A 72,089-nucleotide genomic window follows, 5' to 3' on the forward strand; every position below is an offset into this window, starting at 1 on the left:
GACTTCGGTAGACTTCATTGGTCATTAACACACTTAATTATGCATATGTGACTTCCAGCATGATGACTTCTAGTATTGAAAGATAAAAAATTGAGAAAGAGTTTAAAAAATCTAAATTTCAGTTCAATAACAATAGGATAACAATAGTATCTACAGAAGAAATTCGTTTCACCAGCCAACACTTGTCCGTTTCTTCTCAAATTTTAATATGTTACTCCTAAAGATGTCATTTACAACTTTCATCAAGGACACGAAGTCAAATTTCAAATAGATAATTACAGAAAATTCGAAGAACCATCAAAGGTCAGGCCGTTTTCTACAGAACAGTTTCTCTGTTTTAAAATAAATTGCTTCTATCTACATGTTCTTGTATTCATATAACTATAACTATGAGTTAAACTGAATCTAATGGATGTTATCTTAAGTCAAATGGTTCTTTTATTCATTTTCATCTCTAGAAATTAAAGTGACACAATATAAACTAATTTCTATTCATGTAGCATCTCAGCACACTTACACAGCATCTAGGAGTAGTCATAGTACATTTCCACTCACTTAGAATTCTTCCACAGCAAAAGCCATAAAATTTACAAACAAAGATGGTCCAGTAAATCTAGTTCTAGGAATCTATACTGAATTGCAAACTAAATTGCAATACTCCAACCACGTGCCAATCTTAACTCAAGAACACATTAAAATCACGAGTTCTAGACTACATACTAGCTTCATTTTCAATTAAATTTGATGGGATTAAACCAGCCCTCCTTCGCGCCCAAAAGAAAAATGAAAAATCTAACACTTGGCAATTTCCCTTTTGATACTACTATCCCTCAATCACCTCCATCCTCAATACTCGTGACCAAAACTTAGCCCAAGGGAGCCACTCACAGCGCTTGGGGTTCGTGGGTTGCCAACCTGGTTAGAACCCAACACCATATCCCACCGGCAATGGCTGAACACAAAAACCAGAATCTATTTTAACCAACTCTAATCAAGAACAACGTTACATTACTTAATTTTGAGTCCAACGACCCAAAACTCCTCAACGATAACAAAATAACAGCCCCAGAAACATCATAACTCTCTAGATACAGGGACTCGCCACTCGAGGAAGGTCGAACCCAGAAAACGGAGTTGAAGAAATCGTGTTACAAAAACAAGAATAGAGAACGCACGCACAAATAGCTCCCTTTGGTTTACCCATATAGATAGGACTCCAAAAGCGACACCTCGTCACAACCGGACAGCAACCAGCTTCCCCATCTATCGATCCCAACCATGGACATGGCTTTACTAGCCATCCCTTGCACCCCCAATCGCAGCTACCCAACCCTAGACCAACATGCAGCACCACGCGAGCAAATTCAGGGACGCGAGACTACAAGAACAGCCCACTTGCCTGGATCCTTCGTCAATGGAAGGGAAAGGAGGTGTTGGGCGGCTAAGCTTCACAGCCGGCATCAAAGCTTTGATCAGAACTAAGCAGCAACGATTTTGCTACTGGATGAAGGCGTCGATCATGAGGGGCTGAGATGGGTTGGGCTCGGTGGAGACGAGCAGAAGTAAGAGGAGAGGAAAGTGGTGTGTCTCGGTAGAGAAAATGCATAAAAGGGTGGGTTCTTTGCAAAAGAGAGAGAGAGAGAGAAAAATGGAATACGTGTAGCCTCCCCCCCTTATTCGACAACATCTGGACGCAACGTGGGGAAGAGTAGAACAAATGTTTCTCTTAATAATAATTTTTTTTGACTAAATATTCTTCTTGAGTTTTGATTTATTTTTCTAGGTTATTACTATTTTATTTTATTATTTATATATACATATATATTTATTTAAAGTCTTAAATACGCTTAATCTACTAATGAAATTTTGGACATCACAAATTTGTCCCCTCTTAGGAAATTTCATCCTCGAAATTATACACTAACTAAACAAATGTGGGTATCGTTGACGGATTTCTTCTTCTCTTTCCCATGTCACTTCTTCAAGGCCATAATGTCGCCATAACACCTTAACTAATGGAATCACTTTTGTCCTCAACACTTGCTCTCTTCGTCTCAAAATTTGCACAGGTTCTTCTGTATAATTCACGTTTTGATCCACCTCAATGGTCTCATAGTCCAATACGTGAGTAGGGTTGGGATGATATTTTCTTAGCATGGAAATATGAAACACGTCATGTATGCCTGCTAACTTTGGGGGTAATGCTAATCTACAGGCTACTTCCCCAATCCTATCAAGTATTTCAAATGGTCCAATAAAACGTGGACTCAACTCGCCCTTTTTACCAAATCTTGACACGCCTTTAACCGGTGAGACTTTGAGAAAAACTTTATCTCCCACAACAAATTCCAAAGGCCTTCTACGTTTGTTTGCATAACTTTTATGTCGACTTTGGGCAGTCCTTAGTCGCTCCTTAATAGTTTTCACAGCATCTACTGTAACTTGGACTAATTTGGGTCCGGTTAATCTTCGCTCGCCTACCTCTACAAGCTCTCCCGTATAGTGCCTCAAATGGGGCAGCTCCAATACTTTGTTGAAAACTATTATTATATGCAAATTCCGCCAAAGGTAATTTTTCATCCCAGTTTCTTTTAAAATCCAACACACAGGCTCTTAGCATGTCTTCAAAAATTTGGATTACCCTTTCAGATTGTCCGTCAGTCTGAGGATGAAAGATTGTACTAAACTGGAGCTTAGTCCTAAAGCAAATTGTAAGCTTCGCCAAAGTTTCGAGGTAAATCTTGGGTCTCGATCAGAAGTGATAGTCACGGGAACACCGTGTAGATGGACAATTTGTCTCACATATATTTATGCGTACTTATCAATCGAATAATATGTTCGAACTGCTATAAAGTGAGCATATTTGGTTAGACGATCCACTACTACCCATATCGAATCATGTCCACTAGAGGTCCTTAGGAGTCCCTGCACAAATTCCATAGTAACATGCTCCCATTTCCATTCTGAAATATCTAGGGGTTTGAATAGCCCAACAGGCTTTTGGTGTTCAGCTTTCACTTGTTGACAAGTCAAGCACTGAGAAACAAATCTAGCGATGTCATTTTTCATACCATTCCACCAGTAGTGTTGCTGCAAATTTCGGTACATTTTCATACCTCCAAGGTGAATGCTATAAGCACTCTTATGTGCCTCTGACAATATCTCCCTCCTAAGTTCCTTATCTTTTGGCACACAAAGACGTCCTCGATATCTGACAATTCCGTCCTCAGACAACTGAAATTCTTCCCTACTTCCACTTTGTACTTCATATCAAATTTTTAACAGTCTTGGGTCTAATCATTTGTAGGATCTGTATTTTTTTATCACCCGCGGTTCAATCCTCAAAGTTGCCAACACACCTAAAAGGTGATCTACCTCTAATCTAAATTCAGAGTTGGCAATGGTTTTCAAAGATCCCATTCTTTCACTCTCAAATTTGTCACACTCACATCCGACTTACGACTAAGGGCATCTGCCACTTTATTAGCTTTTCCTGGATGATACACTATCTCACAATCATAATCCTTAAATAACTCAATCCATCTTCTTTGTCTCATATTTAACTCCTTTTGCGAAAATAAATATTTCAAACTTTTATGATCGGTGTAAATTTCAAAATTTCCCCATATAAATAATGTCTCTAGATTTTTAATGCAAGAATAATTGCAGCCAACTCTAAATCATGGGTAGGATAGTTCTTTTCATAAGGTTTCAGTTGTCTCGATGCATAAGCTATGACATTTCCATGTTGCATCAAGACACAATCGAGTCCTTGGTGGGAAGCATCACTATACACTGTGAATCCACCAGATCCTGAAGGTAGGGTTAAAATTGGTGCCGAGGTCAATCTTTTTTTAAGTTCCTAAAAACTTTGTTCACATTTATCATTCCATTCAAATTTCACACTCTTCTTAGTCAAGTGGGTTAAGGGACTTGCAAGTCATGCGAATCCTTCTATGAACCTTCGATAATACCTTGCAAGCCCTAAGAAACTTCGAATTTACGTCGGTGTAGTGGGTCTTGGCCATTCAATTACGGTCTCAATCTTTGCTGGGTCCACTGCTAATCCTTTTTCTGACACTACATGGCCCAAAAATGCTACTTGGTTTAACTAGAACTCACATTTACAAAATTTGGCATATAATTTGTGTTCTCTAAGGGTCTATAGCACGATTCGTAGGTGTTCCTTGTGCTCTTCTGACCCTTTTGAATATACCAAAATGTCATCTATAAAAACAATCACAAATTGATCCAAATAAGATATAAATATCCTATTCATCAGATCCATGAAAGCAGCAGGCGCATTGGTCAGACCAAAGGGCATGACTAGAAATTCATAGTGCCCATACCGAGTCCTAAAAGCTGTTTTGGGAACATCTTCCTCTTTAACTCTTAATTGATGGTACCCAGATCTCAAGTCAATTTTTGAAAAGACCGAACTACCAGCTAGTTGATCAAATAGATCATCAATCCTTGGTAGGGGGTATTTATTCTTAACTGTAACTTGGTTCAATTTTCTATAATCAATGCAAAGTCGCATTGATCCATCCTTCTTTTTCACAAACAGGACTGGTGCCCCCCACAGAGATACACTCGGTCTTATAAATCCTTTATCCAATGATTCTTGCAGCTGGATTGTTAGCTCTTTCAATTCTGCCAAAGACATCCGATATGGAGCTTTTGATACAGGTTCCGTCCCTGGAAGTATTTCAATAGCAAACTCAACCTCTTGTTAAGGAGGTAATCCAGGGAGTTCTTCTGGAAATACATCTGGAAATTCATGTATTATACTAATTTCCTCTAGCTTCGCCTCTTTCATTTCCTAATCCTTAACCATCGCTAAATATCCTTGACATCCCCTATCTAAGAGTCTATGTGCTTCCATTGCCGAAATAAGGTTCATGGAGAGTGTCAGTTTGTTTCCCAAGAACTCAAAATTAGGTTCATCAGGGGGGGTTAAACTGAATCATTTTTCTATAACAATCTACAATGGCTCGCTGCTTACTAAGCTAGTCCATGCCTATAATGGTGTCATAGTCATACATACCCATTTCTACCAAATCAATAGAATGTGTCTCTCCCCCTATTGAGATTTTACAGTTTTCACAAACTAATGTAGACAATACTTCATCCCTTAATGGTGTGGAAACACTGAGAGGGGTTACGAGAGGTGTCACTTCTAGATTATGTAATCGCCTATATCTTTCAAAAATAAAGGAATGGGTCGCGCCTGGATCAAATAATGCATAAGCCTTTTGCTCATTCAAGGAAATCATACCTGTGATAACGGTCTCGGAAGCTTCCGCTTCCTCCTAAGTCATTGCATACACTTTTCCTTTTGCCGGCGGTCTTTGCGTCTTTCCTGGTGGAAGTGTTCCCCTCGGGCGTGGCAGTGCATGATGCAATTGATTATTGTTGGCTTGTTGTCTCCCTTGGGGACATTCTCTTTTGAAATGACCCTCCTTTCCACACTTATAACATCTCAAGGGATCGAGGCAAGGCCCTGGTCCATGTCGCCGGTTACATCGTGGACATAAGTCATTCTGAAATATAGCCCGATTCACGTATTGTCCCTTACTTGTCCCTCCTGAACTTCCATAAGCGGGCCTCTTCTTGGAACTCCAAGGTGTATCCCGAGATGGAAAAGGTCGCTTGCCGCTACGCACATCCCTTGTGGCTCTTTGCAGCCCCGATCTGACCTTTTCCCTATCCTCCATCTGCTCTCTAATGAGTTCTTGCTCAACCCATTAAGCTCGAGCATACCCTTCATTATAGTCTCTTATACCTAAAGGCACTAATTGTTTCCTAATATTAGTCCTTAGGCCATTCAGAACCCTCTTTGCTTTATCCTCAGGATCCTCAATCAATTTAGGAGCATACCTAGAAAGTTTTGAAAATTTTGCCTCGTATTGATCCACAATTAGTTCCCCTTGACTCAATTGAACGAACTTAGTAATCTTTCGATCATTCGTTCACTCAGAAAAATGTTTTTTGTAGAAAGCTTTCACGAACCCATCCCATACCACTTCCGTACCTGTTGGAAATATGATATCCTTCGATGCTCTCCACCAATACATGGCGTTCTCTTCTAACTGATATTCAACAAGTGTTATCTTATCTTGGTCATTGCAACCAAACAATTTGAAAATTCTTTCCATACTATCAATCCACTGCTCCGCTTCCTTGGGACGTCCCATTCCCGAGAATTTTGGTGGTTTTAATTTCAGGAACTGCTCTACCAGTCCCTAGGTGCGATGCTCCGTCGGAAGTGGCTGTTGGGGTGGCGGCAGAGGTGGTGGTTGCAGTGGAATTTGGGACTGTCTCTCCACCAAATTCCCCAAAGAAACCAAGGCTTGCAACACATCCTCCATCCTCGACCCTGCCCCTGATGCAGCCGCCCCCGTCTCAGTCACTTCTCTCCTCGGCGGAGTTGAGCTCCTTGATCGCACCATCTTTCTCCTAAATTTTCTGCACATTACTCATATCAGGAGTTAGAGATTTATGCTATTAGTTAAAAGCAACGTAATATTCCCACGTTATCAAACCACACAATCGTAAAACTAACTACCCAAAGCAATAATTGTCTCAGTTTACATGGACAATCATGTCTAAGCACTCAAGTATACTATCATTCATCTAAAATCCTAAACCTTATCACTCCAACTAAATCCAAGCTCTGATACCACTCGAATGTGACATCCCTGGATTGCATATATCTTGATTTCACTCTCAACTTAATTTTACTTCAAGAATTGAAAAAAATAAATTCCAATCAAGCGGAGTTATAAGAAACTGAGCTACTCGACTCTATTATCATAAACTTGGTTTCTTTACACGTGGGGAGGATGTTACTAAGAGGGGGATTTCTACAAAAAAAAAAAAAAACTATAAACCATGAACACAAAATATCCCGCCTCTCCTTGGGTATGTACATGTTGTTAAACAACCAAAAATAAAAGTCTTCCCACAGGTCCAGCACTTCTCTACCACCTAGAAGAAGATTGTCAAAAGACTTTTCCCCGTAAAACAAGAATATACGAAACCCCACCACTTCTCTCCCACGTGATAGTAGAAATAATAAGTAAATAAACAAATAAAAAAAGGGGGAAAAAAAAAATTATTAAGAGAAACATTTGTTCTACTCTTCCCCAATTTGCATCCAGATATTGTCAAATAAGGGGGAGGTTACACGTATTCCGTTTTCTCTCTCTTTCTCTCTCTCTCTCTCTCTCTCTTTGCGAAGAACCCACCCTCTTATGCGTTTTCTCTACCGAGACACACCGCTTTCCTCTCCTCTTACTTATGTTCGTCTCCACCGAGCCCCACCCATCTCAGCCCCTCACGACCGACGCCTTCATCTAGTAGCAGAATCGTTGCTGCTTAGTTTTGATCAAAGCTTCGACGTCGGCTATGAAGCCTAGCCGCCCAACGCCTCCTTTCCCTTCCATTGACGAAGGATCTAGGCAAGTGGTCTGTTCTTGTAGTCTCGCGTCCCTGAATTTGCTTGCGTGTTACTGCATGTTGGTCTAGGGTTGGGTAGCTGCGATTGGGGGTGCAGGGGGTGGCTAGTAAAGCCCTGTCCTAGTTGGGATCGATAGATGGGGAAGTTGGTTGCTGTCTGGTTGTGACGAGGTGTCGCTCTTGAAGTCCTATCTATATGGGTAAACGAGAGGGAGCCGTTTGTGCGTGCATTCTCTATTCTTGTTTTTGTTACACGATTTCTTCAACTCCGTTTTCTGGGTTCGACCTTCCTCGAGCGGCGGGTCGCTGTATCTAAAGAGTTACGATGTTTCTGGGGCTGTTATTTTGTTATTGTTGAGGAGTTTTGGGTCATTTGACTCAAAATTAAGTAATGTAACGTTGTTCTTGATTAGAGTTGGTTAAAATAGATTCTGATTTTTGTGTTCAGCCATTGCCGGTGGGCAACCCACGAACTCCAAGTGCTGTGAGTGACTCCCCTGGGCTAAGTTTTGGTCATGAGTATTTGATAATGGGGGTGATTGAGGGGTAGTAGTATCAAAAGGGAAATTGCCAAGTGTTAGATTTTTCATTTTTCTTTTGGGCGCGGAGGAGGGCTGGTTTAGTCCCATCAAATTTAATTGAAAGTGAAGCTAGTATGTAGTTTAGAACTCGTGATTTTAATGTGTTCTTGAGTTAGGATTCGCACGTGGTTGGAGTATTGCAATTTAGTTTGCAATTCAGTATAGATTCCTAGAACTAGATTTACTGGACCATCTTTGTTTGTAAATTTTATGGCTTTTGCTGTGGAAAAATTCTAAGTGAGTGGAAATGTATTATGACTACTCCTAGATGATGTGTAAGTGTGCTGAGATGCTACATGAATAGAAATTAATTTATATTGTGTCACTTTAATTTTTAGAGATGAAAATGAGGAAAAGAACCATTTGACTTAAGATAACATCAATTAGATTCAGTTTAACTCATAGTTATAGTTATATGAATACAAGAACATGTAGATAGAAGCAATTCATTTTAAAACAGAGAAACTGTTCTGTAGAAAACGGCTTGACCTTTGATGGTTCTTCGAATTTTCTATAATTATCTATCCAAAATTTAACTTCGTGATCTTGATGAAAGATGTAAATGACATCTTTAGAAGTAACATATTAAAATTTGAGAAGAAACGGACAAGTGTTGGCTGGTGAAACGAATTTCTTCTGTAGTTACTAAATTTGAGAATTGCTGCAGAATTTTGAGAAGAAGACAGAAAATTACTGCTCTTAATACACTGAGATTTAGGCTTAAGTTTCTTCACGAAAAATGTTAATCTAGGTCCCTTTTATAACGTACTGAAATTTCGTAATATTCTGATAAGGGTTGTTGTACTTTCTATGTCTGTGAACAAAACTGCTCCTTTTTGTCTATAAAATGCTTGATTCGAGAATATGTAGTAATTGTTGTCTCTTGTATTAGATTCTTAATTGGCTGAGATTGTTGGTGCTGCAACAAGACGGAACTATGAATATATAAATGGCTAATGAGCCAATGTAAGACCCCGGGTGTCGAGATGCCTGGAGAGGGATGAAAATAAGTAATGGTGTTCTCTCAAGAGGTCTGAGAAGGGTTGAACAGCTTCTCAAGGGACCTCGTGATGGCAGGTTGGGTGCGAGGGGGGGGGGTTCAGGGTGGAGTGTCGTCTCCCCCTGGATGATTGTTGTAGCTAGGTTTCTGTAGATTCAATAACTTGATGATTTTATTTACTTATTTGCCCTGTTTTTGGCCAATCCAAGTTAGGACTAATCGCCAATTTGCTAAGTTTTTATTTTAAAAAATCACAATTTTTATTATGTTGTTTCTTCAGAGTAGATGATGTCGACTGCACTGCCTACTCCACCCGCTGCCACAACGACCATCTTCTATGGCTCTCCCGCCGACTTTGTGTGGCGGCAAGAGGACTTCCTGGACCGACATTTCCCGGGAGTAGTTTTTGTCAAATATACCTCTTGTTTGACAATAGATACAGGGGCGCCTACTGGGCCGGCTTATATGGTCTTCGTTGCCCTTTAAGCTCGGGTATATGGACGGCTGGTAGGACCCTTGATGTTATATGACGATAGACCGGGGTAGGGTGGTAGTCCTGCGGAGTAGGAGGTGGCAGAAAAGTGCTGGATGTGTGGGAAGATTTTTGTTTTTGGTTGTTTAACAACATGTACATACCCAAGAAGAGGCGGGATATTTTGTGTTCGTGGTTTATAGTGTTTTTTTTTAGAAATCCCCCTCTCAGTAACATCTTCCCCACATGTAAAGAAATCAAGTTTATGATAATAGAGCCAAGTAGCTTAGTTTCTTATGACTCTGCTTGATTGGAATTTATTTTTTTCAATTCTTGAAGTAAAATAAGAAACTGAGCTACTCGGCTCTATTATCATAAACTTGGTTTCTTTACACATGGGGAAAATGAGATTGAGAGGGAAATTTCTACAAAAAAACACTATAAACCATGAACACTAACTATCCCGCCTCTCATTGGTTATGTACATGTTGTTAAACAACCAAAAACAAAAATCTTCCCACACGTCCAGCACTTCTCTACCACCTCCTACTCCGCAGGACTACCACCCTGCCCCGGTCCATCTTCATATAGCGTCAAGGGTCCCACCAGCCGTCCATTTACCCGAGCGTAAAGGGCAACGAAAACCATATAAGCCGGCCCCATAGGCGCCCCTGTATCTATTGTCAAACAAGAGGTGTATTTGACAAAGACTACTCCCGGGAAATGTCGGTCCAGGAAGTCCTCTTGCAGCCACATAAAGTCGGCGGGGGAGCCATAGAAGATGGTCGTTGTGGCAGTGGGCAGGGTAGGCGGTGCAGTCGACATCTTTTACTCTGAAGAAACAACATATAACAAGTGTGAGTTTTTAAAATAAAAATTCAACAAGTGGGCGGTTAGTCCAAACTTGGATTGGCCAAAAACAAGGCAAATAAGTAAACAAAATCATCAAGTTATTGAATCCACAGAAACCTAACTGCAACAATCACCCAAGGGGAGACGACACTCCACCCTAAACCCCTCCTCTCACCCAACCTGCCATCACGAGCTCCCCTGAGAAGCTGTTCAACCCTTCTCAGACCTCTAGAGAGAACACCATTACTTCTTTTCATCCCTCTCCAGACATCCCGACACCCGAAGTCTCACATTGGCTCATTAGCCATTCATATATTCATAGTTCCGCCTTATTGCAGAACCAACAATCTCAGCCAATTAAGAATCTAATACAAGAGACAACGATTACTACATATTCTCAAATCAAGCATTTTATAGACAAAAATGAGCAGTTTTGTTCACATACATAGAAAGTATATCAACCCTTATCAGAATATTACAAAATTTCAGTACGTTATAAAAGGGACCTAGATTAACATTTTTCGTGAAGAAACTTAAGCCTAAATCTTAGTGTATTAAGAGCAGTAATTTGTTGTCTTCTCCTCAAAATTCTGCAGCAACTCTCAGATTTAGTATCTACAGAAGAAATTCGTTTCACCAACCAATACTTGTCCGTTTTTTCTCAAACTTTAATATGTTACTCATAAAGATGTCATTTATAGCTTTCATCAAAGACATGAAGTCAAATTTCGGATAGATAATTACATAAAATTCGAAGAACCATCAAAGATCAGGCCGTTTTCTACAGAACAGTTTCTCTGTTTTAAAATGAATTGCTTCTATCTACATGTTCTTGTATTCATATAACTATAACTATGAGTTAAACTGAATCTAATGGATGTTATCTTAAGTCAAATGGTTCTTTTATTCATTTTCATCTCTAGAAATTAAAGTGACACAATATAAACTAATTTCTATCCATGTAGCATCTCAGCACACTTACACAGTATCTAGGAGTAGTCATAGTACATTTCCACTTACTTAGAATTCTTCCACAGCAAAAGCCATAAAATTTACAAACAAAGATGGTCCAGTAAATCTAGTTCTAGGAATCTATATTGAATTGCAAACTAAATTGCAATACTTCAATCACGTGCGAATCTTAACTCAAGAACACATTAAAATCACGAGTTCTAGACTACATACTAGCTTCATTTTCAATTAAATTTGATGGGATTAAACCAGCCCTCCTTCGCGCCCAAAAGAAAAATGAAAAATCTAACACTTGGCAATTTCCCTTTTGATACTACTACCCCTCAATCACCCTCATCCTCAATACTCGTGACCAAAACTTAGCCCAAGGGAGCCACTCACAGCGCTTGGGGTTCGTGGGTTGCCGACCTGGTTAGAACCCAACACCATATCCCACCGGCAATGGCTGAACACAAAAAGCAGAATCTATTTTAACCAACTCTAATCAAGAACAGCCTTACATTACTTAATTTTGAGTCCAATGACCCAAAACTCCTCAACGATAACAAAATAACAGCCCCAGAAACATCATAATTCTCTAGATACAGCGACTCGCCACTCGAGGAAGGTCGAACCCAGAAAACAGAGTTGAAGAAATCGTGTTACAAAAACAAGAATAGAGAATGCATGCACAAACAGCTCCCTCTGGTTTACCCATATAGATAGGACTCCAAAAGCGACACCTCGTCACAACCGGACAGCAACCAACTTCCCCATCTATCGATCCCAACCATGGACAGGGCTTTACTAGCCATCCCCTGCACCCCTAATCGCAGCTACCCAACCCTAGACCAACATGCAGCACCACGTGAGCAAATTCAGGGACGCTAGACTACAAGAACAGCCCACTTGCCTGGATCCTTCGTCAATGGAAGGGAAAGGAGGCGTTGGGCGGCTAGGCTTCATAGCCGACGTCGAAGCTTTGATCAGAACTAAGCAGCAACGATTCTGCTACTGGATGAAGGCGTCGGTCGTGAGGGGCTGAGATGGGTTGGGCTCGGTGGAGACGGATATAAGTAAGAGGAGAGGAAAGCGGTGTGTCTCGGTAGAGAAAATGCAGAAGAGGGTGGGTTCTTCGCAAAAGAGAGAGAGACAGAGAGAAAAAAACGGAATATGTGTAGCCTCCCCCCTTCTTCGACAACATTTGGACGCAACGTGGGGAAGAGCAGAACAAATGTTTCTCTTAATAATTTTTTTTTTGACTAAATATTTCTTCTTGAGTTTTGATTTATTTTTCTGGGTTATTACTATTTTATTTTATTATTTATATATGCATATATATATTATATATTTAAAGTCTTAAATATGCTTAATCTACTAATGAAATTTTGGGCGTCACAGTTATGATTGTACAATAAAAACGAAAAACTAAATTTAAATCATATAATATTTGCATTATTTGTTTTAGAATTGTATTGGAGCTATGTATGGTACACATATCCCAACAATGGTACCGATGTATGATCAAATTCGCTTTATTGATCGAAAAGGAAAGACTACTCAAAATGTGTTGGCTATATGTAATTTTAATATAGAATTTATTTACGTTTGTGTTGGTTGGGAATGACAAGCTTATGATACCCATGTCTTCTATGATGCCATTGGAAGACGTGATGCACAATTTCCCCATCCACCTCCAAGTTGGTTAATTAATGGTTTATGTACATCCACACACACACACACACACACACACACACATATATATATTTACATGGCATATGTTAATTAAATTTATATGACATTTGTGTAGGTAAATATTATTTAGTAGATACTGGATATCTAAATCTCACGGGTTTTTGGGGCCATAGAGAGAAGTTAGATATCATTTGCTAGAATTTCGACAAGGTCCTATACCTCGAGTCATCGACAAGTGTTCAACTGTGCACATTCCTCACTTCACTCAGCAATTGAACGAGCCTTTGACATATTAAAAATGAAGTGGAAGATTTTAATACCATGCCAAGTTATCTTATGAAAGGAAGTACAAATTGTTATAACTACAATGGCTTTGCACAATTTTATAAGAAAAAAATGTCGTAACTGATCCAGATTTTGAAATAGCATATTTGGATCCCGAGTATGGATATCCTATCGACCATGATGTTGTAAATGAGGGGACAAGTGCTTCAAATGATAATGCATTCTCTGACATGACATGTTTACGTGATGAAATAGCTATTGATTTAATAAATAGTTAAGAACGTTTGTAATATTTAACGGTAACTTATCTCTTTCTTTTGGACATGTGTTGTCATGTTTATTATAATGAAATTACTCTATTTTTAATTGAGTTTGATGTGATTTTTTTATTTAAAATTTTATTAGTATGTCTCTTATACATTACTCTCAACTTGAAAAAAAATATATAAAGTTAAGGTCATTGATTTTTAATTTTGATTTTTAACAAATTAAAGTTACAAAATTTTAAAATTAGCACATGAAAAGACTTTCCAAATGTATGTGTTTACCAAACAGCATTTTCCCCAAGTTGCATCTCAAAACATTTTTTCAATTTTAGTTTACCAAACAGTATTTGCATTTCGTCAAACCCCTTTAGCTAAAGGCATTTGCATTTCCCCAAGAACATTCCCCAAAGCCAAATTAAACGGACCTTATAAGTCACTTACGATTCTATGATACGAACAAAGCCACCAAATCATAGGAAAAGCAATGCACTCGAGATTTCATTTAGAACTTGCCTTGAATTTCATGAAAGGTTCAAGCTGAGAGAATTCAATGAAGAAAAATCAAGGATGATTGATTATGATGTTGTAATTAATTAGTCATGGAACACTCATCCATTCACTTATAATTGATTCCATTTCGTTCAAAAAGACTAGGGATGATCGAGTCCAGGGTGAGTAGGGTCTAGACCCGAACCCTACACTAGACCTGAACCCTGTACCCAACTTTGTTTGTATTGGACTTTGTACTTGACCCACCTTGTTTTTCCAGTTCGGTTTCAAGGTCAACCATGTTTTCACTGGAACCCGTTTTATAATTTCCCGATATCCTATACGACTACGGATTTTATATTAATATGCGAGAAAATAATGTAATCATCATAATTCGTATTGAAATATTAAGCATTTGTAATAAATAAATACTTAAACTTTTTAACTAAACTAAAAATTAAGGATCCACATGGCTAATTATAATAAATAAAATCATAAGGTAAAGAATTAGCAACAAACATGGGTCTAATATTAATCTTATTCTCACAACTAATACATGAAGCTACTCATTTATGCAAGCATAACTCCTCCTACAAAAGATAAATTAGGCGAGCCAATCCATGTTATACATAAGAATTTGACAGCGACAAACACCGTCCATCCGTCGGATGGTGCGAGAGGGAGCCGATGAGGGAGGGAAGCAAGTAAGGAAGATGAACAACAAAGGAGGAGTGTCATGCATGTTTGAGAAAGCCAAGAGGAAAAATGCCGTGTGATTGTGGGAGTAAGAATAGAAATAAGGAGAAAAAAATAGGGTTTTGGATCTATACTTACAAAACCAATTCCCAAACTGATTCCAAAACCGGTCTGGAAATTAGTTCCTGGGGAGGTAATCAATCGGACCCAGTTCCCAAACCGGTTTAAACCGATTCTGAATTTTGAGAACCGGATCCCGACGCTATTTTCCGGGTGGGCCGGTCCGGTTGTACACCTCTAAAACAAACATCTTTTGAATAGACGGAGATGTCTTTTCACTCAAAAGACATCTCTTCAAAAGGAATATACAGTATATTACCGTTCCAGTTAGATTTCGGACTTCCAAGATGTTATCGACCAAACTTTTGAAAAATTCATATACTACTTATCATTCTATTAGTTCCTTCTTGCACATCTGAGATTAGCATCTTTGAAATCAAATTAGACCTTGAATTTCCAAGTAGGATACTCATGGACATCAAATATATTTGACCAGAGAGATCCTTTTATTCTCTTCATCACCATTTCATGAGAAACAAACTTTCGTTTTAATTTTTTTTTCTCATTTCATTCATGCATCTATATGAAAGTGGGTCAATTTCAGTCGAACCATCTTCGATTCTATTCAAATCCGATCCAACCTATCCATTTAACAAGTCTAATGATCCTCTTTTCAATGGTTAAGTTGGCAGACATTTCATAAAACCCACAAGACCTAAAAAAGCAACTGTAGATCCAATCAAGCTCTAGTTGATGTGACTTTTGGTTGTGCCCCTTAGGTTTGTCTTAAGGTGCACCTTTCATTGCCATATAATGAACTTATTTCACTTATCAAATATTCAGCCAACAAATGGGACTATGAATGGTGGGTTACATGCTCCGTGTAAAAGTGTGTCGCCAATATTAAAGGAAAACAAAATTCTTTAATATAGTAAGAGACTTGACAAATATTTTACTTTAATGAAATTTAAAAAAAAATTAAAAATTCAATCAAGAAAGTGAGCTTTTGAGATGAAATGGACAAGAAATATCGTAAGTTATCGAGCAATGTTGAAGAAGAAACTTTAAAGTCTTTTACCATATCGAATAATTTTGTCTTTTTTCTTTATTATTGATGAGATAGTTTTACATGAAGCATGTAAAATGTTATGGGAATACAAAAAATGCATTACGATAATTCTTAATAAATTAATAAACAAAACGTGTGAAAAGCTAAACTATGACAAGTAGACCCTCAATAAAAATAAAAGGAAAAAAGCCATCACTTTAAATTACAAATTTAATTATGTAAGGAGTGGAAATAATCTCGTCCTTTATTATTTAAAATTTTGTTAATACTTCGAGTTGCTTATCTCTGCCAAATTCACTGGCTACTTTTGGTTTTTGACCATTTTCAAGAAAATCCAGATTCAAGTCTTAATTATGCACAAAAATATCGCGAATAATTAACTCATATGTGGTTGTACTAATTTTGATCTCTTATTGAGAGATTGTTTGTATTTAAGTATTTCCCATCTTAATGAGATCAAAATTTTTCGTTCTCATTTTGATCTCTTATCGAGAGGTTGTTTGTATTTGAATATTTCCCTTCTTAATGAGATCGATACTTTTCATCTTTCTGAATTTTAAGCATAAGCTTTGTTTATTTTATTTTATTATTAATTAGGGGCTTCTATTGAGAGTTTGTCCAAAGTCACGTAATACTAGTACAAGCATAATAAAAACATTGTTCTATATTAACATGATATTCACGAGAAATATACAGATTAAAGTAATTCACCTTTTTTTTAAAAAACAATAACGAAAATAATTTCCCTCGCCTGCTCATTGTCCACCTCTTTTTCTTTTTTTTTTTTTTTTTTTTACATTTATATTTCCTTCGTGACAATATTTTCGAGAAATTTGCAAGTAAAAGTAAATTCTACACTTCTAGAATAACGACAACAAAAATAACTTCCCTCACCCTCTCTTTTTGCCACCTGGTTTTTCTACACTAATATTTTCTTTGCCCTCCAAAAATTTTCCCAAAACATATTTAGTAGGGTTGCTACTATAGAAAATCTCAAACTGATATAACTGTAATAAATTTATTCTAAATTAACTTTTTCACTATCAAAAACCCCAAATTGATACACTTGGGATAAATGTAATATATATTAATTATCGTTAAATTCTAATAGCAAATTGCTGAGTTGGACAATGTGATAGTTAACGGATATACCAGTATGTAGTTTTAATAGCCATCTATAATAGGTATATTAGTTTGTAATTTTTTGTGATGTTAATCTAATTTAACATAAAATAAAATGAGATTAAATTTGCCACAAATATATCAATTCGAGGTTTTTTGTGATAAAAAAATTAATTTGTCATAAATTTGTCACAAGTGCATTGATTTGAAATTTTTGTGTACAAAAATTAATTTTCTATAAATTTTTAAAGATATATAAGTTTGGAATTTCTCATGATATAAACACTATTTAGTAAGCTTCCAGCGCCTCAAAATTGGAATTTGAACATTTCTAATATATACCTTATATCTTCTTCTTTTTTCCCCTTTTTCTTTAGAATCTTTCCTATTTTCCGAGTACAAAATCAAGGAAATCTGTAAGGTGACTTGGCTAGCAAGTTACCTCGGTAACCTCCACGCCGCGTGAGCCGTGAGGTGTACCCGCTGTGCCTTTACCTATAAAAGAAGGCCCAAGGCCAACGGCTATTTCCATCCAAGAAAAGGTTGTCTCCGCCGTCTCTCTCGCTCTCTCTCCGTCGCTCTCTCGCCGTGGAAAGCCTTTCCGATCATCGGATCGCCGATCTCCGTTCTTCGACTCGAGCGCGATCGTGGGTTCGTCGCTTTGCGTCTCCTCAGGTTTGCTTGCTTGCTTCTTTCGACGCCTCTCTCCCCGCGGTTTCTAGCGAGCAAGTTTCCGCTAGGTGGGTTTTGTCTTCTTCTTTCGACGATGGCGATCTCCCGCTTGCCGTCGGAGGGGTTTCTGGAAGGTGGGTTTTCGCCGGTGACGACGAGGGTTGTCGGGCTTCCGTTCGGTACTCGTTCGCGGGGATTGTTGGGTTTCTTGATCCCGAAGGAATCGGGTTTTCTTCCACCTTAAAGGATCGGGGATTTGTTATCTTGATTTTGAGGGGCTGTTACTGGGATGGCGAGTTTGGAAATTGGGTTTCATAACTGCAAGTTTTCACGTGAAGGGCTTGGACAATGTGACGTCGTTGTACCATTGAGTCATTTGTGTTCTAGGTTTTTCAGTTAATCTTGCTTCAGGGTGATTTTGATCTGGTTGGAACTGAAAGAGATGGGAATCATGGATGGAGATGGTTATGCATTCTCTTATAGGTCGATCGTTCCTTATTCTGTCCGTGTTATTGGTGATAGAGGAAGTGACATGCCTTGGATTGCTGGCTACAGCGGACCTTGGTTTTTCTGCGATGGATATTCTCGCAAGAACGAGTTCTGGTGCTTTGAGTTGACTTTGGATAGGTTATTCGGTTCAGGGATTGATTGTCTGTGTTTCTGTATAATAGCATGGATATTAAGACAGCAAGGAGTACTGTGGGTTGGACACATAAATCAGCTGCTCACTATAATCGGCTTCGAACAGCACCAACAAGCCCCAGAGTTTGCACTTTCTGGTCAGAAGGGAGGTGCAAGCGGAATCCCTGCAGGTTTTTGCACGACGCATCTCTTCCACGCAATGTTTACCACCGAGCTGCAAAGCTGTCGAGGCCTGAGGATTGCCCTGGGAAGGGCCCTGAATCTAGTGCGGTGAATTCAGCGAATTCATCTTCTAGAAAGAGAAGCGATTCATCAATAGAAAAAAACCCTCGAACGCCCCAAGAAAAAGTTTGCCGCTACTGGATATCGGGCAATTGTGTGAAGGGCGATGCATGTCCTTTCTTGCATTCATGGTTTCAAGGTGTTGATTTTGCCATGCTGGCTAAGCTTGAGGGGCATAAAAGGTACTATTTACAGTTTTTGCCTTTTGTGTTCTCTCTTATATCCAAGACTATGGATAGAGAAAACTTGGTTGCATCGAATGTTTTGTTAAACTCCAATTTGTTTCCGTCCTGTGCTAATCAAGATGTTGATTTATCATTACCTGTCTGGAATAAAAGTAGGTTTGTACTCACCTGATGCTTTTTATGACAGGGTGTTTCTGGAATAGCACTTCCTTCTGGATCTACCAAGCTATACTCTGGAAGCAAAGATGGAACAGTACGAATCTGGGACTGTCACACTGGTCAATGTGTTCATGTGATCAACCTCAGGGGAGAAGTTGGGTGTTTCACTTGTGAAGGTCCTTGGGTGTTTGTCGGCATGCCTAATACAGTTAAGGTGAGCGGTTGACTGGGTCTCCTTAGGCCTTTGTTATTATTTTCTTTGGCAATTCTTGAATTAGTGACATGCTCAGCTTTAATTCATTGCTTTCTCTGGTATCTCTTGTAGGCATGGAATATCCAGAATGGTGCTAGTCACGATATCAGTGGACTAGTTGGACAGGTCCACACTATGGAAGTTGGTAATAACATGCTTTTTGCCGGAGCTGAGGTAATTTATTATTAGAGAGAATTTAATGTCAATTTAGGTGACTTATCTGCTGGAATTTTGTCTAGTCTGTTTGTTTAGAATCTTGTTCTGTAATATAACAACAATTGATGCCGAGTGTGAGGGTGGATTTTGGTTTAGACCTGAAGTTCCTCTCTTCTTCTTCTTCAAGTGTGGCCCACCTAGGTCTTTTGATAATAACATGCTTTTTTGCCGGAGCTGGGGTAATTTATTATTAGAAAGAATTTAATGTCAATTTAGGTGCCTTATCTGCTGGAATTTTGTCTAGTCCGTTTCTTTAGAATCTCATTCTAAGTGATATAACAATTGCCGCTGAGTGTGAGGGTGGATTTTTGGTTTAGACCTGAAATTCTTCTCTTCTTCTTCTTCTTCCAGTGTGGCCCACCTAAGTCAACATTCCTATGATCACTGACTGCCTCATTCTGTTGACACTTGTGCTAAATTATATTGGTCTTATGATAATTATACTGAGCAAATTTTGCTTCTAGGATGGCACTATCTTGGTGTGGAAAGGAGGTAGTGAGGCTGATCCTTTTCAGATGGCCGCACCACTCAGGGGTCACACTCGGGGCGTGGTGTCATTAACTGTTGGGCGTGACCGGTTGTATTCAGGTTCCACTGACAGGACCATAAGGGTAAGCTGGTTTATTATAGATGTCTCTCCCCCTGATTAGTTAGTTGTGTGTCCTGGAAAGGCATGACTTGGCCCTCCTAGTTTATGTTTTCTTTTGCATCACTTTTATTGGTTTGCTGCGATCTCTCTGTGTTTTTCTGCCCCACTATACTGTAGTATTGTCCTGACCCTTCACATCATTGTTTTTTTTTTCTCGCCTGCAGGTGTGGGACTTGCATACTCTGGAGTGTGTTCAGGAGCTTGTTGGACACACTGATGTGGTGATGTCACTTCTTTGCTGGGACCAGTACTTGATATCATGTTCATTGGATCAGACAGTTAAGGTCTGGGGTGCCACTGAAGGAGGCAGCTTGGAAGTTGTGTATACACATCATGAGGACCATGTATGTTGCTCTCTAATTTTCATTTATTTATTTATTTTGGCACTTGTGTGGATTATGGTATGTTGTGGTTAATGATGGTACTAGAAGGAAAAAGTTTAGACAATAAGGGTGAATTTGTGTTTTTTTGTTGTTGACTTCATATGTGTGAAGTGCATGGACTTGTTTTACTATCTTAGATCACAAAGATGCGTCTTATTGCTCTTTAATTGTATTTCCTCCAATAAAAATAATTATTTAAATAATGTAGAATGAATCTTTGTAATACAGGCATAATGTCAAGTATCTTCCATGTTTTTGCTCTATGTGGCGAAGATATGAATTTTCATTTTTCACCCGTCGATGCTTTGTCAGTTTCTTACCGTACTCCTAGTCTCATGGAATTGATGTAATATCATATCTTGATGTTGCAAATATCATTTTGTCCGGCACAGGGTATTCTTGCACTGTCAGGGATGAATGATGCGGGTGGTAAGCCAGTCCTCCTTTGTGCATGCATCGACAACACTGTTCGCTTGTATGAGCTCCCATCGTAAGTCCAAAAAAATTTCTCTAATTGGTTTGACATCCTTGTCTCTCAGTGAAGACTGTTCTCTTCTTCTACTTGGCTGACTTCATGTATCGTACTCCAGGTTCACTGAAAGGGGCAAGATATTCTCAAGACGAGAAATTAGGACTCTTCAAACAGCTCCTGGGGGTCTTTTCTTCACGGGAGACGCCACGGGGATGCTGACTGTTTGGAACTGGTTGGATCTTCCAAAGAGCCAACAAGAGCGGCTTCCTCATTTGATGGAGTCATGCTAAGTAGAAGAGAGAATATTGACATCGGAGTTCAAATTTTGCAAGGAAGACGATGTCATCCATGCCCTGACGCAAGTGGGATGTGATTTGAAGCAAGAAACGGGACCTACAACTGTCTGCACCGCAATCCCAGTTTTTGGTCTCCGTTGTTTTTGTATAGACATTAGTTTTTTGTACATCAACGGTTGAACTTGTACATAATTCTTCATTAGTAAATGAAATGCCTTTTGCTATTCAACCTTGATGGTCTCCTGATACTGCCCCCACTGAACAATTATGTGAGTAGATAAGCTCTGCAAAGCGAATATAAAGGAATCCAGAAATCTGAAACTTTTTAGAATTTATACAAGGAAAATAACTAGCTAACATATATTGATAACGCACTTTTTACATGTACTTTTGCGGATGCATTATTTGGGGTTGTAACTCAACACATGTACTTTTGCGGATGCATTATTTGGGGTTGTAACCTGTTGAGGATAGAACATGTCCAAACAAAGATTTATAAAGTGGGCACAAGCGACTTGAAAGTTTTAAATTTAAAAATTTGCTGAACATTTGTCATAGGAACAAAAAAAAAATTAAAAAAATAGAAAAAGAGATTTTAATTATTCTTTTATTTTAGTTTATGGTAGATGTTTTGGTGGACGATACAGCTGGTTTCAAATAGTTTTCCTTCATGTACAGATTCTCCGAATGCAATTAGATCAGAGTCAATGAGTGAAGACAAGAGTAAGACGACATTTATCACTCTAAGGGGGGACTTTTGTTATAAGGTGATGCTATTTGGCCTCAAGAATGCAAGGGCAACTAATTAATTGGCCAAGGTCACGCTTTTCCATGATATGTTCTTTAAAAAGATTGAGGTCTACGTTGATGACATAATTGTCAATCCTATGTTAGGGGGAGATCACTTAAGGAAGCTATTTGATCTTTTGTGAGAGTTTAAATCTCTCCTCAACCCCACAAATTGCATATTAAGGATGACCTCTAGAAAATTTGATCAGAGTTATCGTCATCAGGTACCGAGATCTATCCATCAAAAGCTTAGGGGCTCCCCCTCCCCCCCAATCCACCATGAGAAACGTTTGGACTATGTTGGGGTGGTTGAATTAGGTGGCCCGATTCATATTGCAACTACCTAAGACTACCATTTGAATTGAGGACAAGATAGCTTTCAGATATATATGGATTAATATATGGATCAACGAAAGTTGTGAGTGCTCTTTCATTGATTCTAGAAAAGAAAGTATAGGACAAGGAAGACTAGAGGCAATTGTGGCGTTCCATTTAAGTTACAGAAAAGTAAAAATCAATATAAATTTGCAAAGAAGGAAGACTTATTTTATAGCTGTCAATTCGATCTTAAATCTTTTAATTATGTCAATTTAAGCATAAATCTTGTGACAACTTACCAATTTTGCCATAAACATTTCAATTGTGCCAATTAAATATTAAACATTTTAATGATTTGCTAATTTAGTCTAAAACTTTTTAATAGTTTGCCTATTTAAACTTTATAGATAATTTTTACAAAAAATTACTAACTTGATGGTCTAGTCAACGTTGACCTCTTGGATAGTCAATGCCGATGTGGACAATTGTTTGTAATTTTTTTCTTTTTTCCCTTTCTTTCTTTTTTCCTTTTTCTCCCTTCATTGGCCTTAAGCAAGGGCCACCTTGCCAGATTGAGGGTCAACCTTGCCAATGTTGGAGATGGTCACTCTCTTTGGCCCTTGGCAAGGGCCCTTAATTACACTAGTGTGGGCCACCCTCACTTGAGGCCCGCGAAAGGAAAAACTAGAAATAAAGGAAAAAGGAAAACAATCATAACATCACAAAAATTTCAAGTTTGTTAACATTGGGCATTCTATGTAAGACAATTGATGCTAACTAAATTGCTATATCTTCGATTTTTTAGCAAAATTAGCTGGAAAAAACTAAATTGGCAAAGCACTAAATGGTTTATGATTAAATTGTCAAATCATCTAACTATTTAAGATTAAATTGGCATGATCGAAATATTTATGATTAAATTAGGAAGTTTTCAAAATATTTGGGATTAAATCGGCATAGTTAAAAGATTTATGACTAAATTAAATGTTATACATTAAGTTTATGACTTTTTGGGCAATTTCCTTGAGGGAAATGTTACATGACTATTTTCTTCAAAAGTATCCTAACATGTTTTTCAATGACACTTCTTAAGTGTGCTTGATAATTTTCTTGTAAGATTGAAAATTATCTATCAACAATTATCTACATACATAAATTGTTTAGTGATGCTAGAGTATCAAATTTCAAGGAAGATAATCAACTCACAAATCCACCTCAAACCTCATCAATGACCCAAACCCATTTAATATTTATGAAGTAATGGGAGACTTTAGCCATAACATGATCCAATGGGTCTGGTAAGGAGAAAATGTGTAGGATGGAGTTTTTAGAAGAAGTTGAAGCATAAAGGTTGATTAGGCTAGGTTAAGGTGAGGGGCATGTTTCTAAGTTTGAGTAGGTTTACTAATTTAGATGATTTTCTACTTTAATGTTCCCTAGTTTATGAGGTGCGTTCCCAATTATATGCATATAGATCTTAAGTTGACAATGTATGGTAATTCCTACTAGCTGAGTGATTCCTGCGCGCTTTTATCTAATTCTTTGGTGGTGAGCCTTCCTTTGCCATTGGTGCCTAGGTGGTGAACGCTTCATCTTCCCTCAAATACAGCAAATACTTACATTCCATCAAACATGTACAGTATTCTTACAAACTTACCATGATGATGACAAATTATTCTTTGATTACTAGTTAGTTCTTTCCAGTGTATTGCGCTAAAAATGAAGGCTTTTATAATTGTCATGCTCCTACAAAATGCACCTTCGTTTGGAAACGACTTACGAAGTTGATGAATTTCATTCGATTCTAGACTATATATGGAATCATTCATGAGTTGTTCCAATAAAATGTGATCAACTGCAACTGAAGAACCTATGCTTGTGATGACAAAGAAGCAGATGAAGCGGTGACGCGGAAGCAAAGCTCAGAAAGACCTGGATTGTGATATTCACTTTTCAAGTTGTTGCAATGCGATTAATCAAATGGAATCAATATTAACTTATGCAATTTTGGCAATGAGGCTCTTGAATATTTCTTTTTTCTTGACTTCGATGGAGTTCTTTGGTCATTAACACACTTAATTATGCATATGTGACTTCCAGCATGATGACTTCTAGTATTGAAAGATAAAAAATTGAGAAAGTGTTTCAAAAATCTAAATTTCAGTTCAATAACAATAGGATGGCAAAGTCACCAAATAATGAAAAATGAAAAAAAGAAAAAAGAAAAGGGAAAGAACAACACAAATATCATAACTTTCATACAATGGTTACTTGCCACTTAAATGCTATAACTAAAAAAAAATGGTTCACTTAAGTGTTATAATTTTCAACCAATTATTTAAGTGCTAAAACTTTTAATTATGTATGATATTCAAGTACGCGATGTGTGAAAGTTATGCTACTTGTGGTATTTAAAAAAAAAAAAAAAAAAAAACTCAAGATAGAAGAACAAGAGTAAAGGAACCACCGTCCTCAGCGGCGCAGCTTGCTCGGGCTATTTCCTCCTCATGAAAGAGAGGAGTTCGAATTCTAGAGGCATCGTTAGGAATTTTTACTTGGAATACTGTGGTGGTGGGTCATGGAATTCCCTGGGGTAAAAAACAAAGACAAGAGTGATAAAAGGAGCCGTTCTTTTAACGCTCTTAGCCGGTGACATTGATGTGTTGTCACTAACATCATCATTACTGACGCCAACATGGACTGTCTCTCTCCATGCAAGGTGACGTTTTCCTCTACTAAGTTGCCTTCGATTCTAGGATACGACAAAGCCACCAAATCACAAGAGAAGCAATGCACTCGAGATTTCATTTAGAACTTGCCTTGAATTTCATGAAAGGTTCAAGCTGAGAGAATTCAATGAAGAAAAATCAAGGATGATTGATTATGATGTTGTAATTAATTAGCCGTGGAGCACTCATCTTATAATTGATTCTATTTCATTCAAAAAGATATCTTTTGAATAGACGGACGTGTCTTTTCACTTGGAAGACACCTCTTCAGAAGGAATATACACTATATTACCGTTCGAGTTAGATTTCAAACTTCTAAGATTTTATTGATCAAACATTTGAAAGACTGCCAAATTTACTGGCTACTTTTGGTTTTTGACCATTTTCAAGAAAATCCATATTCAAGTCTCTATTATGCACAAAAATGTCGTGAATAATTAACTCATACACAGTTGTATTGATTTTGATCTCTTATCAAGAGGTTATTTGTATTTGAATATTTCCCATCTTAATGAGATCAAAAAATTTCGTTCTTATTTTGATCTCTTATCAAGAGGTTGTTTGTATTTGAATATTTCCCTTCTTAATGAAATCGATACTTTTTGTTCTTTCTGAAATTTTAAGCATAAGCTTTGTTTATTATTATTATTATTATTATTATTATTATTATTATTATTATTATTATTATTATTATTATTATTATTATTATTATTATTAGGGGCTTCTATTGAGAGTTTGTCCAAAGTCACGTAATACTATTACAAGCATAATAAAAACATTGTTCTATATTGACATGATATTCACGAGAAATATACAAATTAAAGTAATTCACCTTTAAGAAAAAACAATAATGAAAATAATTTCCCTCGCCTGCTCATTTTCCACCTTTTTTTTTTTTTTTTTTTTTTTTTTTTACATTTATATTTCCTTCGTGACAATATTTTTCGAGAAATTTACAAGTAAAAGTAAATTCTACACTTCTTGAATAACGACAACAAAAATAACTTCCCTCACCCTCTCTTTTTGCCACCTGGTTTTTCTACACTAATATTTTCATTGCCCTCCAAAATTTTTCCTAAACATATTTAGTAGGGTTAATACTATAGAAAATCTCAAACTAATATAACTGTAACAAATTTATTATAAACTAACTTTTTGACTATCCATAACCCAAAATTGATACACTTGGGATAAATGTAATCTCTGTTAATTCTCGTTAAATATCAATAGCAAATTGCTGAGTTGGATGATGTGGTAATTAATGGATGTATCGGTATGTAGTTTTACCGGCCATTTATACTAGTTTGTAATTTTTGTGACAAATGAGATTAAATTTGTCATAAATATATCAATTTGAGGTTTTTATAGTAAAAAAAAATAATAATTTGTCATAAGTTTGTCACAAATGTATCGATTTGAAGTTTTTGTGTACAAAAATTCATTTTCGATGAATTTGTTACTGAGATACACAAATTTGAAATTTCTCATGATATAAACGCTATCTAGTAAGCCTCCAACGCCTCAAAATTGGAATTTGAACATTTCTAATATTCGTCGGTTTGTCCTAAAGAGACCAAGCCTTGGAGCATTGTATACTTTATATCTTTCCTCTTTTATTTTTTTTTTCCTTTTTCTTTAAAATCTTCCCCTCTTTTCCAGTATAAAATAAAGGAAATCTGTAAGGCGACTTGGCTAGCAAGTTACCTCGGCAACCTCCACGCCGCGTGAGGTGTACGCGCTGTGCCTTACCTATAAAACAAGGCCCAAGGCCAACGGCTATTTCCATCCAAGAACGCTCGTCTCCGCCGTCTTTCCGCCTCTCTCCGTCGCTCTCTCGCCGTGCAAAGCCTTTCCGATCATCGGACCGCCGATCTCCGTTCTTCAACTCGAGGGCGATCGTGGGTTCGTCGCTTTGCGTCTCCTCAGGTTTGCTTGCTTGCTTGCTTCTTTCGACGCCTCTCGCCCTGCGGTTTCTAGCGAAGTGTTTTCTGGAAGGTGGGTTTTATCATCTTCTTTCGACGATGGCGATCTCCCGCTTGCCGTCGGAGGGTTTTCTGGAAGGTGGGTTTCCGCCGGTGACGACGAGGGCCGTCGGGCCCGCGTTCGGTACTCGTTCGCGGGGATTGTTGGGTTTCTTGATCCCGAAGGAATCGGGTTTTCTTCAGCCTGAAAGGATCGGGGTTTTGTTATCTTGATTTTGAGGGGCTGTTATGTGGATGGCGAGTTTGGAAATTGACTTTCATGACTGGAAGTTTTCATGTGAAGGGCTTGGACAATGTGACGTTGTTGTACCATTAAGTCATGAGTCATTTTTTCAGTTTATCCTGTTTCTGGGTGATTTTGATCTGGTTGGAACTGAAAGAGATGTGGAATCATGGATCAAGATGGTTATGCATTCTCTATAGGTCGATTGTTCTCTATTCTGTTGGTATTGTTGTTGATGGAGGAAGTGACATGCTTGGGATTGCTGGCTACAGCGGACCTTGGTTTTTCTGCAATGGATATTCTTGCAAGAACGAGTTCTGGTGCTTTGAGTTGACTTTGGATAGGTTATTCGGTTCAGGGATTGATTGTCTGTGTTTCTGTATAATAGCATGGATATTAAGACAGCAAGGAGTACTGTGGGTTGGACACATAAATCAGCTGCTCACTATAATCGGCTTCAAACAGCACCAACAAGCCCTGGAATTTGCACTTTCTGGTTCGAAGGGAGGTGCAAGCGGAATTCCTGCAGGTTTTTGCACGAGGCATCTCTTCCACGCAATGTTTACCATCGAGCTGCAAAGCTGTCAATGACTGAGGATGGCCCTGGGAAGGGCCCTGAATCTAGTGTGGTGAATTCAGCGAATTCATCTTCTAGAAAGGGAGGCGATTCATCAATAGAAAAAAACCCTCAAACGGCCCAAGAAAAAGTCTGCCGCTACTGGATATTGGGCAATTGTGTGAAAGGCGATGCATGTCCTTTCTTGCATTCATGGTTTCAAGGTGTTGATTTTGCCATGCTGGCTAAGCTTGAGGGGCATAAAAAGGTACTATTTACAGCTTTTGCCTTTTGCGTTCTCTCTTATATCCAAGACTGTGGATAGAGAAAACTTGGTTGCATCGAATGTTTTGTTAAACTCCAATTTGTCTCCGTCCTGTGCTAATCAAAATGTTGAATTTTTTTTGCCTGTCTGGCATAAAAGTAGGTTTGTACTCACCTGATGCTTTTTATGACAGGGTGTTTCTGGAATAGCACTTCCTTCTGTATCTACCATGCTCTACTCTGGAAGCAAAGATGGAACAGTACGAATCTGGGACTGTCACACTGGTCAATGTGTTCAAGTGATCAACCTCAGGGGAGAAGTTGGGTGTTTCACTTGTGAAGGTCCTTGGTTGTTTGTCGGCATGCCTAATACAGTTAAGGTGAGCGGTTGACTGGGTCTCCTTTGGCCTTTGTTATTATTTTCTTTGGCAATTCTTGAATCAGTGAGCTGCTCAGCTTTAATTGCTTTCTCTTGTATCTCTTGTAGGCATGGAATATCCAGAATGGTGCTAGTTACGATATCAGTGGACTAGTTGGACAGGGCCACACTATGGAAGTTGGTAATAACATGCTTTTTGCCGGAGCTGAGGTAATTTATTATTAGAGATAATTTAATGTCAATTTAGGTGACTTATCTGCTGGAATTTTGTCTAGTCTGTTTCCTTAGAATCTCGTTCTGTGATATAACAATTGATGCTGATCGTGAGTGTGGATTTTTGGTTTTGTCTAGACCTGAAATTCTTTGTGAGTGTGGATTTTTGGTTTAGACTCTTCTTCTTCTTCTTCTTCTTCAAGTGTGGCCCACCTAGGTCAACATTCCTGTGATCACTGACTGCCTCATTCTGTTGACACTTGTGCGAAATTATATTGGTCTTTTGATGATTACACTGAACAAATTTTGCTTCTAGGATGGCACTATCTTGGTGTGGAAAGGAGGTAGTGAGGCTGATCCTTTTCAGATGACTGCGCCTCTCAGGGGTCACACTCGGGGCGTGGTATCATTAACTGTTGGACGTGACCGGTTGTATTCAGGTTCCATTGACCAGACCATAAGGGTAAGCTGGTTTATTATAGATGTCTCTCCCCCCGATTAGTTAGTTGTGTGTCCTGTGAAGGGCATGGCTTGTCCCTCACAGTTTATGTTTTCCTTTGCATCACTTTTATTGGTTTGCTACAACCTCTCCTTATTTTTCTGCCTGGCTCTACTGTATGTAGTATTGTCCTGACCCTTCACATCTTTTGTATTTTCTCCCCCGCAGGTGTGGGACTTGCACACTCTGGAGTGTGTTCAGGAACTTGTTGGACACACTGATGTGGTGATGTCACTTCTTTGCTGGGACCAGTACTTGATATCATGTTCATTGGATCAGACAGTTAAGGTCTGGGGGGCCACTGAAGGAGGCAGCTTGGAAGTTGTGTATGCACATCATGAGGACCATGTATGTTGCTCACTAATTTTTTTTTTCATTTATTTTGACACTTGTGTGGATTATGGTATGTTGTGGTTGATGATGTTACTATAGGAAAACATGTAGACAATGAAGGTGAATTTTGTGTTTTCTTTTATTGACTTCATACGTGCAAAGTGCATGGACTTGTTTTACTATCTTAGATTGCAAAGATGCATCTTATTGCTCTTCTGTTGTATCTCCTCAGCTAAAAATAACTATATGAATAATGTAGAATGAATCTTTGTAATATAGGCATAATGTCAAGTATCTTCCATGTGCTTTTTGCTCTATGTGGAGAAGACATGAATTTCATCTTTCACCTGTGGATGCTTTGTCAGTTTGTCACTGTGCTTCTTGTCTGATGGAAGTGATGTAATATCATATCTTGATGTTGCAAATATCATTTTGTCCGGCACAGGGTATTCTTGCACTTTCAGGGATGAGTGATGGCGGGGGCAAGCCAGTCCTCCTTTGTGCATGCATCGACAACACTGTTCGCTTGTATGAGCTCCCATCGTAAGTCCAAAATAATTTCTCTAATTTGTTTGACATCCTTGTCTCTCGGTGAAGACTGTTCTCTTCTTCTGCTTGGCTGACTTCATGCATCGTACTCCAGGTTCACTGAAAGGGGCAAGCTATTCTCAAGACGAGAAATTAGGACTCTTCAAGCAGCTCCCGGAGGCCTTTTTTTCACGGGAGACGCCGCAGGGATGCTGACCATTTGGAACTGGTTGGATTTTCCGAAGAGCCAACAGCAGCTTCCTCATTCAATGGAGTCATGCTAAGTAGAAGAGAGAATCGATCAGTCTATTGACATTGGAGTTCGAATTTCGCGAGGAAGACAATTTCATCTATGCCCCATTGGAGTTTGAATTTCGCGAGGAAGACAATTTCTTCATCTATGCCCCGATGCAGCTGGGATGTGATCTGAAGCAAGAAACGGGACCTACTGTCATCTGCACCGCAATCCCAGTTTTTGGTCTCTGTCGTTTGTATGGACATTAGTTTTTTGTACAGCAACGGTTGGATTTGTATATGATTCGTCATTAGTAAATGAAATGCCTTTTGCTATTCAACTTGGGCAAATTTAATCTACTTTGGTCGTCATTAGTAGACCATAGGAGTTGCCGGAAGGAAACCTTTCTTGTTTTTTGAGAGATTTTTCCGTGCTATTTTGGTTATCATTTTGTCTGTACTTTAGAATGTGGAATTAAAACTGCTGATATATTTCTCTTACATACTGCGGTTCAGATGAACAGATTTTTTAAAGTGAAACTGATACATGGAATTCATTCGAGCTTATGAAACTTCATAAGACGCTCCATCTCAACATTTTATGAAATTGATAGCAACAAGCTAGGACTAAACTCCCCATTGCGAGGTGTTTGGGACTTACCAGAATTTTAAGCACCCACTGAGCAATTATGAGTAGATAAGCACAGCAAAGCGATTTCAAAGGCATGAAGAAACGTAAAGATTTGTGGAATTTACATAAGGAAAATAACTTCTTCTTTTTTTTTTTAAGTCAGTCTTATTCTAACTCTTGCTCTCAAACTTTTGTCATATCTCATTGCAGAGCGTGAGAGTCAAAACCAACGCTTCAAACTAAAATTAAATCATCCTCACTCTAACCCCCTGAGAAGGTGGGGATTCGAACCTCCCACCTCCCCCCTTCCATGTTGGAAGGGTGGCTACTAGGGCAAATTCCAGTGATTCAAGGAAAATAACTAGTTAACATATACTTTTTACATGTACTTCCTCGTATGCATGGGGTTGGAACCCATTGAGGATAGAACATATCCAACAAAAGATTTATAAATTGGATACAAGCGGCTTGAGAGCTTTAAATTCAAATATTTGCTAAACACAAGTCATTGGAAAAAAAGTGGAAGGAGTACGGCCGATTCAGAAACATTATCCGATTCATCAAAAACCAACTAAGCAACAACAAAATAATAATTAATTTAATAAAAAATAATAATAATAATAATAAGCAACAACAACCAGTTCAACGGTGGATTCAGCAGCAATTTGAAAGTTTGACCTATTCAGGAATCTCTGAATCTACGCTTATTTTCAACTCCCCAAAGCATTTCGTCGAATATAACACTTGGGCTAAGGGTCAAGTTGGTAATTTTTCTTACATCTCCCCCTCCCACAGCCCAAGTATCATATACACCTCCGTTTGACTGCCGCTCGGGCATGTAGTTGTAGATATGTTAGTCTTAGTAGGTTGTTGGCAAAACATCTCCAACCTATGATGGCCCAACTATCTTTGACTTTGAGAGGAATATGAAGTCACACACATATTAATTTTCAGAGATTCGTTGAGTAAGTTGAATTGTACTTGCAATCTATTACTAAGTAAGAATTCTGTTGTAGGATGAACTTAAATCAATTGCATAATTTCTTTTCTTTTGAAATTAATGAAAAATTTATTGGACGGAAAAATGAACGACATTGAATGCTCAAGAAAAGCATGCTGAAATAGATAATAAAAAAATTAGACTTTCTTGTTTTCCACCCCACACCTTAATGGGTACATAACATAGTCATCTTGTGGACATTGCAATATAAATCATGATTCAGATACGTATATCCACAATCATAAATAACCCACTTTTGTTTTATCCATCTTACAGAAGGTGGCAGTTGGAAGAGATTATCCAACAACTGCTCATACTAAAATTAACATTTATATCCAAGTATAAATACGTGCATTTCTCTTTATTATCTCTGCATTGACCGATATCACAGATTTACTTGTTTGCTATTGTCTCAGAGCACTTTCTCTTTGATTATGGCGGGAAGACAAAGAAGAAACCATCCAAGAATGAGATGAAACAAATTGAGAATGAGAACCGGAGACTTACAGCATATTCAAAGTGTAAACATAGTGTCTACAAATAAGCAAGCAAGCTTGTGACCCGCTGTGGAGTGGAGGCGGGATTTGTAGTACTCTTTCATGGCGGAAAAACCTTTTCTTATGTTCATCCATCTATCGATACAATCGCCAATCGATTCCTCTACCAAAACCCTCAGCCTAATGATAGGTCTCATACTTTTGAGTCCTATCGTAATGAGCTCAACCAACAACATGATGAGCTCATTAATCAAATCGAAGCTGAGAAGGCACGGGGCAAAGTGTTGAAGCGACTGACCAAAGGAAAAGGCGATGTGGCATTGTGGGAAGCTCCCACTGAAGAGCTCAACCGGGAAAAGCTCTACCAAATGAAGGTGCGAATGGAGGACCTTCGACAAAACTTGTGGAGGTCGATCAATCAACCAACGCAAGGAGAGGCATCCACATGCTTTCAAGGACAGAAGTTGGAGAAATAATCCCTTGGCGACAAATTTGCATTATAGTTTTGCTCCAATTTTCATCCCGTGATATGAAAATAAGGAAGGATTATTTTGAGTGATAGTTTTATTTTATTTTATATGCGCTCATTATAACAAGTTCAAATTTGCATTATACTGCTGCTTCAATTTGAACGAGTTCACAATCTAGCTATTTTTATTTGCATCCCAAAAGATGACTCAAACACATCATCAAATGGTGATCCAAATCAGTCCATCAATTATAAGCACAGTCTCTCCCATTATCATATCTTACATGGCTTTGGATTTCATTTGAAGTTATGATTTAGCCTAACAAACTGTAGTAGTCACCATTAACCGTTTGAGGTCAGCTAGAAACCAATCAAGATGTAGGGAGTTGTCTTGATTCCTATGCCAATGGCGTTTCTAAGTTCGAGACTTATTTACGCTAACATTTCTATTAACGCCTTTCTGTTACCTAACTTGAGAGTGATTGTTCATCTAAGTGATCACACAACTTTCACCAATTATGATCCTAAAAGGTCTTCAATGTTGCTAAATGTCCATGCACATTTTCTTGAAGGTTCATTATAATCCTAAACTAGACCTAACCATTCTAGAAAAGGAAATGAACAAACAATACATTGGAATTGCAAGAATTAAATACCAAAGTATTGACAAAAGGCTTAAAGTAAAGTATGAGAAAGAAAACCAATAATCATCATACATAGTAAAGTTATAATCCCTAGGACATGATCCCCATGAGCTATAATCAAATCAAGTCCAATTTCCTTTCTAAAGGACGTTTTTACTAAAATTGAATATCAAATGTACTCATTAAAATCCTTAAACTAAAGGTTATGCTAACTAAAGAAAATTCAGCTATATCTTTACGGTTTTTTTTAACCATACATTTTTTTTGTGGCTCTTCATTTCTTTTAAGTTCTATGGGTCATAAGTTCCATGAACTAATTGGAGATCAAATGGGCTATGACCAAAACCAATGGGCGAAATTCTAAAAGATTCGGATGGGCCCTTGGGCTTGATCTGTTGCACTGTTGGCTTCACTTTTTCTTTTGCTCTTGTTAATATTGATTTGTCGACAAAAATTTCAGGTGTCAACATGAAGGTGCGCTTCGTTGTTGTTGCGGTCCTCACAAAAGTAACAAAGTGAATATTCAAGTTGAGATATCTTGATACAGAATGATATTTGAATTAAGGGAGAGCAAACCTAATGCTAAGTTCACATATGATGGGTATGAGTTGTGTTAGGAAAAATCTCATACTAGAAAATGAGTGTGTATGGAGTAGTTGATATATCATTATTTATCCATAACTTATTGACTTAACCTTTTGAGTGAAGACGAGTTCAATTAAATATGTTAATAAGGTCGGACTTGGGCTTTCTATTAGCAATTTCTCTGGATGAAAATGTTGGGTTTCTGCTACGCGCCCCAATAAGTGTAAGTCATCTTCTCCTCAATTATAAGTAAAAATAATAGCACATGCGATGCAACTTGCATGTACTTATAAGTAATAAAAATAATTAAATTTGTAAAGAGATAAATATGATTTGTAAAGATTTTAATGTATTTTTTGGATGTGATATGTTCTAAAATGCAAGATAAGAGAGATAGTTGACGATTATTTGTATTTAAACTTGAAAGGTAGATTATTTATTAATTATTTATATTTTATTTCTTTGATCCATAGTTATGTGTGATCATATGGTGTTTTCTAGTATATACATATATATTTGGAACTATTTCTCATATAATTTTAAGGTTGAAGTGACCGTTGATAGGAGTTGCTTGATTAAGAGTAGAACGATTATGTTTAACTTATGTGAGTGTGGGCACGTCTTCAGAGTTTTCCATAATCTACTCTTCCCATATTTTATGAAAATCACGATCATGTTCATTGTAATGTCTTTGTGATAATTTTCTATACAATCTAAGCAGCGGTTTCATAGAAAATCTAATTTTATTAGAAAGCAAAATGAAAAGATAAAACAAAAAAGAAAGAATGAAAGAAGAAAAAGAGAGCCCAATATTGACACTTGGTACGATTATATGAAGGGGTAACTTTTTCGATGAGGAATGGATGCCGAGTCATTATCAACCATGGCTATTAACTATCTCGGAAAATGAGATCCGTGAGCATTTGTATGTAATTCTGCAAAGATCAGATAAACTACCAATTCCTCACGAAAATAAATTTATTTGGTAACTGAAACATGTCCAACCTATTATGATCCAATTATCTTTGACATTGAGCGGGATATGAAGTTACATAAATATTCATTTTGGAATTTCTTATAGATTGGACCTAAATAGATTGCATAATCTCATTTTTTCAAACTTCATTAAAATTGATGGATGAAATCATGGATGATGTTGAATGCTCGAATTTTTTTTTGGAAAGTAGGCGAAAATAGAAAAAAATCTACTTTCTTGTTTTCAGCGACATACCATAATGCGTAGATAACATACTTATCTCGACTTTCATAGACGTTGTGATAGTGTTAGTATGTAAATCATGATCAAGATATTCCTATCCACAACGATAAATAACCTTACTATTATTTAATCCATCTTATAGAAGGTGACAGCCCGAAAGAGGTTGTCTCTCAACTGCTCATGCTGAATTTGACATTCATATCCATGTATAAATACGTGCATTTTCTCTTTGTTATCTCTGCGCTAACCAAAATCACAGCTTTATTCTATCTTCTTTGTGTTAGCCAATATCACAGCTTACTCGTTTGCTACTTGTCTTTGATTAATTTGTTTGACTATGGCAGGAAGACAAACAGGAGAGAATCCAAGACCTGGGATGAAACAAATTGAAAATGAGAGTAGCAGGCTTATTACATTTTCAAAACGTAAATCCAGCATCAACAAAAAGGCAAGCGAGCTCGTGACCCTTTGCGGGGCGGAGGTGGGTTTTGTAGCATTCTCTCCTTCTGGAAATCCCTTTTCTTTTGCCCATCCATCCATTGATGCAGTCGCCAATCGGTTCCTCAACCGAAACCCTTCGCCCAACAATAGTTCTCAAACTTTGGTCGAGTCCTATCGGCAGGCCAAATGTAAGGAGCTCAACCAACAGCATGATGAGCTCTACAATCAAATCAAAGCTGAGAAGGCACAAGGCAAAGCGTTGAAGCGACTGACCAAAGGGAAAAGCGATGGGGCATGGTGGGAAGCTCCCATCGAAGAGCTCAATCGGGAAGAACTCTACTCAATGAAGGGGCGAATGGAGGAGCTTAAGCGGAGCTTGAGGAGGTCGATCAATCAAAAGACTCAAGGAGAGGCATCCGGATCCTCTCGAGGGCAGGAGTTGGAGAAATAATTCCACATTTCAAAAGTGGAAAACATTTTTTTCTTAATTTTTTTCTTTTTATGAAAAATGTTTTTTTAAAGGAATTCATCTTTCGTGAAACAAACGTCGAAAAATCCGGAAAACGTTTTCTCGAGGGCAGGAGTTGGAGAAGTGTTCAACCGTGCACATTCCTCACTTGACTCAGCAATTGAACGAGCCTTTGGCATATTAAAAATGAAGTGGAAGATTTTAATACCATGCCAAGTTATCCTTATGAAAAGCAAGTACAAATTGTCATAGCTACAATGGCTTTGCACAATTTTATAAGAAAAAATGTCGTAACTGATACGGATTTTGAAACAGCAGATTTGGATCCCGAGTATGGATATCCTATCCACCATGATGTTGTAAATGAGGGGACAAGTGCTTCAAATGATAATGCATTCCCTGACATGACATGTTTACGTGATGAAATAGCTATTGATTTAATAAATAGTTAAGAACGTTTGTAATATTCAACGATAACTTATCTCTTTCTTTTGGACATGTGTTGTCATGTTTATTATAATGAAATTACTCTATTTTTAATTGAGTTTGATGTGATTTTTTTATTTAAAATTTTATTAATATGTCTCTTATACATTACTCTCAACTTGAAAAAAATATATATAAGTTAAGGTCATTGATTTTTAATTTTGATTTTTAACAAATTAAAGTTGCAAAATTTTAAAATTAGCACATGAAAAGACTTTCCAAATGTATGTGTTTACCAAACAGCATTTTCCCCAAGTTGCATCTCAAAGCATTTTTTCAATTTTAGTTTACCAAACAGTATTTGCATTTCGTCAAACCCCTTTAGGCTAAAGGCATTTGCATTTCCCCAAGAACATTCCCCCAAAGCCAAATTAAACGGACCTTATAAGTCACTTACGATTCTACGATACGACAAAGCCACCAAATCATAGGAAAAGCAACGCACTCGAGATTTCATTTAGAACTTGCCTTGAATTTCATGAAAGGTTCAAGCTGAGAGAATTCAATGAAGAAAAATCAAGGATGATTGATTATGATGTTGTAATTAATTAGTCATGGAACACTCATCCATTCACTTATAATTGATTCCATTTCGTTCAAAAAGACTAGGGATGATCGAGTCCAGGGTGAGTAGGGTCTAGACCCGAACCCTGTACTAGACCCGAACCCCGTACTTTTGTTTGTATTGGACTTTGTACTTGACCCACCTTGTTTTTCCAGTTCGGTTTCAAGGTCAACCATGTTTTCACCGGAACCCATTTTATAATTTCCCGATATCCTATACGACTACGGATTTTATATTAATATGCGAGAAAATAACGTAATCATCATAATTTATATTGAAATATTAAGCATTTGTAATAAATAAATACTTAAACTTTTTAACTAAACTAAAAATTAAGGATCCACATGGCTAATTATAATAAATAAAATCATAAGGTAAAGAATTAGCAACAAACATGGGTCTAATATTAATCTTATTCTCACAACTAATACATGAAGCTACTCATTTATGCAAGCATAACTCCTCCTACAAAAGATAAATTAGGCGAGCCAATCCATGTTATACATAAGAATTTGATAGCGACAAACACCGTCCATCCGTCGGATGGTGCGAGAGGGAGCCGATGAGGGAGGGAAGCAAGTAAGGAAGATGAACAACAAAGGAGGAGTGTCATGCATGTTTGAGAAAGCCAAGAGGAAAAATGCCGTGTGATTGTGGGAGTAAGAATAGAAATAAGGAGAAAAAAATAGGGTTTTGGATCTATACTTACAAAACCAATTCCCAAACTGATTCCAAAACCGGTTTGGAAATTAGTTCCTAGGGAGGTAATCAATCGGACCCAGTTCCCAAACCGGTTTAAACCGATTTTGAATTTTGAGAACCGGATCCCGACCCTATTTTCCGGGTGGGCCGGTCTGGTTGTACACCTCTAAAAAAAACATCTTTTGAATAGACGGACATGTCTTTTCACTCAAAAGACATCTCTTCAAAAGGAATATACAGTATATTACCGTTCCAGTTAGATTTCGGACTTCCAAGATTTTATCGACCAAACGTTTGAAAAAATCATATACTACTTATCATTCTATTAGTTCCTTCTTGCACATCCGAGATTAGCATCTTTGAAATCAAATTAGACCTTGAATTTCCAAGTAGGATACTCACGGACATCAAATATATTTGACCAGAGAGATCTTTTTATTCTCTTCATCACCATTTCATGAGAAGCAAACTTTTGTTTTAATTTTTTTTTCTCATTTCATTCATGCATCTATATGAAAGTGGGTCAATTTCAGTCGAACCATCTTCGATTCGATTCAAATCCGATCCAACCTGTCTGTTTAACAAGTCTAATGATCCTCTTTTCAATGGTTAAGTTGGCAGACATTTCATAAAACCCACAAGACCTAAAAAAGCAACTGTAGATCCAATCAAGCTCTGGTTGATGTGACTTTTGGTTGTGCCCCTTACGTTTGTCTTAAGGTGCACCTTTCATTGCCATATAATGAACTTATTTCACTTATCAAATATTCAGCCAACAAATGGGACTATGAATGGTGGGTTACATGCTCCGTGTAAAAGTGTGTCGCCAATATTAAAGGAAAAAAAAATCTTTAATATAGTAAGAGACTTGACAAATATTTTAGTTTAATGAAATATAAAAAAAAAAAAATTCAATCAAGAAAGTGAGCTTTTGAGATGAAATGGACAAGAAATATCGTAAGTTATAAGAGCAATGTTGAAGAAGAAACTTTAAAGTCTTTTACCATATCGAATAATTTTGTCTTTTTTCTTTATTATTGATGAGATAGTCTTACATGAAGCATGTAAAATGTTATGGGAATACAAAAAATGCATTATGATAATTTTTAATAAAGTAATAAACAAAACGTGTGAAAAGCTAAACTATGACGAGTAGACCCTCAATAAAAATAAAAGGAAAAAAGCCATCACTTTAAATTACGAATTTAATTATGTAAGGAGTGGAAATAATCTCGTCCCGTATTATTTGAAATTTTGTTAATACTTCGAGTTGCTTATCTCTGCCAAATTCACTGGCTACATTTGGTTTTTGACCATTTTCAAGAAAATCCAGATTCAAGTCTTAATTATGCACAAAAATATCATGAATAATTAACTCATATGTGGTTGTACTAATTTTGATCTCTTATTGAGAGATTGTTTGTATTTAAGTATTTCCCATCTTAATGAGATCAAAATTTTTCATTCTCATTTTGATCTCTTATCGAGAGGTTGTTTGTATTTGAATATTTCCCTTCTTAATGAGATCAATACTTTTCGTTCTTTCTGAATTTTAAGCATAAGCTTTGTTTTTTATTTTATTATTAATTAGGGGCTTCTATTGAGAGTTTGTCCAAAGTCACGTAATACTAGTACAAGCATAATAAAAACATTGTTCTATATTAACATGATATTCACAAGAAATATACAGATTAAAGTAATTCACCTTCTTTTTTTTTTTAAAAAACAATAACGAAAATAATTTCCCTCACCCTGTCTGGCATAAAAGTAGGTTTGTACTCACCTGATGCTTTTTATGACAGGCTGTTTCTGGAATAGCACTTCCTTCTGGATCTACCAAGCTATACTTTGGAAGCAAAGATGGAACAAGATGCGAATGGGACTGTCACACTGGTCAATGTGTTCAAGTGATCAACCTCAGGGGAGAAGTTGGGTGTTTCACTTCTGAAGGTCCTCGGGTGTTTGTCGGCATGCCTAATATAGTTAAGGTGAGCGGTTGACTGGGTCTCCTTTGGCCTTTGTTATTATTTTCTTTGACAATTATTGAATTAGTGACATGCTCAGCTTTAATTCATTGCTTTCTCTTGTATCTCTTGTAGGCATGGAATATCCAGAATGGTGCTAGTCACGATATCAGTGGACTAGTTGGACAGGTCCACACTATGGAAGTTGGTAATAACATGCTTTTTGTCGGAGCTGAGGTAATTTATTATTAGAGAAAATTTAATGTCAATTTAGGTGACCTATCAGCTGGAATTTTGTCTAGTCTGTTTCTTTAGAATCTCGTTCTGTGATATAACAACAATTGATGCTAAGTGTGAGGGTGGATTTTGGTTTAGACCTGAAGTTCCTCTCTTCTTCTTCTTCAAGTGTGGCCCACCTAGGTCTTTTGATAATAACATGATTTTTGCCGGAGCCGGGGTAATTTATTATTACAAAGAATTTAATGTCAATTTAGGTGACTTGTCTGCTGGAATTTTGTCTAGTCTGTTTCTTTAGAATCTCCTTCTGTTATAAAACAATTGGTGCTGAGTGTGAGGGTGGACTTTTGGTTTAGACCTGAAATTCTTCTCTTCTTCTTCTTCTTTAAGTGTGGCCCACCTAGGTCAACATTCCTGTGATCACTGACTGCCTCATTCTGTTGACACTTGTGCTAAATTATATTGGTCTTTTGATAATTATACTGAACAAATTTTGCTTCTAGGATGGCACTATCTGATATGGCTAGTATAAGTACCTAGAGGGGGGGTGAATAGGTATAACGAGTAATTTCTAATGATAATCGCACAATACTAGACAGTTGATAGAAATGAGACAATTTTTCCTCGTCAACAAACAAACAACGATCAAAGTAAGACTGAGAGTAGGGAAGAGAAAATTGAACACAAGGTTTATAGTGGTTCGGCTTATTTCAAGCCTATGTCCACTCTTCTGCACTGACAACCCACTGGCTGGATTCCACTATGAACAAAGAGATATTACAGCACTGTTCTTCCTTGATTTCTTGGTGTAGAAGATCTACCACACTCTCTCAAGGTATCGCTAAGTATAAACTCTCTTTGTGTATACAGTTTCGCTCAATATGAATCGACTAATAATCAAGGAGCTTCAGACTCTGAAATTTCTCTATCGAGCACACACTAGAATAACTGGAACGTCTTCTTTTAATACTCCTTTATGCCATCATACCCGTTGGCACTTACTAAAGAAATTCTTCCAATCTTCCTGTTGGACATAATCAATTAAGAAGGTCATTCGAGCTATTAAAGGAACATGTCGATAGCCCATCAATCCTGTTCGCCCATACAATCAGGATCTTGGTTTCCAAGAATAGAACCTTCCAAGAATATTTAATCAATCATCGGATCTTCAAACGATCTTGATTTCGAATAAATAATCCGTTATATCAAATCTAGCCAAGAGATCTTCTCCAATCGATAAGACCAAATCCTTAACCAAACACTTTAGCTCTGGATCGTTTTCGTTGCTAGATTAGAAATTGTCAATGAGAATAGTCTTGAGTCTTGAGTCTTGTGTGCTGAGTCTGGTGAGTCTGAAAGTCTTCAGACTCAAAGTACAAGGGTCTGCACAGCTTCTAGACTAGACTGATAGAAACATTTTGTCAGCTTTAAAACACTCTAGAGAGATTTCTCCAACAATCTCCCCATTTTTTATGGTGACAAAACTTTCCTGTAGATTTGAACAACTTTGACCTACAAAAACATTTACTTAAGCAATATGGATATCTCATAAAGATTAATCTCTCAACTAGATTCTGCATCCACATAAAATGGGTTAGTCTTTCATGAGTAAAGCCATAACTTGATATATAAATGCAGCAGTCAACTTCAAATCCACACACTCAAGTCAGTCAAATTCACCAAGTCCACCACAACCAAGTCATACTCAAAAATAAATATCCAAACAAACTAAAATTAAAAACAGATTCAAAATCAAAGTTCGCTCAGTTCAAAGCTGGCAATTCTCCCCCTTTTTGTCATCATTAAAAAGGTGAGAAAGAGTCAAGTCTGCTTGGGAACGCGCACAAGCTGAAAATCTCCCATCGACTGTACGACGCCTTCCAGCCTCTTCAAGTCTTCCCGTAGACGTGCCACCTCTACTCCTTTGGCATTTGCTTGAATTTGATGAGCGAGGTCTTGCATTTGATCCGACAGGGTAACAGAAGACGCTTGTCCAGCATTCTTCATGACTTGAATTTCACATTCCAAAGCATATATTTGACCCTGCATTTCCAGAAGAAGATCAAGGATATGACGAAAATCTACGGTATTGTCTGTCTGCGTGCTGGCATTTGCTCTTTCAGATGGAGTAAAGGCAGACGATGGAACTTCGGTGTAATCACGCAAATTTGACGTTGAGGTGTCATGTCCTTCCTCAGGCATTTGAGAAGCCTGAATATCTTCTGGATTTGCTTGCGAGTGACTCACACCTTCACTGTGATCAGGATATGGTGTAGTCCTTCCTTGCTCGTCATCTCCCCCTGTTTCTAAGGCCTCCATTGGGGAAGAGTGATGGTCATGCTCAGCAGAATCTTGATTGCCTTTCTCTCCAGCTTCATCTGCAGACTTTTCTTTGACTGCTTCTTCTTCTTCTTCTTCAACTTCTTTCTCCTCTTCTTCTTTTTCTTTCTCTTCTTTCTCCTCTGCTTCTTTTCCTTTCCCCTGTCATTCCATTGATTCGGATACAGAACGACTGAGTCTTTTCAATGCCAAGGCAAAGATAGTGAGTTCATCCTCTTCATCTTCATCCTCTAAGATTAGAGCTCTTTTCTTTTTGGATGGAGCACCTATGGGCTCCTTCCCTTTTCTTTTCGACGCAGAAGAAACTGGATGAGATTTAACTGGAGTTTTCACTTTAAACTTCTCCATTGCCTTATCAAGCTCTTTCGTACGCATTTTTGTCAAAGCATTTTCAAACCCACCACCATTTTGTCACATGGTCGAACACAAAGAGTCTCGTGGAGGTTCAATGTTCAAGTGTCTCAAGATCTTAGTCACAAGACCTGAGTAAAGCAATCGGCCCTTATCCTTCACCATTGCTCGTACATGTGGAAGAGAATGGTGTGAGGGAGAGAGAACTTCTTCCCGAATTGATCGCGTACATCAATTTCGCCTCGAATTTGACACGTCTGTCTTGGATGTTGATTTTGGCCTGAGATAGTTGATCACGATTTTGTGCAGTAAGATGTTGATGCCATGCATTCTTGTGTAGGTAACTCTTCCTTCTATACTCCTATCTTTGACAAGTTCCAGTGTGGTACGAGCGATTGAAACATTGATTGGTTGATATCGTCCTCTTTCAACTCCAATTATGTCTGCCAACATGTCCACATCTACCTCATAGTCTTGGTCTCGAACACTGAAGGATATTCTATTCGCATCTAAAAAGCTAAGATTCGAATAGAAATATGCTGTCAATTGTGCATAGCCGTCTATGGTGTCAGAGCAAAATTGCTCTAGTTGAAGCAGATTGAACTTCTCCTTCAAGTTCACTTTGATGGCATCCAGAAAGTCAAAATCAACGCTCCTGCGGTTTATTACCCCCCGTTTCAACAATTTGAAGAACAGATCCTCCTGTTCCTTTGATTTGAACAACTCCGTTCTTTTTCCCTTCACTTTCGCAGCAACACCCATCATGGGTTGGAATTCTCTAAATAGTTTATCATCGTCATTCCCGTCAGTCGGATTAAATTCCCTACACGAGGGTCACTTGGAATGTTCGCAAGTGCTTCCTCAGCCTTTCCTTTGGAAGCAATTCCCAAATCCTCCATCCGTCGCAAAAAGATATACTCATTTTTATACCTTTGTCTTTAAGGAAGGCATCCACATAGTTCAGTGGTGTACCTATGCTTTTCAAAGCACGATAGAGCTTATAAATAAAAGAGGGTTTTTGGACTCTTACAGGATTTGCTTCCTCGATTATTTCTTCCTGTGGTAGTTGATCCACACTCTGTGGGGTAGATAATGGAGATTGACGTGGCTGAGAGTGAATCGGGCTCTGTTGCTATCTCGGTAACTCTTCTTCCTCGGTGAGATCGAAATGGGTAGGACCCTCCCTCATTCTCTGTGGTCCCCTGCTTGCAATTCTTGAAGACCTTCTAGAAGAAGACATCGTTTCTTGTCGTTGAAAGATTCCTTGACTCGCTTTCCCAAGAAAAAAAGACAACTTTCTCGAAGATGAACCCGAAGTCAAGACAGGATTGGGAGGAGAATGCCTTTTTAGGGTTTTGGAGTTAAGCGAAGAAGACAACTGACTGTATATAACCCAGTTAAAAAGGAAAAACCAATCGTCACAAAGGAAAATGAATAGTCGTCCCCTTTTTTTTTTTAAATGATAACTGCCTTTTTTAAATAGAGATTATCTTTTTGAAAAGACAAGATTCCGTTTTTCTCGGAATTTAAAGATAAATCAAATATAACTAAACGAAAGATCGTACATTTTCGAGATTGAATATTAAAACATCTTACAGTCTATGGCCGTGAATGATTGAGTCTGAGAGTCTCTAGACTTTGATTTCCTCAAGCTTCAAAATGTTGAGTCTGGAACGGATGATATCGAATTGATTCTTCTCCAAAGGCTTTGTGAATATATCCGCTAGTTGGCTCTTTGACTCAACAAATTGAATCGAGATTTCTCCATTTTGTACATGATCTCTAATGAAGTGATGGCGAATCTCTATATGCTTTGCCCTTGAGTGAAGGATTGGATTTTTGGTAAGATTGATTGCGCTGGTGCTATCACATCTAATCTCAGTGCATGAGTCTTCAATTCCAAAGTCTTGTAGCTGTTGTTTTATCAACATAATTTGCGAACAACAACTTCCAAGAGCTACATACTCTGCTTCTGTTGTAGAGAGAGCCACAGTGTTTTGTTTCCTTGAAAACCAAGACACTGTCTTGTTCCCAAGCAATTAGCAAGTTCCCGAGGTGCTCTTTCTATCAACTCTGCAACCGGCTAGATCTGCGTCTGAATATCCAAGGAGATTAAAGTCTCCCTTCTTAGGATACCAAAGACCGATGCTTGAAGATGAAGCAACGTATTTAATAATACGTTTCGCAGCACTGAGATGAGATTCTCTAGAGTCTGATTGAAACCTAGCACATATGCACACACTCAACAAAATGTCAGGTCTAGAGGTAGTAAGATAGAGAAGTGAACCGATGATACTCCTGTACAGCTTTTGATCAACTTTCTTCCCTTCTTCATCTTTGTCTATCTTCAAAGAACTTGACATTGGTATGTCGGTCTTTTTGCACTTTTCCAGTCCAAACCTTTTGACAAGATCATTAGCATACTTTTCTTGATGAATGAAAGTTCCTTCCTTCAATTGTTTTACTTGAAGTCTAAGAAAGAAGGTTAACTCTCCCATCATACTCATTTCAAACTCATCCTGCATAGACTTAGAGAATTTCTTGCACAGACTTTCATTAGAGGATCCAAAAATAATATCATCCACATATATTTGAACAAGTAAAAAGCTTTTGTTTTCCTTTTTGATAAATAGAGTAGTATCTACTTTACCTTTGACAAAACCATTATGTATTAAAAACTTACTTAGTCTGTCGTACCATACTCGAGGTGATTGCTTTAAACCATACAAAGCCTTTTTCAGTCTGAAGACTGAGTCTGGTTTCTTTGGGTCTTCAAACCCTGGTGGTTGTTCCACATAAACTTCCTCATGGATAAATCCATTTAGGAAGGCACTTTTGACGTCCATTTGGAATAACCTGAAATTTTTATAACAAGCAAAAGCAAGCAATAATCGAATAGCTTCTAACCTTGCTATTGGTGCATAGGTCTCATCATAGTCTATCCCCTCTTCTTGCGAATATCCCTTGGCCACGAGTCTTGCTTTGTTTCTTACGACTTTTCCTTTCTCATTCATCTTGTTCCTGAAAACCCATTTAGCTCCAATAACAAATTTACCTTTTGGTTTAGGAGTCAATTCCCAAACATCATTGATACTGAATTGCCTGAGCTCTTCTTGCATAACTTCAATCCAGCTTTCATCTGATAAATCTTCTTCTATGCTTTTGGGTTCGATTTCAAAACAAGTGCCACAAAGACTAGACTCTTCACGCCTTTTGGATCTCGGTGCGAATTCCTTCATTAATTTCGCCAATAATGAGATCTTTGGGATGACTGGACTTATGCTTCCATTCATTGGTTGATTTGTCTCGATTGATGATCTCTTTCTTTACTTGAATCTTCACGAACAACTTGATGCTGGTCTTCCAGAGTCTGAGATGCTTCTTGAGTTTTAAGCTTTGGAGAGTCTGGAGCAGGTTCATACTCTTCATGTTTAGTCTAACTAGATTCATTTTGCATTGAATCTTGAAATTTGACATTCATCGATTCCTCCATTGATTGACTCTTCTTGTTATAGACTCTGTAGGCTTTGCTTGATGTAGAATATCCAAGGAAGATGCCTTCATCTGATCTTTCTTCAAACTTACCAACTCGATCTTTTGCATTTTTCAATATATAACATTTGCAACCGAACACATGAAAGTACGAAACAATAGGCTTCTTACCTTTGAATAACTCATAAGGAGTTTTCTCTAGAATAGGTCTTAAAAAGACTCTATTTATGATATAGCACGCTGTTGAAACAGCTTTAGCCCAAAATTGTGAAGAACTCTTACTTTCAATTAAAAGAGTTCTAGCCATTTCTTGAAGAGATCTATTCTTTCTTTCCACAACTCCATTTTGCTGAGGAGTGTATGGAGAGGAGAACACATGCTTGAAGCCAGATTCATCACAAAATTTTGTAAAATCTTGATTTTCAAATTCACCTCATGGTCTGTTCTTATACTTGAAATAACATATCCTTTTTCATTTTGAACCTTTTTAGCAAATTTTTCAAAATACGAGAAGGTTTCAGACTTACTTGCAAGGAAATATACCCAAGTAAATCGGGAGTAATCGTCCACGATTACTAGGCAATATTTCTTACCTCCAATGCTCTGGGTTCTAGTTAGTCCGAAGAGATCCATATGCAACAGCTGCAGTACATGATTTGTAGAGACATGATTTATTGGCTTAAATGAATTTCTTACCTGCTTTCCCAATATACATGGAGTGCATAGATAAGACTTTTGGTATGATAAATTGGGTAGACCACAAACAAGCTGCTTTGATGAGATTTTGGCTATCTGCTTCATATTGATGTGACCAAGCTTTCTGTGCCACAAGCTTGCTTCATCTTGAATTGAAATTAAGCATTGTGATTCATCCGGTTTCATATCCAGAAGATAGATATTTCCATGCCTTCGACCCATAAAAGACTGAGTAGAGTCTTTACTAATTCCAGAACATATTCCTTCTTGAAAGAATATCTTAAAACCAGTATCACATAGTTGGCTTATGCTGAGAAGATTATAATTGAGTCCTTCTACTAGGGAAACATTACTTATTGTGAGATTTCCAATTTTCACAGTTCCAAATCCCACAATTCTTCCTTTGCTGTTTTCTCCAAATGAGACTTTTCCACCATTTACTTGAACAAGCTTTATAAAGCAATTTGAGTCTCCTGTCATATGTCTTGAGCATCCACTGTCCAGATACCACTTTACATTTTCTTTGATGGAGACCTACATTTAAGAGAGAGTCTCAAGTTTTCTTTGGTACCCATATTTTCTTGGGTCCATTGGTGTTAGTAAGATAAACAATATTAGCACATGTTTTCTTAACAGGTTTCCAAACCATAGGATACTCTTTTTCAAAGTGATCCGGGCTATTGCATTTTGAACACCTGAGAGCATTTCGACCTACAAACTTTACAAAAACCTTCTTGAAATGATTTTTGTAGGCCTCTCTTGAGGGTCTTTGCTTAATTCTTTCTTTTACTTTAGGAAAATCAATCAAGGGAATAGTTTCCTTAGTCATACCTAAACCGGATTTATTGAAATAAGGTCTTTGAGTTGAAAGAATTTTTTCAAGTTTCTCGGACCCTATTGAAAATTTCTTTGAAATATTTGATGAGTCAATTTTTAAAAGAGCATTTTCTTTCAAAAGATTTTCTTCACTTTCTTTAAGAGTAGAAACATTCATGTCTAAACATTTAACTTTTTCCTTCAACACATTTTCCTGTTGTTTTAGAACAGTATTTTCCTTTTTAAGTTCGGAAATCCTTTTAAGAGAAGTCTTAAGACTAAAACACAGCTCATCAATATACTTAGAAACCTTGATAGGAATTTTAAAATTACTTACCTCAAATTCACTGTCTGAGTCTGATTCGAGTTTGAGTCTCGAGTCCGATTGCGCCATCGACACAAATTGGCATATTCATCATCACTTTCTTCGCACTCGTATCACTCCGTGTTTCGGCTTTGAGAGCCTTTCGAGACTTTTCAGCTTTTCCTTTCTTCTTCTTTAGAAGAGGACAGTTGGGTCTGATGTGTCCATTTTTCTTACATTCAAAGCAAACTATATCTTTGTTTGATTCATCATCATCAATAGACTTGGTCTGTTGTCTTTGAAAGCTTTGTTTCTTTGAGTTGAATCTTCTTCATTTTCTATTCAGCTTTCTGAATCTTCTTATCATGAGAGCAAGCTCCTCATCGTTCATATCATCTTCAGAATCGGTAACATCAGAATCATCATTTGATTTTAATGCAATGGATTTCTTACCTTTTGGATCTTCGTCTTCGTTAATTCGTTCCACTTCATAAGAATGAAGAGTTCCAACCAGCTCATCGACATATAGTGGCATGATTCTTTGCGTCTCTCTTATTGAAGTCTTTATGTGATTCCAATCCTTGGAGAGTCCACGCAGTAGCTTGTTTACCTTCATGGGATCAGAAATTGGTTGTCCTTGATTTTCAAGACCATTTACAATTTCTGTAAAATGGCTAAACATGTCAATTATAGATTCTCCAAGTCTCATTTTGAAGGCTTCATATTGACCGAGAAGGATGTTGATTCTGGTCTCTTTTACTCGATCAGTTCCTTCATAGGTGATATGTAACCTATCCTAGACTTCTTTTGTTGTAACACAAGAAAATATTCTGTTATATTCAGTAGGTGACAAGGCACAATATAAAGAATATATAGCTTTTGCATCAAGAGTTTGTCTCTTGATTATCTCTTCCTGAGACATTTCGCTAGTCTCAACAATTTCTTTCCCTCTTTCTGAGACGGATGCAACTTTAGGAGTGATTCCTTTTTCTACAACGTCCCATTCCAGAGGATCCTTTGATCGAAGAAATGCTTTAATTTTGTTTTTCCAGATGTTGTAGTCCTTTCCATCAAAGTAAGGAGGTTTGGTATTGCTTTGACCTTCCACCAACCTTGGAGCTAGCATACTAGCCATGGATCTTTTACTCTGAAGTAAAACACTTCAAATAAAGATGAGTACACGAGCTCTGATACCAATTGATATGGCTAGTATAAGTACCTACAAGTGGGGTGAATAGGTATAACGAGTAATTTCTAATGATAATCGCACAATACTAGACAGTTGATAGAAATGAGACAGTTTTTCCTTGTCAACAAACAAACAATGATCAAAGTAAGACTGAGAGTAGGGAAGAGAAAATTGAACACAAGGTTTATAGTGGTTCGGCTTATTTCAAGCCTATGTCCACTCTTCGCACCGATGCCCACCGGCTGGATTCCACTATGAACAAAGAGATATTACAAAGACTTGTTCTTCCTTGATTTCTTGGTGTAGAAGATCTACCACACTCTCTCAAGGTATCGCTAAGTATAAACTCTCTTTGTGTGTACAGTTTCGCTCAATATGAATCGACTAATAATCAAGGAGCTTTAGACTTTGGAATTTCTCTATCGAGCACACACTAGAATAACTGGAACGTCTTCTTTTTATACTCCTTTATGCCATCATACCCGTTGGCACTTACCAAATGAATTCTTCCAATCTTCCCGTTAGACATAATCAATTAAGAAGGTCATTCGAGCTATTAAAGGAACATGTCGATAACCCATCAATCCTGTTCGCCCATACAATCAGGATCTTGGTTTCCAAGAATAGAACCTTCCAAGAATATTTCGTCAATCATCGGATCTTCAAACGATCTTGATTTCGAATAAATAATCCGTTATATCAAATCCAGCCAAGAGATCTTCTCCAATCGATAAGACCAAATCCTTAACCAAACACTTTAGCTCTGGATCGTCTTCGTCGCTAGATTAGAAAGTGTCAATGAGAATAGTCTTGAGTCTTGAGTCTTGTGTGCTGAGTCTGGTGAATCTAAAAGTCTTCAGACTCAAAGTACAAGGGTCTGCACAGCTTCCAGACTAGACTGATAGAAACGTTTTGTCAGCTTCAAAACACTCTAGAGAGATTTCTCCAACACTATCTTGGTGTGGAAAGGAGGTAGTGAGGCTGATCCTTTTCAGATGGCCGCACCACTCAGGGGTCACACTCGGGGCGTGGTGTCATTAATTGTTGGGCGTGACCAGTTGTGTCCAGTTCCAATGACAAGACCATAAGGGTAAGCTGGTTTATTATAGATGTCTCCCCCGATTAGTTAGTTGTGTGTCTTGGAAAGGCATGACTTGGCCCTCCTAGTTTATGTTTTCTTTTGCATCACTTTTATTGGTTTGCTGCGATCTCTCTCGTGTTTTTCTGCCCCACTATACCGTAGTATTGTCCCGACCCTTCACATCTTCGTTTTTTTTTCTCGCCCGCAAGTGTGGGACTTGCATACTGGAGTGTGTTCAGAACTTGTTGGACACACCGATGTGGTGATGTCACTTTTTGCTGGGACCAGTATTGATATCATGTTCATTGGATCGACAGCTAAGGTCCTGGGGTGCCATTGAAGGAGGCAGCTTGGAAGTTGTGTATACACATCATGAGGACCATCTATGTTGCTCTCTAATTTTCATTTATTTATTTATTTTGGCACTTGTGTGGATTATGGTATGTCGTGGTTAATGATGGTACTAGAAGGAAAAAGTTTAGACAATAAGGGTGAATTTGTGGTTTTTTGTTGTTGACTTCATATGTGTGAAGTGCATGGACTTGTTTTACTATCTTAGATCACAAAGATGCGTCTTATTGCTCTTTAATTGTATTTCCTCCAATAAAAATAATTATTTGAATAATGTAGAATGAATCTTTGTAATACAGGCATAATGTCAAGTATCTTCCATGTTTTTGCTCTATGTGGCGAAGACATGAATTTTCATCTTTCACCCATCGATGCTTTGTCAGTTTCATACCGTACTCCTAGTCTCATGGAATTGATGTAATATCATATCTTGATGTTGCAAATATCATTTTGTCCGGCACAGGGTATTCTTGCACTGTTAGGGATGAGTGATGCGGGTGGTAAGCCAGTCCTCCTTTGCGCTTGCAGTGACAACACTGTTTGCTTGTATGAGCTCCCATCGGAAGTCCAAAAAAATTTCTCTAATTGGTTTGACATCCTTGTCTCTCAGTGAAGACTGTTCTCTTCTTTTGCTTGGCTGACTTCATGTATCGTACTCCAGGTTCACTGAAAGGGGCAAGATATTCTCAAGACGAGAAATTAGGACTCTTCAAACAGCTCCTGGAGGTCTTTTCTTCATAGGAGACGCCACGGGGATGCTGACTGTTTGGAACTGGTTGGATCTTCCAAAGAGCCAAATAGAGCAGCTCCCTCATTTGATGGAGTCATGCTAAGTAGAAGAGAGAATATTGACATTGGAGTTCAAATTTTGCAAGGAAGACGATGTCATCCATCCCCTGACGTAAGTGGGATGTGATTTGAAGCAAGAAACGGGACCTGCTACTCTGTCTGCACCGCGATCCCAGTTTTTGGTATCTGTCGTTTTTGTATAGACATTAGTTTTTTGTACAGCAACGGTTGGACTTGTACATGATTCTTCATTAGTAAATGAAATGCCTTTTGCTATTCAACTTTTATAGTCTCCTAATACTGCCCCCACCGAGCAATTACGTGAGTAGATAAGCTCTACAAAGCGATTTTAAAGGAATCCAGAAATCTTGAACTCTTTAGAATTTACACAAGGAAAATAACTAGCTAACATATATTGATAAGGCACTTTTTACATGTACTTTTTGTGGATGCATTATTTGGGGTTTTAACCTGTTGAGGATAGAACATCTCCAACAAAAGATTTATAAATTGGGCACACGTGGCTTGAAAGTTTTAAATTTAAAAATTTGCTGAACATTTGACATAGGAACAAAAAAAAAAAAATTAGAAAAAGAGATTTTAATTATTCTTTTATTTTAGTTTAGGGTAGATGTTTTGGTGGACGATACAGCTGGTTTCAAACAGTTTTCCTTCATGTACAGATTCTCCGAATGCAATTAGATCAGAGTCAATGAGTGAAGACGAGTAAGACGACATTTATCACTCTAAGGGGGGACTTTTGTTATAAGGTGATGCTATTCGGCCTCAAGAACGCAAGGGCAACTAATTAATTGGCCATGGTCATGCTTTTCCATGATATGTTCTTAAAAAAGATTGAGGTCTACGTTGATGATATGATTGTCAATCCTCTGTGAGGGGAAGATCACTTAAGGAAGCTATTTTATCTTTTGTGAAAGTTTAAATTGCTCCTCAACCCCACAAATTGCATATTAAGGATGACCTCTAGAAAATTTGATCGGACCCCCCCAATCCACCATGAGAAATGTTTGGACTATGTTGGGGAGGTTGAATTAGGTAGCCCGATTCATATTGCAACTACCATTTGAATTGAGGACAAGATAGCTTTCAGATATATATGGATTGATATATGGATCAATGAAAGTTGTGAGTGGTCTTTCGTTGATTCTAGAAAAGAAAGTATAGGACAAGGAAGACTAGAGGCAATTGTGGCGTTCCATTTAAGTTACGGAAAAGTAAAAATCAATATAAATTTGCAAAGAAGGAAGACTTATTTTACAGCAGTCAATTCGGTCTTAAATCTTTTAATTATGTCAATTTAAGCATAAATCTCATGACAACTTATCAATTTTGCCTTAAACATTTCAATTGTGCCGATTGAATATTAAACATATTAATGATTTGCTAATTTAGTCTAAAACTTTTTAATAGTTTGCCTATTTAAACTTTATAGATAATTTTTACAAAAAATTACTAACTTGATGGTCTAGTCAACGTCGACCTCTAGGCCAGTCAATGCTAATGTGGACAATTATTTGTAATTTTTTCTTTTTTCCCTTTCTTTTCCTTTTCTTTTTTCCTTTTTCTCGCTTCATCGGCCTTAGGCAAGGGCCACCTTGCCAAATTGAGGGTCAACCTTGCCAATGTTGGAGATGGTCACTCTTGCTGGCCCTTGGCAAGGGCCCTTAATTACACTAGTGTGGGCCACCCTCACTTGAGGCCCACAAAAGGAAAAACAAATAAAGGAAAAAGGAAAAAGGAAAAAAATCATAACATCACAAAAATTTCAAGTTTGTTAACATTGGGCATGCTACGTAAGACAATTGATGCTAACTAAATTGCTACATCTTCGATTTTTTAGCAAAATTAGCTGGAAAAAAACTAAATTGGCAAAGCACTAAATGGTTTATGATTAAATTGTCAAATCATCTAACTATTTAAGATTAAATTGGTATATCTGAAAAATTTATCATTAAATTAGCAAGTTTTCAAAATATTTGCGATTAAATCGGCATAGTTAAAAGATTTATGACTAAATTAAATGTTATACATTAAGTTTATGACTTTTTAGACAATTTCCTTGAGGGAAATGTCACATGGCTATTTTCTTCAAAAGTATCCTAACATGTTTTTCGATGATACTTCTTAAGCGTGCTTTATAATTTTCTTGTAAGATTGACAATTATCAATCAACAGTTATCTACAAACATAAATTGTTTAGTGATGCCAGAGTATCAAATTTCAAGGAAGATAGTCAACTCACAAATCCACCTCAAACCTCATCAATGACCCAAACCCATTTAATATTTATGAAGTAATGGGAGACTTAAGCCATAACATGATCCAATGGGTCTAGTAAGGAGAAAATGTGCAGGATGGAGTTTTTAGAAGAAGTTGAAGCATAAAGGTTGATTAGGACTGGTTAAGGCTAGAAAGGTGTTTCTAAGTTTGAGTAGGTTTATTAATTTAGATGATTTTTTATTTTAATGTTCCCTAGTTCATGAGGTGCATTCTCAATTATATGCATGTAGATCTTAAGTTGACAATGTATGGTAATTCCTATTGGCTAAGTGATTCCTACGGGCTTTTATCTAATTCTTTGGTGGTGAACTTTCCTTTGCCATTAGAGGCGAAAATTGTTCAAAAAGTCTTAAACCTATTGCACTTTTGTCAATTTAGTTCTAAACCTTTTAACTTTGCCAATTGAGTCATAAACATTTTCATTTCTTGCCGATTCAATCCATCTGACCAATTTTGGCCGGAAAATGCTAACATGGATGCTGGCGGTGCCACATAGGACTGTCGGCGCTGACGTGGACAATTTTTAATAATATTTTAATATTTTTTTAAACTTTTCTTGAATTTTTTTGTTTTTATTATTCTTTTTCCCTTTTTTCTTTTTTCTTTTTTTCTTTTTAGCTTTTTCCTTGGCCTTTTTTTCGATGGCCTACCACCGACCACAAGTGACGGCCGGCCATCGACCACAGCCAGTTGGTTGGCCTCGCTAGGCTTCGGCCGGGCGACGGCAACAACAACACCGAGCAAGGGGAGCCCTTGCTCGGCGAGCCTCGCCCTGGCCGGGGCTCACCCTCACCCAAGCGAGCATCGTCCTTGCCCCTGGCCAGGCGAGCGACGGCCGGCCACCAGCCACAAGCCGACACCGACACTCGCCCGGGCAAGGGCTCCCCTCGCTAGATCTGGCGAGGCCGGCCTCGCTCGGTGTCACCATCGCCCAGCTGAAGCCCGGCGAGGCCGCCCTGGCCTAGGGGAGGGTCGGCCTCGCCCAAGCGATTCTTGCCGGGTCGTGCCTGGGTGAGGGCTCCCCTCGCCGGTGCTCCTCCTTTGCCCGGCCGATCAGGGCCGGTGGCGATGGCCGCCACTAGAAAAGGCCAAGGAAAAAGCTAAAAATAATAATGATAATAATAATAATAATAAGAATAATAATAATAATAATAATAATAATAATAATAATAATAATAATAATAATAGTAATAAAGGAAAAAAATATTAAAATATTATCAAAAATTGTCCACGTCAGCGTTGGCGGTCCTATGTGGCACCACCGACATCCATGTCAGCATTTTCCAGCAAAAATTGGTCGGATGGACTAAATCGACAAGAAGTGAAGAGGTTTAAGACTCAATTGGCAAAAGTGTAATAGGTTTAGAACTTTTTGTATAATTTTCCCACCAATGGAGCCTAGATGGTGAACGCTTCATCTTCCCTCAAACATAGCAAATACTTACATTCCATCAAACATGTACATTATTCTCACAAACTTACCATGATGATGGCAAATTATTCTTTGATTACTAGTTAGTTCTTTCCAGTGTATTGCGCTAAAAATGAAGATTGTCATGCTCCTACAAAATGCACCTTTGTTTGGAATCGACTTACAAAGTTGATGAATTTCATTTGATTCTAGACTGTATATGGAATCATTCATGAGTTGTGCAATAAAATGTGATCAACTGCAGCTGAAGAATCTATGCTTGTGATGACAAAGAAGCATATGAAGCGGTGACGCGGAAGCAAAGCTCAGGAAGACCTGGAGTGTGATATTCACTTTTCAAGTTGTTGCAATGTGATTAATCAAATGGAATCAATATTAACTTATGCAATTTTGGCAATGAGGCTCTCGAATATTTCTTTTTTCTTGACTTCGATGGAGTTCTTTGGTCATTGAGAGTGCTAGTATGAACACCTAGAGGGGGTGAATAGGTGTTTAAAATAAATCTTGGCAAATATATGCAGAATAAAATAAACTTCAAACAAAGGAGTTAAGGAAGAAAATAAGAACACAAGATTTATAGTGGTTCGGCTTAATCCAACCCTACGTCCACTCTCCCACGCTAACAGCCTTCTTGGCTGGATTCCACTATGCAATTAACAAGAGATTACAACTTCGAGTGCAAACACTTAGTAGTAGATCACACTATCTCACTAAGTCACTCTTTTGGTATTTCTCTCACGATCACAAACGTTTAAGCTCTCAAAAGACAAGTGTATGATCAAAGGTCGCTTAGACTTTGGAATTATAAATTCTACGCTCTATCTCTTACTTGCTCATCGGTCCTTCATCTCCTTAAATACTCCTCCACTTCCAAACTACCCGTTGGACAGTATCTTGAAAATCGTCTTCCAATATACCCATTGGACAGCTTTGTATCTAGAAAATTTGGTAGCCGTTGAGTGACAAAGGTAGAATCCCAAATTGATTCCGATCGCCCATACAAACGAAATCTTGGTTTCCATAAGTAAAGCTTCTTCGTATAGAAAGTTTTTGTCTTTCAAATCAATCTTGATGTGGAATCCAAACCAGATCACTAGCCGTTATATGATTGGGCTTGAGTTACGTTTTGTCGAGTTCTGAATGTAAAGTCTGAGAGCAATAGACTTTACAATCTGAGTTTGAGTACGATAGACTTTGCAATCTGAGTCTGAACATATTATGCTTTTGAAGAGATTTAGCTTTAAGGTCTGTACCCAATTCAGCTTCAGCATAGAGTCTGTCTTCTAGTTCATCATTCACGTTCAATCTGGAATTTGTCAGAGTGAGCAGACTTCTGATGTAGAACAGATTTTGACACTAAAGTCTGGCAGTCTTCAGACTTTAACTTTGGTAGTCTTCAGACTTTGACACAGAAGTCTGGAAATCTTCATAATATACTTTGGGCATATGTTACGTTCAGTCTTTTGGCCGTCTTCACACTTTGACAATATCCTTTACAAGTTCTATCATCTGCATGGTCTATTACTTAACCATTAAACATGTTAGTAACCTTTGATTTATTTTGTCATCTTCAAAACATCATAAGGGATTTCCCTAACAATTAACACACTTAATTATGCATATGTGACTTCCAGCATGATGGCTTCTAGTATTGAAAGATAAAAAAATGAGAAAGTGTTTAAAAAAATCTAAATTTCAGTTCAATAACAATAGGATGGCAAAGTCACCAAATAATGACAAATGAAAAAAAGAAAAAAAAAAGGAGGAAAGAACAACACAAATACCATAACTTTCATATAGTGGTCACTTGCCACTTAAATACTATAACTAAAAAAAATGATTCACTTGAGTGTTATAATTTTCAACCAATTATTTAAGTGTTAAAATTTTTAATTATGTATGATATTTAAGTAAGCGTTGTCTAAAAGTTATGGTATTTGTGGTATTTTTTTTTTAAACCCAAGATAGAAGAACAAGAGTGATAAAGGAGCTGTTCTTTTAATGCTCTTTGCCGGTGACATTGATGTGTTGTCACTAACATCATCATTGCCGACGCCGACATGGACTGTCTCTCTCCATGCAAGGTGACGTTTGCCTCTACTAAGTTGCTTTCGATTCTAGGATACGACAAAGCCACCAAATCACCAGAGAAGCAATGCACTCGAGATTTCATTTAGAACTTGCCTTGAATTTCATGAAAGGTTCAAGCTGAGAGAATTCAATGAAGAAAAATCAAAGATGATTGATTATGATGTTGTAGTTAATTAGCCGTGGAGCACTCATCCATTCCCTTATAAGTGATTATTTTTCGTTCAAAAAGACATCTTTTGAATAGAGGGACTTGTCTTTTCACTTGAAAGACACCTCTTCAAAAGGAATATACAGTATATTACCGTTTGAGTTAGATTTCTAACTTCTAAGATTTTATTGATCAAACATTTGAAAAACTGCCAAATTCACTGGCTACTTTTGGTTTTTGACCATTTTTCAAGAAAATCCATATTCAAGTCTAAATTATGCACAAAAATTTCGTGAATAATTAACTCATACGCAGTTGTACTAATTTTGATCTCTTTTAAGAGGTTGTTTGTATTGGAATATTTCCCATCTTAATGAGATCAAAATTTTTCAATCTTATTTTGATCTCTTATCGAGCGGTTGTTTGTATTTGAATATTTCTCTACTTAATAAAATCGACACTTTTTGTTCTTTTTTAATTTTTAAGCATAAGCTTTGTTTTATTATTATTATTATTATTATTTAGGGGCTTCTATTGAGAGTTTGTCCAAAGTCACGTAATACTATTACAAGCATAATAAAAACATCGTTCTATATTAACATGATATTCATGAGAAATATACAAATTAAAGTAATTCACCTTTTTTTTAAAACAATAACGAAAATAATTTCCCTTGCCTGCTCATTTTCCACCTAGTTTTTTTTTTTTTTTACATTTATATTTCCTATGTAACAATATTTTCGAGAAATTTACAAGTAAAAGTAAATTCTACACTTCTTGAATAAAGAAAACAAAAATAACTTCCCTCACCCTCTCTTTTTGCCACCTGGTTTTTCTACACTAATATTTTATTTGCCCTCCAAAATTTTTCCCAAAACATATTTAGTAGGGTTACTACTATAGAAAATCTCAAACTAATATAAATATAACAAATTTATTCTAAACTAACTTTTTCGCTATCAAAAACCTCAAATTGATACACTAGGGATAAATGTAATATCTATTAATTATCGTTAAATTCTAATAGCAAATTGCCGAGTTGGACAATGTGATAGTTAATGGACATATCAGTATGTAGTTTTACCAGCCATCTATAATAGGTATACTAGTTTGTAATTTTTTGTGATGTTAATCTAATTTAACAGAAAATAAAATGAGATTAAATTTGCCACAAATATATTAATTTGAGATTTTTTGTGATAAAAAAATTAATTTGCCGTAAATTTGTCACAAGTGCATTGAGTTGAAGTTTTTGTGTACAAAAATTAATTTTCTATAAATTTGTTACAAATGTACAAGTTTGGAATTTCTCATGATATAAACGCTATTAAGTAAGCCTTCAACGCCTCAAAATTGGAATTTGAACATTTATAATATTCGTTGGTTTATCCTAATCAGACAAGCATTGGAGCATTATATACTTTATATCTTTCTATTCCTTTTTTTTTTTTTAATTCCCCTCTTTTCCGGTACAAAATCAAGGAAATCTGTAAGGTTTTTTTGTAGTAAAAAAAAATTATTTGCCATAAGTTTGTCACAAATGTATCGATTTAAAGTTTTTGTGTAAAAAATTAATTTTCTCATAGATATACAAGTTTTGGATTTCTTGTGGTATAAACACTATTTAGTAAGCAATGCCTCAAAATTGGAATTTGAACATTTCTAGCTTTTGTTTGTTTCGCAGAAAATGTGGCGTTTCTTAAAGATATTTTTCAGGAAGTCATTTTCTAAGAAAATGTAATTATTTTCTGTCCAGATGAAACTTAAAAATGAAGTGAAAAATATTTTTCGCTGTTCGGTAAGGAAAATCATTTCCTGCATATACTCTTTTCATTTATTTTATTTTTTAAAATGGATTTTTTAATTGGTTTTTAATTATTTTAAAATGTTTAAATATATTATTAATTTTTTCATTTTCATTTTTATTTTTTTTCCTTTGTTTTCCATCTTCTTCTTTCTTGGCCGGTCCCTAGTGATGGCTCGCGACTAGCCACTGACGAGACTTGAGGTCGTCGATGAGCACGAGGCTCGCCGCTCACGAAAGGAGTGAGCGCGAGCGTCGAGCTTGAGGCTCGCCAGATCAACGAGCGCGAGCTTGAGATCAACAAGCTCAAGGTTTGCTTGGCGATAGCTGACGACTAACCAAGAAAGAAAAAGATGGGAAACAAAGAAAAGAAAAGGAAAAAAAAGAAAATAAATAGAAAAGAAAAAGGAAATTCAAAAAGAAAAAGAAAATTAAAAATAATTCAAAAAAAAGAGAAAAGAATAAGAAGAAATGGGAAGAAGAAGTGAGGATTTGTAGAGGTGTGAAATAAGAGAGATTATGTGAGGAAAATGTTTTCCGCATTTCAAAAGTGGAAAAAATTTTCCTAATTTAGAAGACGAAAATATTTTCTCAAAAGAATTCATTTTCCATTAAATGAATGTCGAAAAATCTAGAAAACGTTTTTGCAAAAACTATTTTTTACGAAACAAATGGAACCCTAATATTCGCCGGTTTGTCCTAAAGAGACCAAGCCTCAGAGCATTTCATACTTTATATCTTCTCTTTTTTTCCCTTTTTTCTTTAGAATCTTTCCCTCTTTTCCAAGTACAAAATCAAGGAAATCTGTAAGGCGACTTAGCTAGCAAGTTACCTCGGTAACCTCCACGCCTCGTGAGGTGTACCCGCTGTGCCTTTACCTATAAAAGAAGGCCCAAGGCCAACGGCTATTTCCATCCAAGAAAATCTTGTCTCCGCCGTCTCTCTCGCTCTCTCTCCGTCGCTCTCTCGCTGTGCAAAGCCTTTCCGATCATCGGATCGCCGATCTCCGTTCTTCGACTCGAGCGCGATCGTGGGTTCGTCGCTTTGCGTCTCCTCAGGTTTGCTTGCTTGCTTCTTTCGACGCCTCTCTCCCCGCGGTTTCTAAGCGAGCAAGTTTCCGCTAGGTGGGTTTTGTCTTCTTCTTTCGACGATGGCGATCTCCCGCTTGCCGTCGGAGGGGTTTCTGGAAGGTGGGTTTCCGCCGGTGACGACGAGGGCCGTCGGGCTTCCGTTCGGTACTCGTTCGCGGGGATTGTTGGGTTTCTTGATCCCGAAGGAATCGGGTTTTCTTCCGCCTGAAAGGATCGGGGATTTGTTATCTTGATTTTGAGGGGCTGTTACTGGGATGGCGAGTTTGGAAATTGGGTTTCATAACTGCAAGTTTTCACGTGAAGGGCTTGGACAATGTGACGTCGTTGTACCATTGAGTCATTCGTGTTCTAGGTTTTTCAGTTTATCCTGCTTCTGGGTGATTTTGATCTGGTTGGAACTGAAAGAGATGGGAATCATGGATGGAGATGGTTATGCATTCTCTTATAGGTCGGTCGTTCCTTATTCTGTCCGTGTTATTGGTGATAGAGGAAGTGACATGCCTGGGATTGCTGGCTACAGCGGACCTTGGTTTTTCTGCGATGGATATTCTCGCAAGAACGAGTTCTGGTGCTTTGAGTTGACTTTGGATAGGTTATTCGGTTCAGGGATTGATTGTCTGTGTTTCTGTATAATAGCATGGATATTAAGACAGCAAGGAGTACTGTGGGTTGGACACAGAAATCAGCTGCTCAATATAATCGGCTTCAAACAGCACCAACAAGCCCTGGAGTTTGCACTTTCTGGTTAGAAGGGAGGTGCAAGCGGAATCCCTGCAGGTTTTTGCACGACGCATCTCTTCCATGCAATGTTTACCATCGAGCTGCAAAGCTGTCCATGCCTGAGGATGGCCCTGGGAAGGGCCCTGAATCTAGTGTGGTGAATTCAGCGAATTCATCTTCTAGAAAGGGAGGCGATTCATCAATAGAAAAAAACCCTCAAACGCCCCAAGAAAAAGTCTGCCGCTACTGGATATCGGGCAATTGTGTGAAAGGCGATGCATGTCCTTTCTTGCATTCACGGTTTCAAGGTGTTGATTTTGCCATGCTGGCTAAGCTTGAGGGGCATAAAAAGGTACTATTTACAGCTTTTGCCTTTTGCGTTCTCTCTTATATCCAAGACTGTGGATAGAGAAAACTTGCTTGCATTGAATGTTTTGTTAAACTCCAATTTGTTTCCATCCTGTGCTAATCAAGATGTTGAATTTTTTTTGCCTCTGGCATAAAAGTAGGTTTGTACTCACCTGATGCTTTTTATGACAGGGTGTTTCTGGAATAGCACTTCCTTCTGGATCTACCATGCTCTACTCTGGAAGCAAAGATGGAACGATACGAATCTGGGACTGTCACACTGGTCAATGTGTTCAAGTGATCAACCTCAGGGGAGAAGTTGGGTGTTTCACTTGTGAAGGTCCTTGGTTGTTTCTTGGCATGCCTAACACAGTTAAGGTGAGCGGTTGACTGGGTCTCCTTTTGCCTTTGTTATTATTTTCTTTGGCAATTCTTGAATCAGTGAGCTGCTCAGCTTTAATTCATTGCTTTCTCTTGTATCTCTTGTAGGCATGGAATATCGAGAATGGTGCTAGTTACAATATCAGTGGACTAGTTGGACAGGTCCACACTATGGAAGTTGGTAATAACATGCTTTTTGCCGGAGCTGAGGTAATTTATTATTAGAGAGAATTTAATGTCAATTTAGGTGACTTATCTGCTGGAATTTTGTCTAGTTTGTTTCTTTAGAATCTTGTTCTGTGATATAACAGTCGATGCTGAGTGTGAGGGTGGATTTTTGGTTTAGACCTGAAATTCCTCTCTTCTTCTTCTTCAAGTGTGGCCCACCTTGGTCTTTTGATAATAACATGCTTTTTGCCGGAGCCCGGGTAATTTATTATTAGAAAGAATTTAATGTCAATTTCGGTGACTTATTTGCTGGAATTTTGTCTAGTCTGTTTTTTAGAATCTCCTTCTGTGATAAAACAATTGATGCTGATTGTGAGTGTGGATTTTTGGTTTAGACCTTAAATTCTTCTCTTCTTCTTCTTCTTCAAGTGTGGCCCACCTAGGTCAACATTCCTGTGATCACTGACTGCCTCATTCTGTTGACACTTGTGCGAAATTATATTGGTCTTTTGATGATTACACTGAACAAATTTTGCTTCTAGGATGGCACTATCTTGGTGTGGAAATGGGGTAGTGAGGCTGATCCTTTTCAGATGGCTGCGCCTCTAAGGGGTCACACTCGGGGCGTGGTATCCTTAACTGTTGGATGTGACCGGTTGTATTCAGGTTCCATTGACCAGACCATAAGGGTAAGCTGGTTTATTATAGATGTCTCTCCCCCCGATTAGTTAGTTGTGTGTCCTGTGAAGGGCATGGCTTGTCCCTCATAGTTTATGTTTTTCTTTGCATCACTTTTATTGCTTTGCTGCAACCTCTCCTTATTTTTCTGCCCGGCTCTACTGTATGTAGTATTGTCCTGACCCTTCACATCTTTTGTATTTTCTCCCCCGCAGGTGTGGGACTTGCACACTCTGGAGTGTGTTCAGGAACTTGTTGGACACACTGATGTGGTGATGTCACTTCTTTGCTGGGACCAGTACTTGATATCATGTTCATTGGATCAGACAGTTAAGGTCTGGGGGGCCACTGAAGGAGGCAGCTTGGAAGTTGTGTATGCACATCATGAGGACCATGTATGTTGCTCACTAATTTTTTTTTTTTTCATTTATTTAGACACTTGTGTGGATTATGGTATGTTGTGGTTGATGATGTTACTATAGGAAAACATGTAGACAATGAAGATGAATTTTGTGTTTTCTTTTATTGACTTCATACGTGCAAAGTGCATGGATTGCAAAGATGCATTTTATTGCTCTTCTGTAGTATCTCCTCAGCTAAAAATAACTATATGAATAATGTAGAATGAATCTTTGTAATATAGGCATAATGTCAAGTATCTTCCATGTGCTTTTTGCTCTATGTGGAGAAGACATGAATTTCATCTTTCACCTGTGGATGCTTTGTCAGTTTGTCACCGTGCTTCTTGTCTGATGGAAGTGATGTAATATCATATCTTGATGTTGCAAATATCATTTTGTCCGGCACAGGGTATTCTTGCACTTTCAGGGATGAGTGATGGCGGGTGCAAGCCAGTCCTCCTTTGTGCATGCATCGACAACACTGTTCGCTTGTATGAGCTCCCATCGTAAGTCCAAAAAAATTTCTCTAATTGGTTTGACATCCTTGTCTCTCAGTGAAGACTGTTCTCTTCTTCTGCTTGGCTGACTTCATGTATCGTACTCCAGGTTCACTGAAAGGGGCAAGATATTCTCAAGACGAGAAATTAGGACTCTTCAAACAGCTCCTGGGGGTCTTTTCTTCACGGGAGACACCACGGGGATGCTGACTGTTTGGAACTGGTTGGATCTTCCAAAGAGCCAACAAGAGCAGCTTCCTCATTTGATGGAGTCATGCTAAGTAGAAGAGAGAATATTGACATCGGAGTTCAAATTTTGCAAGGAAGACGATGTCATCCATGCCCTGACGCAAGTGGGATGTGATTTGAAGCAAGAAACGGGTCCTGCTACTCTGTCTGCACCACGATCCCAGCTTTTGGTCTCTGTCGTTTTTGTATAGACATTAGTTTTTTGTACAGCAACGGTTGGACTTGTACATGATTCTTCATTAGTAAATGAAATGCCCTTTTCTATTCAACTTTGATAGTCTCCTGATACTGCCCCCACCGAGCAATTTTGTGAGTAGATAAGCTCTGCAAAGCGATTTTAAAGGAATCCAGAAATCTGGAACTTTGTAGAATTTACACAAGGAAAATAACTAGCTAACATATATTGAGAACTCACTTTTTACTACTTCTTGTGGATGCATTATTTGGGGTTGTCACCTGTTGAGGATAGAACATATCCAACAAAAGATTTATAAATTGGGCACAAGTGACTTGAAAGTTTTAAATTTAAAATTTTGCTAAACAAATGTCATAGGAAAAAAAATTAGAAAACAAGATTTTAATTATTCTTTTAGTTTAGTTTAGGGTAGTTGTTTTGGTGGACAATACAGCTGGTTTCGGACAGTTTTCCTTCATGTACAGATTCTCCGAATACAATTAGATCAGAGTCAATGAGTGAAGACAAGAGTAAGACGACATTTATCACTCTAAGGGGGGACTTTTGTTATAAGGTGATGCTATTCGGCCTCAAGAACACAAGGGCAACTAATTAACTGGCCATGGTCACGCTTTGCCATGATATGTTCTTTAAAAAGATTGAGGTCTACGTTGATGATATTATTGTGAATCCTGTGTTAGGGAAAGATCACTTAAGGAAGCTATTTGATCTTTTGTGAGAGTTTAAATCTCTCCTCAACCCCACAAATTGCATATTAAGGATGACCTCTAAAAAATTTGATCAGATTTATCGTCATCTTAGGGGTACTGAGATCTATTCATCAAAAGCTCAGGCGATCTACGATTTGCGCCCCCCATCCACCATGAAAAACGTTTGGACTGTGTTGGGGAGGTTGAATTAAGTAGCCCGATTCATATTGCAACTTCCTAAGACTACCATTTGAATTGAGGACAAGATTGCTTTCAAGTATATATGGATTGATATGTGAATCAATGAAAGTTGTGAGTGGTCTTTCGTTGATTCTAGAAAAGAAATTATAGGACAAGGAAGACTAGAGGCAATCATGGCCTTCTATTAAAGTTACGAAAAAGTAAGAATCAATATAAATTTGCAAAGAAGGAAGACTTATTTTACAGTAGTCAATTCAGTCTTAAATCTTCTAATTATATCAATTTAATCCTAAATCTTATGACAACTTATCAATTTTGCCTCAAACCTTTCAACTTTACCAATTGAATATTAAACATTTTAATGATTTGCTAATTTAGTATAGTTTGCCTATGTAAACCTTATAGCTAATTTTTACAAAAAAATCACTAACTTGATGGTCTAGTCAACACCGACCTCTTGGACAGTCAATGCTGATGTGGACAATTGTTTGTAATTTTTTTTTCTTTTTTCCCTTTCTTTTCCTTTTCTTTTTCCCTTTTTCTCCCTTCATCAGCCTTAGGCAATTGAGGGTCAACCTTGCCAAGGTTGGAGATGGTCACTCTTGCTGGCCCTTGGCAAGGGCCCTTAATTACACCAGTGTGGGCCACCCTTGCTTGAGGCCTGCAAAAGGAAAAACAAGAAATAAAGGAAAAGGAAAAAAATCATAACATCACAAAAATTTCAAGTTTGTTAACATTGGCCATGCTACATAAGACAATTGATGCTAACTAAATTACTACATTGTCGATTTTTGAGCAAATTTAGCCGGAAAAGCTAAATTGGCAAAGCATTAAATGGTTTAGGACTAAATTGGCAAATCATCTAAAATGTTTAAGATTAAATTGCCACAATTGAAATATTTATGATTAAATTAGCAAGTTGTCAAAATATTTGGGATTAAATCGGTATAGTTAAAAGATTTATGACTAAATTAAATGTTATACATTAAGTTTATGACTTTTTAGACAATTTCCTTGTGAGAAATGTCACATGACTATTTTCTTCAAAAGTATCCTAACATGTTTTTCGATGATACTTCTTAAGCGTGCTTGATAATTTTCTTGTAAGGTTGACAATTATCAATCAACAATTATCTACAAACATAAATTGTTTAGTGATGCCAGAGTATCAAATTTCAAGGAAGATAATCAACTCACAAATCCACCTCAAACCTCATCAATGACCCAAACCCATTTAATATTCATGAAGTAATGGGAGACTTTAGCCATAACATGATCCAATGGGTCTGGTAAGGAGAAAATGGGGAAAAGTACACTAATAGTGCCATAAATTGTGTACGGCACTCACTTTGATGCCAAAAGTTTCCGCCGGATCACTTAAGTGCCAAATTGGAGAAAAAAACGCTCACTTTGGTGCCACCGGCGAGAAATTCCGGCCAAAATGATTACGTGGCATTTATATTTAAAAAAAAAATTCAACAACTCTTAATATTGTCCACGGTGGATGGCATAAAACGACGCCGTTTCCTTTTCTTCGTAAGAAACGACGTCGTTTTACCATTCCACGTGGATTACCTACAAAACGATCGTCGTATAGTGGATTCAATATGGTGAAAAACGACGTGGGCCAAAAACGGTGTTCGTATAGGGTTCTTGCTCAACGCTGCCAGCCGTAGCTCGCTGACCCATCATCGTTCACTTGCCCGCCGTCGCTCGGCCACCGCTGTAGTTGCGCCGTCGTTCACGTTCATTCACTAGCTGCGTCCTCAACTCTCACTCACTTAGGTTTGTCATGTTCTGTACGTGGGTCAATTTACTAAAAAATTTAGGGTTCCAATGGGCAAGTTAGGGCGTGGAGGGCAAATTGAGGGCTCGACTCTAGGGGAAAGTGGTGGGGAAAGTTGTGGGGACCGAATTAAGGGTTTCGTCATTTGTTCCCTTTCTTTTGTGGGGACCGAATAGAAAAATAGGGCGTGGAGGGGAAAATGGGCTCGACTCGGGGGGAAACAATGGTGGGACCGAATTTATTTAATTAATTGGACTGCTTCTGTGGGGGAAACAGAGGGACCGAATGTGATTGAATTGAAAAATGGGTGGTGGGACCTCACTTTGTTTTTTCAACTTGGTTTCTTTTGTTTCTGTAAAAGCACTAATTGGGGAGATTAGTTGCATTTGTTTCTTGACAACAAAATAACAATGACCTCAATGTGAAGTTGTTGATTCTGTCATGTGGTCCCAACAAGTAATGACATTTGTTTTTTTTTTTTTTTTTTCATTGGGTGCAGCATCGACATGACGCAAATTAGGTAGGCATCATTGTTTGCTATGGTGGAGAGTTTCTTATCGGCATCGATGATTGGGAATATACTGGTGGAAATGAATGTACTATTTATGTCAATGTTCAGAAGCCATCATATATTGATTTTCTGAGGAATTTGGTGTATTTTTTACGATGCAAAGTGCAAAAACTACATTACTGTGTTCCTAGGAAGGAATTGAAGCATGGGTTGAGATTTTTTAATGACGATAATGGTATTAAGGATATCATTTACTATTATCTTCACGGCGAAGAAGCTAAGGTATATGTTGAGTATTATAGTGATGATGAGGATGAGGATGAGGATGGGGATGGGGATGGGGATGAGCATACCACCACTGAAAGAGGAGAAGTGAGGGATCCTATTCAAGCGAGTAATTAGGTCAGGGATGAAAGGGAGAGAACTCACATTGATAGAGATGAACAAACAGTGACATGTCTTGAAAGCTTGGGTGAAGATTTGGGTGAAGATTTGGGCGATGAGGACTTCATTGGATTAGAATAGGAAATTGCTTTATCCAAAGTGAATCGAAGATGAATATTTTGCTTCAGTAAATTTCTTAAGTGACGAAGATGATGATGAAGTCGCACAATCAAGACAAAAGCAAAGGGAATTTCTGAGAAAAAAACTTGCACCTTCAGCAAAGAGGCCCGAGCCAGTAAATGGGGATGGAGTTCCAGCTGAAGGTAATAGAAGTGAAGATGAAGAAAGCTGCGGCGATGAAGTTGCTGGTTTGAAGAATGAGCTTGACAATGATGATGAATAACCTGCTCGTCCAAGAAAAAGTAAGTACATTTACTATGATCCGACTGTTGATAAACCTATTTTGTCTGTGAGTATGAGATTTGATGATGCCAAACAGTTCAAGGAAGTTGTTGTGAAGAACTCCATTGGTGAACAGAGGAGTGTTAAATTCATTAGAAACACGAAGGAATTTGTGATAGCTAAGTGCTCACAACCCAATTGTCCATGGAAGCTCTATGGCGCACTGAGTAAGAATGGGTCATTCCAGATTAGGTCATTGCAGGAGGAACATACTTGTCCAATTATTTTTAAAAATAAAATGATAACGAGTGTGTGGTTATCGAAGCATTTTTTCAACACTATCAAAGCAACGCCCGGGATCAAGAGTCTTCAATTTCAACAGTTAGTGAAAGAGCAAGTAGGGGTTAATGTGTCAAGGAATCAATGCAAGAGAGCTAAGATGAGGGTGATGAAAATACTGATGGGTGGGTATAAGGAAGAATATGCGCAGGTATGGGACTATGCTGGCGAGTGCATGTTTCAAAACCCATCTAGTAGGGTGTATGTAGAGGTTGTGGAGAGGCCACTCCCTAATCTTTGGCCTAGATTTGATAGATTTTATGTCTGTTTTGATGCATGCAAACGGGGCTTCTTGGCTAGTTGTAGAAGAGTTATAGGATTGAATGGATGCTTTCTAAAGGATTTGTGTAAGAGAGAGTTGTTGGCTGCTGTGGGGAGAGATGTCAATAATCAAATGTTTCCGATAACTTGGGCGGTAGTGAAGATAGAGAACAAGGATATTTGGTCATGGTTTCTCAAAAATTTAATGGCTGACCTTGAGATAACCGATGGGGGAGGATGGGCATTCATGAGCGACCAACAGAAGGTAATTTCATTGTCAATTAATTCACTCCTTTTTAATATTAATCATTTGCATATTTTTTCTGACTTGTATTTATTGGTTTGAATTTTTGGAGGGACTTATTCCTGCATTGGCTGAGTTGATGCCACATGCTGAGCATAGAATGTGCGCGAGGCACATATATGCAAACTGGTCAAGGAACTTCAAATGAGATAGGCTCCAGAAGCAGTTCTGGCAAATAGCAAAGAGTACAAACATGGCTGATTTCAGATTAGCCAAACAAGGATTGTTGTAGTTGACAAAGGAATGTTTTGATGCACTCTTCCAAACAGAAGCTAAGCACTGGTGTCGGGCCTTCTTTAGCGAAGAGTTCAAATGTGATATCATTGATAACAACCTCAGCGAAGCTTTCAATGGCAGAATTTTAGAGGCCAGGTGCAAACCAATCATCAGCATGCTTGATGATATTCGAGTGATGGTGATGACGAGACTGCATAGGCAAAGAGATGAGGCTACGAAATGGACTAGAGACTGTGGCCCTAAGATTATGAAGAGATTGGATGCAAACATTGCTGCTAGTAGGTTCTGCCATCCAGTTTGGAATGGAGATAACGGATATGAGATTATTCAAAATCAAGATAAGTATGTTGTTAACCTGGATAGAAGAAAGTGTTCATGTCGAGCCTGGCAACTGAATGGAATTCCCTGTGCCCATGCAATTTGTGCTATTCAGATTAAGCAAGAAAACCTAGATGATTACCTACATGATTGGTACAAAAAAAGCTCATACCTTGCTTCATACCAATTCATGATGCAGCCTATCAGAAGCAGCAAATTTTGGGAGCCAACAAATCATGAAAGCCCTCTACTTTTGCCACTGAAGAAGCAAATTGGAATGCCAAAAAAGAAAAGAAGAATGCAGCAGGAAGAGGCATCAAGTCAGAAGATGAGTAGGACTAGCTCAAAGATGAAATGCTCATATTGCCGCAAGGAAGGGCACAATAAGAAAGGTTGTGAGCTGAAAAGGCAGCATCAACAGCAAAATGTAATGGCTGAAGGTAGGACAGAAGGCTCTACTGAAGAGCTTCTTGTTGAGCCTAGTGAAGGTAGGACGAAAGGCCCCGCAAAGAGTGCCCTACCGAAGGGCAAACAGAAAGCCCTACTAAGGTAAGTATCCTCTTTACCTCGGTAACTTTACATTTCTTATTCGATAGAGTTTGATGGTTGACCATGTGCACCGGCTTCTCGGTGCTTTTCCTCTATCATGCATTTGTAATTTGATAAGTTTTCTCCATTTGTTTCGACCATGAAAATAAGTAGATGTCTAATTATTCATTGTAGTTGGTCATGATCCTGATATGGTACATTGTTGTAAGGCCTTTTAAAGGGCCAGAAAAAGGCCCTGTTGTAGGCTCAAGTGTAGGGACAAGGACTGGAATAGGCAGGACAACAACAACAACTGTGTCCACCGTTGAGCAAACGAGAAGAAAAAAAGTTCATGTAAGTTGTACATCGCTGTGTTTGTCTTTTATGGGCTGAATTTTAAATTTGTTATGTATTTCTCAGGTGAGAAGACAAGCAACTGCACAAGTTGCGAGAGGCTGCTCCCCATCTTTCTTGCTGCTGAAAATGATGCACCACAGCGAACAAGAGGGACTATTGGAAAAAGATTAAGGTAATATGGTTATGTGATTTACACAGATGAACGGATTGGAATGACTATTTTGAATGTAAGATTTGTAGGCCTCATGCATTTAATTTGTTGTACTTCAATTCATTTGGTTGACAATATCGCTATGTTCTTGTAGCTTGGGAGAACTTCGGAGGTACTTCTCTCTCAAGGTGGGCCAACTCAAGAATCAAGGGCACAGCCAAAGAAGAGTGCTCCAAAGAAGAAGACAGTGGGAATAGCTGCAAAACAGTCATCCAAACATAACCCAGCAGTCATCCAAAACGAATGGACCCCATAGGCTTTCGCTTTCGCGTCTCTCTAAAATTGCAGTCATGGTAAAATCCATCTCAACCAACGAATGGGCTTGTTATTCGCGATAGTGATGATATGGACCAACACATGACATGTGCTAGAACAAGAATAGCCACCATCAAAAACAAGGAAAATGAGGTGACAGAACGCCCAGTTAAAAAACCTGCACATCAAGTTCGAAAGAGTGCTCGGATTATGAATCAATTCAAAGCCCCAAAACGAAAAGGAGATCAGGGTGTTGTCCATATTGACTGATGGGAGGATGCTGGACTTGGTCTCTTTTTATGTGGTGCTTTTGCGATGGGAGGGTGCTTGGACATAGTTTATGTTTATTTTTATGTGGTGCTAGACATGGTCGCATCTTTTTATGTTTTCTTTTTTTAGGAAGGTGTTGGATATTATATCACTGATGGTAGTTGCTGCCTCCATATTGCCATTGGTTTTTTTTTTTAAGAGGATGCTGAACCTTTAGTGATTGGGGAGTGAAGTTCATGTTTTTCTTTTCTTTTGTAAACAATCAATCAATATCAATGACAATAGATGTTTCTGTATATTTTGTTGTTGGTGCAATGTTCTTATGAGGTTGCTATTATTTTTAGATTTAAATGTGTGCACATAGTGTTGTTGGTTGAAGTCATTGATGCGTTAATGCTATCTGTCGGGTTCTGGTTGTATGTGCTGGAATAGGATGCAGTTGATGTGTTGATGCTATCTGTGGGGTTCTGGTTGTATGTGCTGGAATAAGATGCAGTTTTGGGTGCTGGTGCATCTCATTGTAGGGCTGTTGTGTTGTAAGAAGATGCACCAGCAAGCCAACTGGTGCAAGAACAAGATGTAGGATGCACCACGACTGATGCAAGTTTGAAATTAGCACTCAAGCGATCACTATTTACAACTTGTGCAACAGAAGTGATCACTTTGTAATCGCGACTGGCACTTAAATGATCATTTTTATAAAAACTTAGCACTCAAGCAATCACTATTTACAACTTTTGGCACTGAAATGGTCAATTGTTAATTTGCCTCCATCCCTTAATTTTACCATGGTTTGCAGTTGCAGCAAATCAGTAAACTAGCAAACCATTACAACGATAAAAATGCAGCAACCATTCTATTTGAAGCAAAAACTAACCAAAACAAATATTGCCAATACACAACTAAACAATAAAAAGTGCTCAGAACTAATGCATTCCAACTCCAACCTTCCATTTCG

At 37.9% G+C, this 72,089-nt stretch overlaps 3 protein-coding genes across 4 annotated transcripts; all 3 read left to right on the top strand.

Annotated features, from left to right (window-relative positions):
* Positions 1–17,765: 17,765 nt before the first annotated feature.
* Positions 17,766–21,379, top strand: LOC104445053 (zinc finger CCCH domain-containing protein 48). Its single transcript, XM_039313677.1, has 9 exons — positions 17,766–17,869; positions 18,083–18,274; positions 18,343–18,856; positions 18,968–19,153; positions 19,265–19,366; positions 19,873–20,019; positions 20,222–20,401; positions 20,833–20,930; positions 21,031–21,379. Exons 1-9 carry the CDS (start codon positions 17,766–17,768, stop codon positions 21,200–21,202), a joined length of 1,695 nt encoding a protein of 564 aa, XP_039169611.1. The 3' UTR covers positions 21,203–21,379.
* Positions 21,380–27,564: 6,185 nt separating this feature from the next.
* LOC120285929 (zinc finger CCCH domain-containing protein 48-like) lies at positions 27,565–51,636 on the top strand. Of its 2 annotated transcripts, none has more exons than XM_039312438.1 (7): positions 27,565–28,073; positions 28,264–28,449; positions 28,557–28,658; positions 28,978–29,124; positions 29,329–29,508; positions 29,939–30,036; positions 51,446–51,636. In XM_039312438.1, the coding sequence occupies exons 1-7, from the start codon at positions 27,639–27,641 to the stop codon at positions 51,615–51,617; spliced, it is 1,320 nt and encodes a 439-aa protein (XP_039168372.1). In that variant the 5' UTR covers positions 27,565–27,638; the 3' UTR covers positions 51,618–51,636. The 2 variants fall into 2 exon arrangements, with proteins under 2 accessions (XP_039168372.1, XP_039168373.1); XM_039312439.1 differs by lacking the exon at positions 51,446–51,636 and adding an exon at positions 30,137–30,371.
* A 9,417-nt stretch (positions 51,637–61,053) lies between these two features.
* On the top strand, positions 61,054–64,151 carry LOC104445055 (zinc finger CCCH domain-containing protein 48). The gene is made up of 7 exons (XM_010058856.3): positions 61,054–61,512; positions 61,701–61,886; positions 61,998–62,099; positions 62,600–62,746; positions 62,951–63,130; positions 63,545–63,642; positions 63,743–64,151. Exons 1-7 carry the CDS (start codon positions 61,078–61,080, stop codon positions 63,912–63,914), a joined length of 1,320 nt encoding a protein of 439 aa, XP_010057158.2. The 5' UTR covers positions 61,054–61,077; the 3' UTR covers positions 63,915–64,151.
* The last annotated feature ends 7,938 nt before the right edge of the window (positions 64,152–72,089 follow it).

This window comes from Eucalyptus grandis, chromosome 5, assembly GCF_016545825.1.
Source record: "Eucalyptus grandis isolate ANBG69807.140 chromosome 5, ASM1654582v1, whole genome shotgun sequence".
Lineage (NCBI taxonomy): Eukaryota > Viridiplantae > Streptophyta > Magnoliopsida > Myrtales > Myrtaceae > Eucalyptus > Eucalyptus grandis.

What these genes read in the sequence shown, in the direction of transcription:
- LOC104445055 (XM_010058856.3), top strand. Translation starts at nt 61,078, where the DNA reads ATGGATATTAAGACAGCAAGGAGTACTGTGGGTTGGACACAGAAATCA. An exon ending in AGCTTGAGGGGCATAAAAAG is followed by an intron (nt 61,513 to 61,700) that starts GTACTATTTACA and finishes TTTTTATGACAG; the next exon opens with GGTGTTTCTGGAATAGCACT. An exon ending in TGCTTTTTGCCGGAGCTGAG is followed by an intron (nt 62,100 to 62,599) that starts GTAATTTATTAT and finishes TTTTGCTTCTAG; the next exon opens with GATGGCACTATCTTGGTGTG.
- LOC104445053 (XM_039313677.1), top strand. Translation starts at nt 17,766, where the DNA reads ATGGCGATCTCCCGCTTGCCGTCGGAGGGGTTTCTGGAAGGTGGGTTT. An exon ending in GCATGCCTAATACAGTTAAG is followed by an intron (nt 19,154 to 19,264) that starts GTGAGCGGTTGA and finishes TATCTCTTGTAG; the next exon opens with GCATGGAATATCCAGAATGG. An exon ending in CGCTTGTATGAGCTCCCATC is followed by an intron (nt 20,931 to 21,030) that starts GTAAGTCCAAAA and finishes ATCGTACTCCAG; the next exon opens with GTTCACTGAAAGGGGCAAGA.
- LOC120285929 (XM_039312438.1), top strand. Translation starts at nt 27,639, where the DNA reads ATGGATATTAAGACAGCAAGGAGTACTGTGGGTTGGACACATAAATCA. An exon ending in AGCTTGAGGGGCATAAAAAG is followed by an intron (nt 28,074 to 28,263) that starts GTACTATTTACA and finishes TTTTTATGACAG; the next exon opens with GGTGTTTCTGGAATAGCACT. An exon ending in GCATGCCTAATACAGTTAAG is followed by an intron (nt 28,450 to 28,556) that starts GTGAGCGGTTGA and finishes TATCTCTTGTAG; the next exon opens with GCATGGAATATCCAGAATGG.